General features: G+C 45.0%; 3 protein-coding genes, 1 long non-coding RNA gene and 1 pseudogene across 4 annotated transcripts; 3 read left to right on the top strand and 2 right to left on the bottom strand.

Moving 5' to 3' along the window:
• The first annotated feature begins 12259 nt into the window (after window positions 1-12259).
• On the top strand, window positions 12260-12967 carry LOC123131305 (germin-like protein 1-1; annotated as a pseudogene).
• A 7183-nt stretch (window positions 12968-20150) lies between these two features.
• Window positions 20151-22941, bottom strand: LOC123128929 (putative F-box protein PP2-B12). The gene is made up of 3 exons (XM_044549044.1): window positions 22543-22941; window positions 22318-22439; window positions 20151-21018 (listed from the first exon to the last, which is right to left on the bottom strand). Exons 1-3 carry the CDS (start codon window positions 22828-22830, stop codon window positions 20478-20480), a joined length of 951 nt encoding a protein of 316 aa, XP_044404979.1. The 5' UTR covers window positions 22831-22941; the 3' UTR covers window positions 20151-20477.
• Window positions 22942-25325: 2384 nt separating this feature from the next.
• On the bottom strand, window positions 25326-31851 carry LOC123128928 (translation initiation factor eIF-2B subunit epsilon). Its single transcript, XM_044549043.1, has 15 exons — window positions 31584-31851; window positions 31279-31518; window positions 30290-30604; window positions 30040-30147; window positions 29713-29905; window positions 29133-29395; window positions 28876-29005; window positions 28682-28755; window positions 28284-28529; window positions 28139-28212; window positions 27293-27384; window positions 26871-26953; window positions 26276-26347; window positions 25989-26114; window positions 25326-25674 (listed from the first exon to the last, which is right to left on the bottom strand). The coding sequence occupies exons 1-15, from the start codon at window positions 31719-31721 to the stop codon at window positions 25618-25620; spliced, it is 2211 nt and encodes a 736-aa protein (XP_044404978.1). The 5' UTR covers window positions 31722-31851; the 3' UTR covers window positions 25326-25617.
• Window positions 31852-41556: 9705 nt separating this feature from the next.
• On the top strand, window positions 41557-52601 carry LOC123131303 (cinnamoyl-CoA reductase 1). Its single transcript, XM_044551003.1, has 7 exons — window positions 41557-41934; window positions 42014-42168; window positions 42272-42454; window positions 42551-43015; window positions 43631-43853; window positions 50065-50179; window positions 52562-52601. The coding sequence occupies exons 1-7, from the start codon at window positions 41670-41672 to the stop codon at window positions 52599-52601; spliced, it is 1446 nt and encodes a 481-aa protein (XP_044406938.1). The 5' UTR covers window positions 41557-41669.
• LOC123131304 (uncharacterized) lies at window positions 47338-48001 on the top strand. Its single transcript, XR_006464140.1, has 2 exons — window positions 47338-47660; window positions 47768-48001. It is a non-coding gene; the product is annotated as an uncharacterized lncRNA (long non-coding RNA).
• Window positions 52602-71861: the final 19260 nt, after the last annotated feature.

Genomic DNA, 71861 nt, shown 5'->3' with positions numbered 1-71861 from the left:
CGCAGGGTATCGTCTAGTTTGTATAGTCTATCAACCAACAGTCTTCAAATTAATTTCTCACATTTGCTGCCTTCCAACTAACTCCATCTAAAAAGAACAGCAGCGCCATGCCTGGTCGGTGAGATAATAATTTCCTACCCGTGCGTCATACAATCTCAAACCACCAGCCCTATTTAGAATGCCAAGTTCCTGGCTGCCGTGACGGGCTGTGATGTACCTACCGGAACAGGACAAGAGGCAAATTGGCTGCAAGACGCCGGCGAGTGTTTCGGACAAGGCAGAACGCGCCCTCCTCACTCGCTCGTCCGCGAGCACGCATGTATTATCGGTGATAGAGGTCGGCCAGCTACTGTGTAAACACTGTAGCCGCCACAAATGGCATCTTATGTTTAGCACAAGCTGATTTGGTTTTTAACCGGTCCGTGAGTTTACATGGACTAGAGTCGCCGTGATTTCTGGTAACCAGATGGCCGTCATCCACTCATCAAGTTGATCGATTTCAAAACACAAGTTGACAAGGGTTCTCCATCATAACACGCTCTTGGAATACTATAGGTCACATAATAGCACTGATTCTATTCTACTCTGTACGAGAGCTGTCCCGGCTCAGCTTTGCAAGCAGCAAAAGTCAGAAGCAACTGTCCACAGCAAAATCAGCTGGATGCGCTTCATAGTTTCATAGAAAATGACTCCTCATACAGCATGCCACCAATCATGCAGGGTATGCATGTACATGCACGTAATACTTGTAAACTTTGGTGGAAGCGTCTGACCCTTCCTGGATAGGGTTGTTAGAGCAACTCTAGCAGACCCTGCAAAAATTTGACCCGCAAAACGCGTTTGCGGTTTCATGAAGATCATGTTTGCGGGTCGAAAACTAGCGCGGCCGAACAGATACCGTATCTAAACCTACATAATTTGAAAAAACACTTTCACGAAAGAAATTGCACAAACATAGTTCATCACATCACATACTACATAGTTCATACATACTACATGATCAACAAATTACAAGCATAGATCATACTACATGCTACTTTAACTAGTACTAGAGGGGGTCGGATCGGACGGCGGTGAGATCTGACGACGGTGAGGACGATGCCGTGGAGGCCTAGCGACGCTCAATCCTCCTCGCCGGAGCTGCACAGGTCAGTATACTTCGCCGCCTGCTCCGCGCGGATGCGGCGCCACTCCTCGGCCTTCTTGTTGGCGGCGACCGCCTGCCGCCACTCGAGGTCTTCAAGCTCCTCGGCGTGGCACCGGCGCTCCGCCTCCTCGCGCACGCTCCACTCGGTGATGGTGGCCACAACGGGGTCGACGTCCGCGACGTAGTCCTCGGGCCCGACGACTCTGCTGCGGCCGAGCGGAGGGGGCTCCTCGGGCTCCTCCTTCACGGGGATGAAGGCGAACGGCGCCGGCTCCTCCGGCTCCTCCTCGTCCTCCGACCACTCCCTCTTCACGGGGAGAAAGGCCACGCCGGATGACGAGGAGCTCCCGGCGTACGAAGACCTCGTGGAGGAGAAGGATGCGTGGCGACGGTCGTACTCTTCCGTCTTGCTCCGCTGGAAGCTCGACGCGGCGACATGCCGCGGTTGGTCTACTTCCCGATGCCGCGCTTCCTTGCGTCGTCCGACCTGACGCGCCGCTCGCGCTCCAGGTCCCTTCCGCCGTCGGATTTGCTGCCGGAGCCGCATCCGGAGCTCCACATTCGGCCCCACATGGCGGCTGGAGGCGGGGCGGGTGGTCGCCGGCAGCGAGAAATGTGGAGAGGGGGAAAGGGAATCGCGTGGCTCGGCGGCGGCAGGGGATAGAGTTTGAACCCGCAAACGAGTCGCGGAACCGCAGTTATAGCGGTCAGGGTGTGCGGTTTGCGGGCTGCGGCAAAATAAATACGGCCGGGCGAGTATGTGGGCTCTGTTCTGACCGAAAAATTGGGCCGAGCCCGCATACTCGCTGGACTTTTGCGGGTATGTGCGTTTTGCGGGGTCTGCTAGAGTTGCTCTTAGCAGGTTGATAGTTATATGAATGTATCTATTCCAATCTCCCTTCTCCTAGCGTGCAAGTTACAATTGAGTCCAGGTTCTAATAAATTCATTGGATGTGTATCTCGTATAAGCTCCAATGATGATTCAAACTCTGAACAGTTATTCCCTTTTTTATTTTACTTCGCATATTAAATTTGTTTTAAGTCAAAATTTTAAAAAATAATCAATTTTATATTAAAAATACCAGATTTGCTAATTTTCATCTAGCAGCAAATTTCATGTAGTAACTCCAACACCATTTTATATCAGGTGAAGATCGTGTAGATTTTGACTTTTTCTTTTTTGATTGATTGACGTTTATTATTTTTACTTTGTCTTTCCCATGCCACACACAACTACACTTGCACACCGCACAAATGTAATTGCACATTCGCGCACACGTACGCAATCGTAGTTGCATGTCGCTTGGGTTTGTACCCGATCCATGAGTTTACTTGGAGTCGGCATGATTCCGGTAACCTGACGGCCATAATCCATTTGTCAAGTTGATCAATTTCACAAAACAATTTTGGCATATCCTATGTATGATATACCTCAATTACAGGCAGTGGAGAATGATGTTCTCTCTGCACCGTTTACTGAAAAAGTTCATTTGGTCATAACTCAAATGAAGCCGAATAAAGCATCGGGACCAGACGGGTTTCCAGCTGAATTCTATAAGAAATGTTGGCATATCATTAAAGATGATCTTATGCCTATGTTTCATGACTTTTTCGATGGCCATTTGGAGTTGTTTCACCTAAACTTTGGTACGATAACGTTATTACCAAAGAAGAATGAGGCGGTCCGGATAGAACAATTTCGACCTATTTGCCTGCTGAATGTGAGTTTTAAAATCTTCACAAAGGTTGGAACCAATAGATTGACACAAATTGCTCACTCAGTGGTTCAACCTGTTGGGGAACGTAGCAGAAATTCAAAAAATTTCTACGTGTCACCAAGATCAATCTATGGAGTCATCTAGCAACGAGGGAGGAGTGGATCTACATACCCTTGTAGATCGCGCGCGGAAGCGTTCAAGAGAACGGGGTTGATGGAGTCGTACTCGTCGTGATCCAAATCACTGATGATCCTAGCGCCGAACGGACGGCACCTCCGCGTTCAACACACGTACGGAGCAGCGACGTCTCCTCCTTCTTGATCCATCAAGGGGGAAGGAGAGGTTAATGGAGATCCAGCAGCACAACAGCGTGGTGGTGGAAGAAGCGGGATTCCAACAGGGCTTCACTAAGCGCTGCGGGAGGAGGGAGATGTGTCACGGGAGGGAGAGGGAGGCGCCAGGCCTTAGGTTAGGTTGCCCTCCCTTTCCCCCACTATATATAGGGCCAAGGGAGAGGGGGAGGGCGCAGCCTTGACCCTTCCTCCAAGGAAGGGTGCGGCCAAGGGGGGAGGAGTCCATCCTCCCCAAGGCACCTCGGAGGTGCCTTCCCCCTTTAGGACTCTCCCCTCCTCTTGTCCCTTTGGTGCATGGGCCTCTAGGGGCTGGTGCCCTTGGCCCATGCAGGACAAGGCGCACCCCCTACAGCCCATGTGGCCCCCCGGGGCAGGTGGCCCCACCCGGTGGACCCCCGGGACCCTTCCGGTGGTCCCGGTACAATACCGGTGACCCCGAAACTTGTCCCGATGGCCGAAACGGCACTTCCTATATATAATTCTTTACCTCCGGACCATTCCGGAACTCCTCGTGACGTCCGGGATCTCATCCGGGACTCCGAACAACTTTCGGGTTACCGCATACTAATATCTCTATAACCCTAGCGTCACGGAACCTTAAGTGTGTAGACCCTACGGGTTCGGGAGACACATAGACATGACCGAGACGACTCTCCGGCCAATAACCAACAGCGGGATCTGGATACCCATGTTGGCTCCCACATGTTCCACGATGATCTCATCGGATGAACCACGATGTCAAGGACTTAATCAATCCCGTATACAATTCCGGTACGATACTTGCCCGAGATTCGATCGTCGGTATCCCGGTACCTTGTTCAATCTCGTTACCGGCAAGTCTCTTTACTCGTTCCGTAACACATCATCCCGTGATCAACTCCTTGATCACATTGTGCACATTATGATGATGTCCTACCGAGTGGGCCCAGAGATACCTCTCCGTTTACACGGAGTGACAAATCCCAGTCTCGATTCGTGCCAACCCAACAGACACTTTCGGAGATACCCGTAGTGTACCTTTATAGCCACCCAGTTACGTTGTGACGTTTGGCACACCCAAAGCACTCCTACGGTATTCGGGAGTTGCACAATCTCATGGTCTAAGGAAATGATACTTGACATTAGAAAAGCTTTAGCATACGAACTACACGATCTAGTGCTATGCTTAGGATTGGATCTTGTCCATCGCATCATTCTCCTAATGATGTGATCCCGTTATCAATGACATCCAATGTCCATGATCAGGAAACCGTGACCATCTATTGATCAACGAGCTAGTCAACTAGAGGCTTACTAGGGACATGGTGTTGTCTATGTATCCACACATGTATTTGAGTTTCCTATCAATACAATTCTAGCATGGATAATAAATGATTATCATGAACAAGGAAATATAATAATAAATAATTTATTATTGCCTCTAGGGCATATTTCCAACACAACCTAGTCAGACAGCATTCATGTCGGGACGACACATACTCGAAGGAGTAGTTGTCTTACATGAAACACTTCATGAGATTCACTCGAAGAAACTAGATGGGGTTATCTTAAAAGTGGATTTCGAGAAGGCTTATGATAAAGTAAAATGGCATTTTCTTCAGCAGGCAATGCGCATGAAGAGTTTTAGTGAAACCTGGAGGCACCAGGTGGATACTCAAGCTCAGAAGGGTAGTGTCGGAATTAAGGTGAACGATGACATTGGTCACTATTTCCAGACGCATAAGGGGTTGAGACAAGGGAATTCCATGTCACCCCTTCTGTTCAATATTGTGGCAGATATGTTGGCCGTCATTATTGGCAGGGCCAAGCAACATGGTCATGTAGAGGGTCTAGTTCCTCATCTGGTTGATGGAGGGGTGTCCATTCTACAATATGCTGATGACACTATTCTTTTCATGGAACATGACATAGCTAAGGCATGTAACATGAAACTTATCTTATGTCTATTCGAACAATTGTCTGGCTTAAAGATCAATTTCCATAAGAGCGAGGTGTTCTGTTTTGGAAAGGCCAAAGACGAGGAACATACTTACAGACAATTGTTTGGATGTGAATTAGGTGCTTTACCATTCAGTTACTTGGGTATTCCGATTCATCACCGTAAATTATCCAATAAAGAATGGAAATGTATTGAAGAACGAATTGAAAAAGCACTCAGCTGCTGGAAGGGCAAGCTGATGTCATATGGAGGTCGATTAGTTCTGATCAACTCAGTACTAACTAGTATGCCAATGTTTTTACTTTCGTTCTTCGAAATTCCGAAAGGGGTCCGAAAGCGACTTGATTTCTTTAGATCTCGATTCTTTTGGCAGTCTGATGAGGCCAAGAGGAAATACCATCTCGCGCGATGGGATATCCTTTGTCAACCTAAAGACCAAGGGGGTCTCGGTATTGAGAACTTGGAAATTAAGAATAAATGCCTTATGAGCAAATGGTTGTACAGGTTAGGGACAGAGCCGGAGGGCATGTGGTCTCAAATCCTACGCAATAAGTATTTGCACTCGAAAACGCTAGCTCAGACTATCATTAGGCCAACTGATTCACCATTCTGGAAGGGACTTATGAGAACGAAGGATATGTTCTTTCGTAGGGTCAAATTCTTGGTTGGCAACGGGATGTCAACAAGATTTTGGGAGGATACATGGTTAGGAGAGACACCTTTGGCCTTACAATATCCTACCGTTTACAATATTGTGCAACGTAAGGAAGATTACGTAGGTATCATCCTTCAAACTATTCCCTTAAATATCCAGTTCAGACGTGCGTTAGTGGATGCGAGATGAACAGCTTGGATGCACTTGGTTCGGAGATTGATTGAAGTTTGACTCTCCGACGTGCTGGACTCTACACAATGGAAGTTAACTAAAAATGGGATATTTACGGTGAAATCCTTTTATACGGATTTGATTAATTCTGGCCCCCTCTCAAGGTCACTTCATATATGAAAGGTTAAGGTTCCTTTGCAGATTAAAATTTTTATGTGGTTTGTCCACAAGTAAGTAATACTCACAAAGGACAACTTACTTAAGAGGCGATGGGTAGGCAACTCGCGGTGTTGTTTTTGTCCTCGGGATGAGACAATACAACATTTATTCATTGAATGCCCACTTGCCAAGTTACTTTGGAGAACGATTCATATAGCTTTTAATATTAATCCCCCAGTAGATATTGTGTCTTTGTTTGGGACGTGGTTAGCTGGGGTTGCACAGATTACGGCAGCTCGTATTCGGATTGGAATATGTGCGGTACTATGGGCTATACGGAACTGCAGAAATGATATGATTTTTAACAGACAACACAACTTAACTTTTTTGCAGGTTATCTTCAGAGCTACAGCTTGGATTCGTACGTGGTCCTTACTCACTCCTATGGACTCCAGGGAGCCTTTGGTTACTGGGTGCAACCAATGGGAGATGGTGGCTCGGGCTATATTCAACCGGTTCGGATGGCGTTCGCATAACAGGATAGAGGGCTAGAGAGCTTGTCCTTATTATCACCGTATCGGTTGTTTTTAGGCCCTTTCTATTTTTTTCAGATTTATGTGCTTTGATTTTGCTCCGTTTGCGAGCTGTAAGACCTTTTGAGGATACTTTTTGAATTTTTAATAAAAGGGCCGCATGCACCATCATGATGCAGAGGCCGGGGGTTTACCTCCATTTCAAAAAAAAATTATGTAGACCATACTAGAACGGGATCTTCTTTTCTTTCTTAACAGCGGTCTCCATCATAACATGCTCTTGGAAGACTATGTCGCACAATACCACTAGTTCTATTCTGCTCTATGCAGCGAGTTGTCCCAGCTCGGCTTTTGCGATCGAGCAGCAAAAGTCAAAAAACCAATCTTCATAGAAAAATCAGGATACGTATGATTGATGATTACATGGAAAATGACTACTCTCTGGTGCAAGTGAGACTGACTGCTTGCTGAGACAGCTTGCCATCAACTAGGCATGTTATACATATACATGTACGTATCACCTGTAAACTTTGGTGGAAGCATCTCGCTTTCTATAGGGAGCTCGAGAGTCTTTTAATAAATGGGTGCTTATTTCAAGATACGCATACGATAAATTTGTTACAACCATGACTCAATCGTGACTTGCATGCTAGGATAAGGGGGATAGAGATAGCTAGATACAAATCATATGGTAAAACACTCACAAAATGTGGATCACACCGATGAGTGGGCTCCATATGGAAAGATAAAAGAAATGTTTAACTAGAAAAGCATTAGCTAGTACAATGAAAAGATAACAAGATACAAACAACTAGCAAAAAAATTACATCGAACATCTTACTAGTTATCTTCTTTTTTCAATTGTACGTCGCCCACCATGGATTGAAAATTATAGATGAACTAGCAGTAAAGGAAAGTGGCACCTGTAGACGCGCTCATCAACCAGACTTTGAAGATCACAATACTCATTCGTAGTTAGAAGCTATATCTAGTAACCATTGAGGGAACATCATTTCGTACATAACTCCAGACAACAAAGACTTGCAATTCATAACCATTCCAGATGATTGGAGAAATCGTACCATGCCACAAAACAATTTAAGGTAAGAGGTTGAAGTTGGCACACGGAGAGCCAACCAAATGCTTCCCTTGATTGACATAACAAATACTAAGTTTCGAAGATAGGCAACTAATATGTCGACACCTACCCTTACATGACATTCGTTGGCATTAGATTGGTTGCATCAAGGTACGGAGAGGCCTTGTTCCCACGCACCAATGCTTCCGCTTTCTCACTGATGATGCTAGGGAACCAAAACTTAAGGGAAACAAGACCTACTAGAACTAGAAAACCAAAAGGGGCGGGTACCCACTCCTTATGCCACCGGTGAACCCATCAGAAGGGGATGAGGAAGATGGCCAAGTTGTTCGTAAGGATACTTCCGTGGCGGTTATGGTTGGCAAAGGGGTTATTTTCCAGATTGGATTGAATTTAAAGGTTATAGTAATTGGGAGTCCGATTTTGCGTTTTCTCTTGAGTTTTTGAAAATAATGAAAGAGCTCTTTAAAACCTGTATAATGATCTAAGACCATGAGCTTGTCGCGTGTGCACCAGGAGTTGAGATGGTGTCAGTCAGATTTATGGGTTTGGTTTAGGCATGAACTTTATGGGCCTCGTTAGGTAAGATTGTCCTAAAAGGGGCCGCACTTAATCAATTCTCCATCCATCTCAAAATGTAAGGTGTATTAGTTTTTTCAAAATTCAAACGTGTGCATGTTTGATCAAGTTTTTAAAAAAAGTATTAGTATCTATTATCACTATATCACTAGATCCATCATGAAAAGTAATTTTTTTTGTATCGCAGATGTTGATATTTTATTCAATAATCTTGGTCAAACATACATATTTTCTACTTTCACGAAAATTCATGCATCCTGTATTCTGGGAAAGAGGGAGTGTATGTGAACTCTGCTAGTGGATTTGTTCGACTTGTGGATGGATGGTTGTATTTCTGTAAAACGATGTGACAAAGCACTCAAATCAATATAATACTCTAAAATGATAGAAAATACCCCTACAAAAGATGTCAAAGCTTTCACCACAAGTACCATTGCTGGCGCTCAAATTGATACACGGTTGTCAAGTGCTCCAGAATAACCCACTCGACCCATACACCCTAGCCGAGAGACAAACACTTCACATGCCATCCACCGACACTAGAGTGAGACAGAGCAGGAAAATGTCCTAATTCCTAAGCAAGGGCAATGCCACATCCTCATTGCTCGGATCCGACGGTCACCCTCCAACCGTATATGGACTAGGGTTCGTCGTGCCTCCAAGGTCATAGGTCCACTAGAGGAGGGGCGTACCTGTATTGACGTTGGCAAGAGAGAATAACCTCTTGATCGCCCTCTTTTTGCTTGTCTCTACATAAGATGTACTTCATTCCACTTTGCAACTTAATAGTATGTTCTAAAGCTTGTGCTCAGTTTTTGAGCGAACCATTTCTGTCAGTTTGTTGCTTTTAAAATATTGCATAAAAAATTAACCTAGTGGTTCTGTAAAAAAATAAAGGGTGCATTTTATTGACTCATAATGTCGCCTCAAGAGAATACAATAAAATGATCACATGACTCAGACTATGGAAAAAGTGCTTCAACAACAATGCATCCAATAAGGGAACAATGTCGCGAGGGTCGATGTAGCTAGATCCACCCACGGAGGCTAGATCATGGGTGAAGAGTACCATTGACGGGTAAAACAAAAGCAGGACATGCCAAGATTTTTTACTCCGGAGTTCGAGACCTTGTGTTAAAAAAATCACCAAACTTGAGTGTACTGCCACCTCCACTTTCACTGAGTAAGTCCATGCTGCAAGCTAGAGCATCTTGCCTCGACATCCAATGACGCTCACACATGAGCACCATTGGTGTTGCTCGAATAGACTCACGGTTGTCGACAGCTCCAAAACAACCCAGTGAATACATACACCCTAGTCGTGAGGCAAAAACTTCATATGTGATCTGCTGGCGCTAGAGTGAGACGGAGTAGAAATGACCTAATTCCAAAGCAAAGACACTGCCACCCCCTCGGTGCTCAGATCCGATGGTAGCCCCCAACCAGAGAGAGACCAGGGTCCATTGCGCCTCCAACGTCTGTAGGGCCACTAGAGGTGGTCCATACCGGTACGAACGTTGGCAAGAGAGAAGAAACTCTTGAGCGTCCTCTTTTCTCCTTTATCTACATGGCATTTACTTCATTCCACTTAGAAACTTAATTGCATGTCTAAAAACTTGCGCTAATTTATTGAGCAAATCAATTCTTTCAATTTGTAGTATCTGCAATATTGCAAGGAAAACTAACCAAGCTAACCTAGTGGTCCTTTAAAGAAAATATAATGGCCGCATTTTATTGACTCATATGCCGCCTCAAGAGAATGCATCGAAATGGGCGCGCGAGGGCAAGCACCCCCCCCCCCCCCCCAGTGCACACACACACCACTGTTGATGTCAGAACCCAGACTACGGGAAAAGTGCTTCAACAACAATGTATGCAAGAGGGAAACGATGATCGCTACATCCACCACCACCGAGAGTACATCATGGGTTTTCACCCCGAAGAGGGAGTCCGAGTAAACTCTAGATAATGCCTCCAATAGGAAGATGATGTGAAACACTACCATTGACGGGTAAAATCAACGTAGATCAGGACAAGATTTTTCACTCTAGAGTTCGAGACCTTGTGCTCGAAGGCATCACAAAACCTGACTCATCTTTGTACTGCCACCCCCACTTTCGATGAAGAAGTCCCTGCTGCAAGCTGGAGCATATTGCATCGATACGCGTACACACTCACAACCCTAATGTGGACATCACAACAGGACATTGCCATGTATACGAGGAGCAAATCAATACACACGGTCAACATCAGCAAGGCCAGCGTTGCCGCAAAGAGCCCACTCAAGGGAATCAAGCTGTAGCCCCAAATCTTAGACAGTCATTGGAAGCACATACATATACTCCGTATATAAAGCTAGAGAGACCTTTCCGAAAAATTAACTCGTGAGCCCTTTGTGTCTTTTTTTCCTTTTTGCACGCGTGCAATTTCTAATACTCCCTCCGTTCCAAAATATAGCGCGCCCACGCTTTTCGAGGTTCAACTTTGACCATAAATTTAACCCACGAGACCGACTGCGGCGGGATCAAAAATTATATAATTAAAAACTTTTTTTGAATACGAATTCATTGGTATAATTTTTTCGCCCGCCGCAGTCGGTCTTGTTGATTAAATTAATGGTCAAAGTTGAAGCACGGAAACCGAGGACGCGCTATATTTTGGAACGGAGGGAGTAGATAGGTTGCGTAATTTGAACCTGCCCCAACCCAACATGTCCTTGTTCCATTCAAAACAGGAGAAACCTTAAGTAGGACTAGGATTACTTGTTAACTAAGGGTGTTAGCATGGTGCCATGGCAAAGCAAGCCTGCGTCGGCCAACCTTTGCTAGCTTCCAACAGTAACTTACCTAAAAGGAGCAGCAGACCCGCAAGCCTGCTCAGCGAGATAATGCTCCATGCTCGCGCGTTGTATAATCTCAAGCCACCGGCCCTAAATAAGAATGCCAAGTTCCCGGCTGCAAAGACTGGCTGCGACTGCGACCGGAAGAGGACAACAGTTAGACGGCGGTGAGCTTTCGGACAAGGCAGAGAGTGTCTCCTTCCTTGTCCACGAGCAAGCACATATTATCAGTGATAGAGACGGCCGGCCAGCTATTGATTTGCTCTGTAGCCGCCAGGGTTTGCGTCTGATTGGTCAGCATAAGTCGCTTGGCTTTTTAACCGGTTTGTGAATTTTACAGATGGTCGTCGGCCACCCGGTTTGTGTATTTAAGGAGATCAACTTGATCGATTCCACAACACTAGAACGTGGAAGACTAGGGGTCTTTTTTTTGACAAGGGGTCTCAGTCTCATGACATGAGCTTGGAAGACTAGGTCAGACAATTCCACCACCGTTGGTTCTATTCTTCTCCGTACGAGAGCTGTCCCAGCTCAGCCTCGCGAGCAGCAAAAGTCAGAAGCCACAGGAAAATAAGGATAATTTCATGGAGTCATTGACCAAATGACTCCTCTCTGATCCAAATGAACAGCTTGTCACCCCCAAGAAATAAGCTCAACTTGATAACAGCTATAAGGTCTAAGTACGGTATAAACTAGCATGTGCAACTCCTCCCACGAGGACGATGGAGACCCAAGAAACTTGGGTCTGTTGTCTCCAACAGGATATACCACCGATCGAATGGATGGATCATGCATGGATCGATTCAAGAACGCATGTGCAGCAGGAACTAGCCTGCAAGGAGTGCAAAAACAACTAGTATATTACTAGGATCGATTGGCTCCAAACTTGCGTGTTTCCCTCCCCATCCGAGCCTACGACCTTGAGATGGCGATGCTATCCAAAGTTCAATACACAGACCACACTGCCTATAAGTACCAGCTCCTACCGTTGCTAATTTCCACACCCAAGAAGCACTCTCACAACTACACCACCAAGCTGATAGCAAGACAGCATTGGCCAAGCGATCATGGCGATGCTTCAGCTTTCCGCTGTAGTCCTCCTCGCGCTCGTTGCCCCCTCCCTGGCCGGGGACGCCGACATGCTCCAGGACGTCTGCGTCGCCGACTTGGCATCCCGTGAGTCATCATCTTTCTCAAGTTCGTTCTTGCATGTTTTGTGCCGGTTCTTGCTGATGCGGTGTTTTCCTCAAAATGAATGGCGGCAGCGATCAAGCTGAACGGGTTCCGGGGACGACTTCTTCTTCGCCGGTCTCAAGAGGGCTGGAAACACCAACAATGCGGCAGGGTCAAACGTCACGGCGGCGAATGTACAGTCATTCCCTGGGGTGAACACGCTTAGCGTGTCCATGGCACGCATCGACTATGCGCCGGGAGGCCAGAACCCGCCGCATACCCACCCGCGCGCCACCGAGATCATCTTCGTTACCCAAGGAGTCCTCGAGGTGGGCTTCATCACCACCGCCAACAAGCTCTTCACTAAGACCGTAACCGTCGGAGACGTGTTCGTCTTCCCGCGTGGGCTCGTGCACTTCCAGCAGAATAGGGGACGTGGCCCCGCCTCCGTCATCGCCGGCTTCAACAGCCAGCTCCAGGGCACACAAGTCATCGCCACCACGCTCTTCGCTGCCGCGCCGCCAGTGCCTAGCGATGTGCTGGCCAAGGCCTTCCGGATCGACAACGGGCAGGTGGACGCTATCAAGGCCAAGTTCATGTAGGGTGGGTTCGCTCTCGGCAACTCTGTATCAGTTTCTCAACAAAAATTCGTCTGTATCATTACTAAATAAATGATACTCAAGCGAGCTGTAGCGTGTAGTTGATTTGTTCATGTGTATGTTGTTGCATTTGTTTGTCTTTGAAATAATACAAAATTGTTTCTGTTTCACGTATTATATGTTACATTTTATTAGTAGTGTGTCACTGATTTCTTTATGTGTATACCATATTACATTTCAAACATTCCATGACATTTGTGAACCAACATGTGGTTGTATAGTTAGAAGGGCAGTGGTATTTTCAGCCCACCAGGTTAAGTCCCGATGTTCTCATTTTCTTGAACTTATTTCAGGATTTTTTATGCCGGCTCTCAGAGGTACTCGTAGGGATAGAGTATGTGTGTGCGCGTATATATAACCCCTGCATCTGTACAGTGTCCAAAGCATAAGAGCATCTACAACCACATTCGCCAAATCTTACCCTGAAACCTCAAAAAATCCATGATTACATTTGCTACCTTGTCAACAAATCTATAACTAGGTAGATTTCCCAAGATTTGTTCTTCGTGAGACTAAACAACAACAAAAGTCTACTCTATGGGTAACTCCAATGCATTTCATCCGCTCATGTCTGTTTTTGAGCGCGTGGATAGAAACCACGGCCCAACGTGGCGACTCATTTCATGTTTCGTGTCAACGTGGTCTCATTTCCAGCCCAAATTTGACTTTTGGTTTGCGTCCTCATGGATAGGAGACAGACGCATCGCACGTCCACTTGATGTCCATCCTAGTACTTTTAAATGTCGCACGTGAAGGCACCCACTCTGCCCCCCACCCCCCACCCAGCCAACAGTAACCCTAGCCCACCACTGTCGCGATGTTGTGGAAGTGGACTCCAAGGGAGCACGACCACGAGGTCGGCTCCTCCTCAGGGCGGCGCTACACGGCCTCGTTCACCTTGACGCCGCCGAGGGCTCTGTTGCCGTGGCTGGACCGCATGTACTTGGAGGCGGCCATCCTAGTGCCCTGCCCGATGTGCACCTACTGAACGGCTGGCACTTGAACCCAGAAAGGGTTCCTGTACCAGCCATTCCGGCCTCTGGTCATGCACGGGTGGCAGAGATCCACCGCCAGTACTTCCGGGCGACCTCCTCAATGATCTGATTTTTGCCGAGGAGTCCCCCTACTAGGAGACATGGTTCGCCGGTGAGCATGACCAGCGCTGCCACTCGTGTTTCGCACATGCGCATGGTCCAACGCCACCTCACGCTAGTTCTCCAATGCTCAAGAAGTCATGGCTTCCTATGATGAAGGAGGAGGAGGCCGAGGACAACGCGCCCAAGCAGTCCCTCGAGGCCTCCATGTTGGATGAGCTCGCGCTCTGGCCCGACCTTACCCCTAGCGCTCCACGCATCGGTGATGAGTGCCACCGTTCCCGTCCCCACTTTGGAGCTGGAGCTGGAGCCGTGGCCACTACTACCACTATTGGGGCAGAGGTGGACATGGACTTCCACGTTGCCAGCGACGCCAGAGCCAGAGGAGGAGCCCGCAGACAAGAAGCAGGAGGCACCATCTATGACACCGCGCGCACCGGCGGTAGGGCCACCACCACCACCCACACTACGTGGCCATGGTCGCCTCCAACCTTTATCGACCTCATCGATGAAAAGGATGGGTAGTAGGCTCCAGCGCCACCGCGCGCGCGTGCTCCGGCGGCTACCCTAGTTAGATCTAGTGTTTATTTAATTTCTAGTTGTGTTTTCTTAATTTAATTCATGTAAGTGACTTTGGCGGCCTAAATATTTTTTAAAAAATGAAAAAAGAAAAAGAAATGGGCAGACATTTGCTGTCCGCCTGACCACCTAAACGGACAAAAGGTGGACAAAATTTGTATATGTTTGGGTTGGCCCGTTGGAATTGCCCTAAAAGAACAAGCAAGCCGGCATGTGTTTGGCTGCGATTGTTCAACATTTGTAGCACACAAAATGTTATCAGTCGTAAGAGTCAACCTTTGGTGTATCTTGTAAGCTGGAATGGCTAGGAAAAGTGCCCGGATTTCTATAAATCAATAATTTACAATGCACAAGATAAAATTTGTATATGTTTGGGTTGGCCCGTTGAAGTTTCCCTAAAAGAACAAGCAAGCCGGCATGTGTTTGGCTGCGATTATTCAACATTTGTAGCACACAAAACGTTATCAGTCATAAGAGTCAACCTTTGGTGTACTCCCTCCGGTCCTTTTTACTCTGCATATTAGGTTTGTCCGAAGTCAATCTCATTCAACTTTGACCAAATTTATATAAAAAATTATAAACATTCACATAACAACACCAATATCTTTAGATTCATCTTGGAATATATTTTCATATTATATTTATTAGATAGTATAGGTGCTAATAATTTTTAATATAAATTTGGTCAAACTTAGCAAAGTTTGACTTTCGGCAAAACCAATGTGCAGAGTAAAAAGGACCGGAGGGAGTATCTTGCAAGGTGGAATGGCTAGGAAAAGTGCACGGATTTCTGTAAATCGATAATTTACAATGCGTAAGACAATTGATAAGCATATCTAGAGTTGCAATCACCTTCTTTTTGAAATACATGGAGGATGCACAGCCAGTCAAGGGAGATGAGTCTTTTTAAGTTGTTCATAGTGCTGATTCATGCCAAAGATGCCCACTTGTAGGATTTGCACGTACATACTTTCCTTCAGAAGAGTTACCCAGAGCATATAGTCTTTTGACTCTTAAAATATATTGCTCACTCTTTTTATAAGTTCAGACATTTGAATGAACTAGCTAGAGCATGTAACTCAATATGATATGAATGCTAAGATGTCTCGATTTTAAGACCCGGCTAATGCATTATTTAATAAAATGTAGTTGCAACCTACAATGATCCCACGTCTACGGCTTTGAGCAGCTTAGGCATGAGAGAAAGTGTTGTAATATATTGCTCGCTCTTGCCCATTAGTTTAGACATTTGGATAAGCTGGCTAGTTCATGTAATTCAATATTGACCACTGACGTTAGTGTTATCCACACACCTGAATAACTAGGCAAGAGTAGAGACATAGGGTAAGCCTTAGTTCAATATGATCTTCACAAAAGTTGTTTTGGACAAATATTCTACTCATATGCAAGTCACTACAAATCTGACCACCTAGTCATGGTAAACAAGTAAAAGAAGGAGTAGTTAACAGAAGAAAAAAAGGGTGAAGGCCCAAGTGAATTAAACCCGTTGGAGGGATAAGTGGGCTATTTCACCCTGGACCATGCACCACTCAGTTTTTCGCCATCCAAGACGACATGTCGGTTGGGGCCTTGGGGGGAGAGGAAAAAGATTTGGAGGATGGCGGCTAATGAGGGGAGTGAGAGTGTGAGACCATGTGGACCAGGAGCTTCATCTCGCAAGTGGTTAGTGTCTCGATCACGCGCGGCTCTCGATCGATCTCTCTACTCCCCAATGTTCTCGTCGCGTGATTTGATCATTCGGAAATTGTACTCATATGCAGGAAGCTTAGACCATGGCAGAGTCGGAGAGTTTAATAAGTGCCCAACGCAGGGCCTGGCCGTTGCCTGAACAAGCTCAAAATTTTCCTGCCAAGTTGAAATGTTATCCTACATTTCATTCAAGATATTTGCATTATTATATTTCCTTTATCCTTCTTTTCAGCTATGTACACGGTACAAACCGGCTTGACATTAGACATATTTTCAGGATAAAACATGTGCTAGCAGTTATCCCACTTCATAGTGCTTCCTATATAATGCCTAGTGGTCTCGGCCTCATTAAGTAATGTTACCAAAACTACAGAAATGATATCTTTTCTTAGCTCCAAGATTTTTTTACTGATCCCCTACAACCCCGTTGGCTTTTGTAACCTATTTCTAAACTCCACGCCCATCACAATAAGACCATACTTCTTGGTCACAGTTGTCTCCGTTAAACTGACAGATACATCCTCATCGTAGCCTTCCTCGTTGTAGAACTCACCCAGCTCCACTTCCATCCAGTCGTCGGCCCTTTTCCGAGGGAGTACCATATCCTCTCCAAGAGTAATTACCCGTGGACACCGTACTACTCTATGTGCACGGTCTGGTGATTCCAAGACATGTATCCGAGGTGACTCACCCCCATCGCCTTCATCCTCCATGCAGCTTTGGAGGCAAACTATCGAGGTTGATCCACGTCCTCCAACGCTAATCGACGCCTCCTGGAATGGATAGTCTATCCCATAAAACGAAGTGGGTCCTAGCTTGAACACCATGTAAGCGGCGTACATCACCTTTTGCGAGAGCATCTTGCAGTGTATCTTGCCACAATTTCTAAACGTCGCGACATGTTGGAATCTAATAAAGAATTTTGATTAGACAAATATAATACATAAGATTCATAAGTATATGATATAACTATCAAGACAATTGTTAAGCGGCGCTAGACCGAATTCGCTACATGGAAATGGCTTTAACCTTTTGCCGGTGGCGTAGCTAGGGGGTGGCCAGGACCACCCTGGAAATACCCCATAGCTTTTGTGTATAGTGTAGTAAAAAAATTCTTTTAAAATAAACATAATTTGTGTATATATTTTTATTACCGAACCACCCTGGCAAATTGGGCTGGCTACGCCACTGCCTTTTGCCAATGTGGCACGCATTGCGATCAAAACCAAGAGGAGTCCAATCCCATACGTAGCCTTGGTGCTTGGTGATCTGCAGTATCTCGGCAGAAAGCATGAAGCACTTAGCGCCGGTAGCCTTGTCCAGCCTCATGTGCTGCACCACAAGTACAAAAACATATATTCGTTGAGAAAAAACATAGTTATATAGAAGTTTTAAAATGAATGTGTTTATCGGAATGATGCAGAGGCCGAGAGTTTCAACCTTTTTTTCAAAGGAAAACATTATAGTTTACAAAGCAGGATAATGGGGGTGAATAATACCATGAGCTTCCGTGGGAGAAAGGCGGGTAGGCAGGAGAGGCGCTTGAAGAGCGCCTTCTTGGACGCCGGCGCCGGGGAGATCTCCCTCTTGGCGAACCGCGGAAGCTCGCGTGGCACGAAGCAGGACCAGACGGTGTCGGTGTCAGCGGCCATGCGGAAGGCCCGGGAGACGGCGGCTGCGCAGTTGGCGCGCCGACCGGTGACGTGAGCGAGATCACGCGCACCAGGAGCTCCTCCGGCAGGCGGTCGATCTCACAGGCCGCCGTGTCTATGGATGTGGATACTTCCCCAGCCGACAGCTACACGTGCCTCGGTTAATTACTTGGCCATGGCTTTCAAGCTTTGGGATGCTTTCAAGCTTGAATTTATCTAGAAGGTCCCGATAGGTACTAAGCGTACGTGCTACGTAAACGATCATGATCGTGACTGGTTTTCAGTCATTTCTGAACAAGATATTAGTGCTACTCTGGGCTTAGGGTGCGTCTAGGGTCTCCTCTACAAAACATCCAGTGTTGGGCCTGGCCCACGACGCAACGCACGGCACAGATAGTTTCAGTCGAAGGAAAAAAATACATGTTCCGACAGTTGTTCCCTTTTCTCTAGAAGGTCCCGATAGTAAACATGGTGGAGATAATGTACCTCTCTCCAAGTCCAATCCATATTAACTGTTGTTGCTTTAGTATAACTTTGTATTTTCTTTTTTAAATGTTCAACGCATATTAAAGAACTGTTCATTGTGTAATTTAAAAAATTAAATGGTTTATTGAAAAAAATAGTGCAACTAAAAAATTCTCATGTATTTAGAAAGTGTTCATCATGTATTAATTTTTTCATGTAATTATAGAGTGTTTCTGAATTTTCAAAAATGTTCATCAGGTATTAAGTTCATCGTGCATTTAAAAATTCAAAAATGTTTATTATGTATTATAAGAAATTTCACCATATATTTCAGAAATGTTCATGTAATGAAGAATAGTGTTCACAGGTACAAAAAATGTTCTGTGCCGTGCATCATGAATTTTCAATGTGCACAATGAACAATATTTAATATGTGTCGAGGTCATCAGGCTAGCCACCTCCCATGTTTGGATTGCCGCCAAGGGTAGTGGATCTGCCCCCATCGGGTCGTGGATCCAGTCCATCCCCTGCTTGTCATGGGCTCGCCCTATGCCAACCGGGGCAGGTTGGGGCAGAGTGTCCTTTATTTGCTTGTGTCTAGGGCTCAAACATGGCTTGGGGGGCTGCCCAGGGGTAGGGTAGGAGGGACATTTTGGCATGTTCATTCACTGTGCGGTTGTTGCATGTTTAGGGTGGGTTGGAGTTGGGGCCTCAGATGTCGGGGCGATGGCCCCGAGTGGCGGTCCCCAGCATGGTTGGCTCTTCGGCGGGCCTCATGGTGGTGGTGGTGGCTATGTTCCTTGCTCGTGTCGGCGGCGAGGTCTGTAGTGGTGAGAGGCTCGAGTGTGTCATCCTCCTTTGGCGGTGGCAGTGCCTGGATCTGGAGGTCTGCACTCGTCACGAATGTCCTATGTGCCTTGTGGTGGTACAAATGAACTGCCGAGATAAAATTTCGTGCTTCGGCACCAATGACAGCGTCGCCCGCCGGTGCCGCTCTCCTCTTGATGACATCGTTGTGGTTCTCCTCTTTGTACCAGGGCTCAGGGTGAAAACCCTTTTCTACCTCGGACTCGACAGCGGCGATGCTTTGCATTGTTTTCCTTCCTGGGGGACTTATCGTGGAGCTTATGTGCCGTAGGGCGGATTGTGATGTTTCGTGAGGCCCTCCTATGCTATTTTTCAGCATCGTAGTTGTTTTTTGTTTTTACCTTTGGTATTTTCCATTGTGATTTTCATTGCCCGGCTATCCTAGGATTTGATTTGTAAGGGCATCTCCAACGCTGACCCGCAAATTCCTCTGGTATATGTCCGTTTTTATGTTCGGCTGTGGTCCCCAAACATGAAACGGGAAGGAGCCATCCAACGCTAATTATAAAGTATCCGGCTTGGGGGAGAAAAAGTAGGTGAGGATCATGCATGTGATGGGATATTTGTCCGGTTGGGAGGAGAGAGAGAAGAGGGAGACCATGCACGTGTGGTTGGGAGGAGAGATAGAAGAGAGGGACATGCATGTGATCGATCAAGTGCAGGCTTACGGACTACCTTGTACTCGGTCTGCCGTATATTTGGATTTGTGCTTTATCTATAAAGTGAAACGAGAGCGTGGAAGGAGAACAATATGTACCTTATCAATAATATCAATACGTGAACCATTTCTAAATAATTTGTTCAGTGATCAACAAAAAGGATGAATTGCTTAAATTTTGCAGGCTACGGCAACAACTCTACTGCCCCGGCCCCATGCATCAACACATGTCCACATGCATGTGCCTTAATCCGGCACACATATATGCTTCTTGCATGCATGCATACACTCATGCTCTGCCCTTGCATGCAACCACGTAAAGACGGGTGTATGCATGATCCGTCGATCATTTCAGCATTAGTTCCTGCACTAATATATCATTTCAGCATCAGCACGCACTTTTTCCCCGAAGCAAACCAATCGGTTAATTAGTTCGTGTGCTTGGGCCTTATCTCGATGCCCTGCACGATGAGCCCTCTCTTCCACCGCCGGCATTCCACCTCCTTGAGGCTCACCTCCACCACCCCGTCCTCCTCGTCGTCCACGGCGAACTCGCCCAGCTCGACCTCCGTCCACCCGTCGTCCCCTCTCCGCCGCGGGCACCTGATGTCCATGTCGGCCTCCCTGACCAGCTTCCACCCGTAGTTCTTCCGTGGCCGCACGTACTCCTGCCTCCGTCGGTGCATCGCCGTCTCCTCCTCCCCCTGCATGTGCTGCAGGCAGATAGTGTTCTCTGTCGACGTGGACACCGCGGTCAATGTCGGCTTGGTACCGCTGCCGGAGACGACGACGGTGACCGTGCCCTTGGGTGGCAGGATGCCAATGTTGCACTCGAGGCCGTAGGAGTCGTCGGCGATGGCGTAGACGAGGTAGGCTGCGTAGGTGGTCTGTGGGGTGAGCAGGGAGAGCTGTAGCTTCCCCGTGATCTCCAGCCAGCACACGTCCACAAGCTCGGCCACCTCAGGAAACCTAGAAATACACGAAGGGGTCGGACATGATCAGATACGTGTACCAATCAATATTCAATAGCATGAACACGTAGGAACGAACATGCATGCAGGTAGGAGTACGTGCATGCATGCAAGCTGGTACGTGTCGACACGTGTGTAGGAAGACAGTTTCGTAAGAGGATGCCGTGTCTGAACAGAACAAGAAGACAGGGCACGCGTCAGAGGCTCGGAGCACGTTATAAGGCGTGAGAAGAATTGTTCTCTCTTAGGTTTTATTCGGTCAACAAAAACACACTTGCATGCGTTTGATCGAAAATGCCTTTTGGAGCTCGGCCTCCATGGAGGCCGGTTTTTGAAAACAATAAAATTCATGAAAAATCATATTTTTATAATTCAAAAAAAATTTAAAAAAATTACAGATATATATGGAGGCATAACACACATGTGTGTAAATTTTTAGGACGAAATACGTTGAAATGAAGGCTGTGCAAAAAAAACAAATCTGAGGCTTTTTAACACATGTTACTATTCATCCTCAAAGTCCAGAAATTTATCTTTTTTCTATAGGTCACATTATGAAGTATTTCATCTTGAATTTTTACACACACATACATCTCATCTGTGTATAGTTGCATATTTATTTTCAGAATTTTTTGAAGTCAAAAAGTTTAAATTTTGAATTTTTCAAAAATAAAGGGCTTCATGGAGCTCGGTCACCAAAACGCCCTACTCGCATTTGATAAACTATATAAATGATTCCTTATTTTATTTGCTTGGTTGGTAGTGGCACCCGATCGACGCGGTACTTAGGAGCCAAGTAACTTTCGACTAGTGTGTGCTCTTGCATCTATTCCCATGGAATTTTATACTCTATCCTCTAGTATGTTTTCTATAACAGTTTGTTTAATTCATATCTAGATGTTTTTTAAGGATGTCACATCTAACCTCCCACAAATATATAATGAAGCAACAAGAAACAAAAAAAATTAGGACAAAAAAATAGACCACAAACAGAATGAAAATTAGCTTAGATGTGACATAACTATGTCACATCTAGATGTGTCCTAGACAGACCTTTTCTACAAAGTGACAACCTTTGTTCAAGCTTATCGTTCAAAGCATGCACCATTTTTCCTAACTTACTTGGCGGTGGTAGCCGTGCATGGTGTTCCTATTTTGTAGCTAGTCAACTTAGATACCTAGTGCCATCTGAGATCCTCAAAGAAAAAGAAAAACCTAGTGCCATCTGCCACGTACATGAACACGTACGTACACAGCGATCGAGAAGCAATGCAGCTATATCTCTGCATGTTCGTACCGTGATCCGGGAAGGTCGGCAGTCCACGTCCAGCAGGAGGGGTCGTCGGCCCACACGATGCTCAGCGCCCTCGCCGACAGCATCCAGCATTTGGCGCCGCTCCGCCTGTCCAGCCCGAAGCTCTGCACGTGCACCCCATACCAATACCGATCGATCAGCAACTAGCAACTTTACTCACCTCCACCTCCACTAACGATTACCAAGTTACCAACAATGTGAGTATACCATGGTGGCGCCGTCGAGGAGGACCGGGCGGCTGCAGAGGCACGTGAACAGCTCCTTCTTGGACATGGAGCACTCGCGGCAGTCATCGTCGTCGGCGCGGGTGAGCACGGCGGCATGGTCGCGCGGCAGGAAGCAGTCCCAGACGGCGTCGGAGTCGGCCGCGGCCCGGAACGCCGGGGACACGGCCGAGGAGCTGAGCGCGTCCCCCGGCGTCGTCATCGCGATCGCGTGCGCCACGCACTCCTCCGGCAGCCGGTAGATCGCCGCCGCCGCCGCCGCACAGTCCATATACGCAAATATGCAACCACAAAGCACGCGCGCTGGCCCACAGAAGCTTCCTCAACTGACGTACGACGCGATGGAGCACGTGGATTCGATGGATGGATTGGGAAATGGCGGCGCGCGGCGGGTGGTGTTATATAGCCATGCCGGGGAGGGTGGAGAGAGAAGCTTAAGGGCTAAGGCTCACGGCGGGGCGGCACAGTGAGTGGCTCGAGCTCGGTCGGAAGTTAGCTTAGCTATGGCTAGGGGAGCTTTGCTGACTCGGATCAGGGTTTGTTAAAACGTAAAGGGGTGGTGGTGTTCCAGCGGGAGATCCGGCGTGGTGTGCCCCGCACGTACTCCGTCGTCCCCCCAAGGCTTTTCGATCTCTTTCTGGTCGACAGGCTGGTGAGTGACACGGCTTATCGCTAGCACGATCGATCTTGCACCCATGCATGCAGCCACTATCAGACGTCATCCAACGCCACGCGCGGCCTAGTGCATACTCTCTCTTTTGATGTGTGTTACTCGAAAAAACGTGAGAACTTCAAGAAGGAGCATTGTGAATGCAATTTTCTTTTTTCTTTTCTTTTTTCGCGGGAAAACTTTCAATCTGTTCATCATCAATCATGACAGTGCAACAAACACTAATAATAAAAATTACATTCAGATTCGTAGACGACTACAGGCACTAAGCCTCTGCCTTTAGATGGATTTTTTTTAAAGCCTGACCAAACTTATAGTCAGTTTGACAAGAAAGTAAAATAAATTAGACTTGTTCTATTTCCTAGAGCCTTCCCATCTCGATGGTGTTGTTTGTGGATGATTACTGGGCGTAGACTCCTGTCGTACGTTCTGGATAGTGAGACTAGGGTTTGCAGGATTTGTCGGCGTGGCGGCTTCCTACACTGGGGTCCTTCGGCCGCATCTCCACTAAGTTGATGCGTCCACCTATCACCTATGCCGGCGTGAGGCTTGCGAGATTTATTGATTATTGAGAGGTCAGGCTCTTGGACATGTGGCTCTTTCGGTTGTGACAACTTCTTCATCGATACAATGATCTGATGGGATCATGGCCTTGATGACTTCCCGCTCATGATCAACAATGTTAAGTTGGCTCTGGCGTTGGAGCGGTGTCCGGCAATGTGACATCAATCTGTTTGAGAGGAAGAAGATCAGCCCACAGCGATTTCAGTGTAATTTCTTTATTTTATAGGTTTCTTTGCACTAGGTGGTGGCGAGATCTTATGGATTTCATCTTTAGCCTACCCCAGCTTTTTTTTTTGCAAGGAAATTTCTGATCTATTCATCTTCAATCATGGCAGAGCTTGTTTGGACTAAAGGCTTATTGTTGATGGGTTTCTTTGTACTACTGGCATTATATATAGATGGCTTTTTGACAAAATAATAAAATTTTACTTACATTTTGGGATGGAAGAATTGGTAATGATAATTTAAGATGATAATAAAATAAAATGAAGTATGTGCGAGACACTAATAATCACAATTTTAAATGAAAAATAGCAGTGCCAAATGTCACATCCTTGTAAGTATTTTACAAGTCGGGAACATTCCGGGTGGTTTTAAACGAGCACGTGCTCTTCAATCAAAAGGGAAATGCTCGGTTCTACGTGCCAGGGGAAAGGTCAATACCGTCGAGTCAGCAATGTTCTCAAGCTGACGCCCACCCTGATTCGCGAATAAACATGGTCAAGTCATCTTATACGTTAGGTGGCGAGACGAGCCTAACAGAGACGTACGGGCACTGCCGGAAGCTTCTCTCCATCAAAGTAACCATCTCAAAAACTAAACAGCATGTCCACTTAAAATTTTATATACAAAAAATACGCTCCCTCCGTTTCTAAATAGAAGCCTTTTTAGAGATTTTAATACGAACCACATACAGATATATATAGACATATTTAGAGTGTAGATTCACTTATTTTGCTCCTAGTCCATATTGAAATCTCTAGAAAGTATTATATTTAGGAACTGAGGGAGTATAAAGGAACTGGATAAAATTAGGAGTGCACATGCAGAAGACAGAGGAGAGCAATGCGCAGAGAGTTTGCTTAGCGCAGTCCCTGCTCATCCGCTCCCGGAACAGGGGCTTTCCTTTCCCCCTTGGGGCCCCAAGGGCGTTTTTTCTCGTTTTGCTTCGGCCCGTTCAGTTGGCTGAAACAAAGCACGATAGGCCGGGAGCCTTTAGGGGATCCGACGAGCAAAGAAAGGAAAAAACAGCGTGCTTTAACACAAACCGTGGCCCTTTTGAGGTAAGATTAGTGGCGGATCTACGCAATCCACATGAACCCTTTGCCGCCTTTTGCGCCAGGGGACTCACTCCCCCCAGCTTCCGCTGCTTTCCTTTCCTCCCCACTACACAATCGATCCATCCATCCATCCATCTCCTCAGCGGAAAGATAAAAGAAGAATCCATATCTTAGTGAAGCCTTTGCCAAAGATTTTGCTTGCCTGCGCGAGTCAGTGCTGGCTGGGTGCAAAGGGGAACACATGGATGGACATCAAGTAAAACAAGCAGGCTTTCTTTCATGGAAGCACCAGCCAATCAAAGCATGCACGAACGGAGAGTCGGGGAGGGTTATGTAACATATCTACACTCTGCGGGTCCATGTGTTGTTCGCCCCGCGCCTCACGATCAAATGTTTCTCTCCCACCTCTCTTCTTTTGCCCTCCGATTGGTTAGGAACAAAACTGGAATTATGTTGTACAAACAAATCGAGCTTCCAAAACTTCCCGGGCGCAAACTCACCGGGAAACCACCCAAGTTGCACAACGCTGCGCTCCTCTCCGACTCTACTCTTCTTCGTCGTCGTCCTCGTCGTCTTCCTCCTCTTCAGCTTCCTTGAGCCACTGCCAAGGAAAATGGGTGACAAGTTAGTATGCTCAAGACAAGCGAACATCTCAGTGGGATTTAGTTTTCACAAGACATCATCATGTTTGAGACTTTGTTCTGCCAGCACAACAGATGGCACAAACCCAGTGCCGGAAATACAACCACCATCATGCCAGGAGATATTATAAATACAAGACATGCGGTTTGAATCATTCCCTCTGATGGAAGGTTTGAGATCATGAAAAACTACAGAAATAGAAAGGCATAAACAGGCCAGGTAAATCTTACGCGATATGGAAAAGGAGAACTCAGCTTAGTACAGTGAATATACCTTAATAAAAGCATCAGACTGTTTAACAAAAACTTTATCAGACTCGTCGGCATTTTCTTTTTCTTCCGCCCATCTCAAAATTGCATCTTCACTGACTACGTCCTTATCATAGAGGTAAGGCAAGATCTGCGTTCAATACAATATTATCAAAACCAACAAAAACAAGATCATCAATTCTCAAACAGTCTACGTCAACCCAGCAGTGCAAACAAAACTACATATGTTCTTCCAAAAAAAATATAAATGGCACGGAACTTATCTGTAATCGAAATCAAATAGTTCTTTACCTTTGAGAACAGTGGAGCAAATTCTTTTGTGATATCTTGGCACATTTCCTCAAACTTCAATAGTATTTCCATCTATATCACCATCACAAAATAATGCATTTAGCCCATGTCAAATACAAAAGACAAAAACAACTCATAAGTCATAGAAATCCATGGGAAAACCCTGTTTTCAAACTGAACATAAAACTTGACAACCACATCAGAGGCCCCTCCAAGAGTCTGCCGTGCACCAACACAACAATTTGGAAGTCTAATCACCACAACCACCATACTATATGCAACCACATGGCAAGGGCGGTGAGCTATCTCAAAATCACCATACTATATGCACATTGTGCAGATCAACATGTCATCAGGTCAAATAATTATATAAACGATTGCTTCAGTTATATAATTTGCATATGCTCGAATGGCTGATAAAGGAACCTATGCTGACTCGATATGGAAGATAACTGACATGATTAAACCTGACAACGAACACACTTGACGCAATACCATTTTTAAATCAATAAACCTGATGGTATTTTTGAATTTTCAAGCAGATGTTACTCATGCAGACTTCAAGGTATTTATCCAGTATATCCTCAAGCCATACCTCCTCATCAACTGTCTTGGTGTAATTGCGTAAAAGATCCTTCCACTTGGCAAGTGCGTCGGCAGTTGTCTTTAGAAGATTATCTATATAAAGAGGGGGGAGCAGGACAAATAAGCTTTTATTACCTTTCATCATGAGATCTAACAGCTATAGGAAAAAAGCATCCCATATCAAAAAGTGCATGACCACAAAGTTCCACAGTTGGGATGAAACTTTCATGCTTGGACTTTGCAATAGAGGAAATGTAATGTTTTATGCAAAATCCTATGGACTTCCTGCATAACCACACTAAGCTCCTCTGTGAACTGGTTCTTTACTCTTACGGTTAAATGACCAAATGTCGTAGCTAATGATCAAATCATTATCCCAATTTGACATGCATCATGGTTCATAAAACTGTGAAGCATCCCTAGAAATCATACCATTAGTAGATTGTGCAGCCACTAATGCACCCCTCATGATCGAATAGAAAACTGCTCCAGCACAATCAGCATGTTGAAGGCTATAAGATAACCTGAAAAATAAGCACAAATTTGCAAACACAATCAGCATTATGACTATAAAAACTAGACAAAATAAAGAATGGGCATACTCTATCAGTGATGTGAAGGATTAAACAAAACATTCTATACAACTAAGAAGATCATCTGGACAGAAATCAAAGATACTAGTTAATTATCGACAGACCGTAAAATTAGAACAAGACACCGCAAATAACTTCCATACTCTATACAAGCAAAGCTAGTGCTTGGGAAACAAAGTGTTAATCCAAATTCAGATGCTTAATGAACATTACCAGCAAAAACAGTTTGTGGTTTTACACGGTGTGAAAATCATGGCTGCAATATTTCTGCAGAATAAATTGTATATGGAATATTACTTCCAGCTAGTTCAATGTTCCATATGAAAAGAAGTGATTGAATCTCATCTTGAATTCTTGATATGTAGTACTCCCTCTGTAAAGAAACATAAGAGTGTTTAGATCACTACTTTAGTGATCTAAACGCTCTTATATTTCTTTACAGGGGGAGTATATTTTAATTCTTTTTCACAAAACAAAATGTCCTTTGCAGCAAAACTGCAATGTCATCTGCTTGCAGCATATCATTACTGTCTCAAAAAGAAAATGAGAACTATAGCGCGTTACCCATAAGTAATATGTTGTCCAGGTCAAACCATACTTAGGGTGACTGACTTATATGTGTCGTAGTTGTTTACATTTAGTAGGCATTCACAAATATGTCTGTTGTGCAGAAAAGAGTTTATACCTGAGCGCATTGATTTCTAGTATCAAATTATCTTGATGAACCCCATCAAGTGCCCGCTGGAACGTCTCTTCGACCTAAGTAGGGTAAACCAATCAGCAAAGTGAAGACAAAAAGAGTATGAGAATCCCAAGTATATGCTACTAACTTCTTTCTCAAACTTAGTATAATCATCATCCTCAACCACACTGATCTCAGAATCATTGTCACGGTCTGCTTCAGATGGACGGTTGTTCGAGTCTTCTTCTGATCCTTCGTCATCATCAAAAGATACAGCATGCTGCAACTCTTGAAGCTTTTCTTTAGGAATCGGAGCAATTGATTGTCTCCACTCGTCCTGAATTCCAGTATCACCACTTGCCCATATGTAACCAAGGACGCCAGAGGTACCAGTCTAAGCAATATCATAGACAGCAACCACAATGATTATAAATCAAGACATGATAAATGTATCACCAGGGTGCCTGGATATAATAATCCTGACAACCACAGTAACGCAAGCATGGATTACAGAAATCACTGCACCAACTAAGAATAGAAGAATACCTCAGATGCCCCTAAGTCATCATCTTCACATATGATGGTTGGGTGGTCGGCATTACTCTTTGAGATGGAAAAGGCTGCAATATAGAAAGCCAATTTGCTAAGTAAAACATGAGTGATACATTCAAATCATCATAAAAATAAATTGAAAATGCATGTATGATCAAGAACAGAAATTTTAGGGTATGCAGACTTACGTGGACTATCTGTAATTCCAGAATTAGTGTCAGCATACTCAAGTTCCTCGTCACTATCTTCATTTGAAGGCTTGTTAAGTAGTGACACTTTTGAATAGGCAGGGACAACAACATTCTTTCCAACTTTAATCTGAAATGGTACAAATAAGAATTTAATCAATATCTGCAATGCTGCTGAATAGAAAATTGCAACTGGTTTATAGCCTGTTCCTAAAGGAGAAGTGGATAGCACAGAGATGTAATATATAGCAACATACCTTAAATGACAATATGCAGCCAGGCTCAACAATTGCCCCTGCCTTTAGATGAACATCATCACAGATTAAGGAGTTACTCACTTTGCACCCATCTTCAATTATGACATTATCCCATATATAGGAACCATGAATGAGAACGTTTTTACCAATACTGCAACCTTCCCCAATTACCGAATTTGATATCTTGCACTGCTCTCCAATACTTGTCGCATTGCCAATAACAGAATTCGCACCAATTTGTGCAGAATGCGACAATGTAACATCTGGAAAAGATTTGATGAATGTGAACAGTTCATATGTAAAGGTGCTGTTATATAGTTACAGGAATCAACGATGACATACCTATAGACCTACTGAATGACAGGTAAAAGTTCATGCCCAAAAATCACAGTTTAAAACAGCCCATGAACCTTAAACAGAGAATTTTCATGATATTATGAACTAATATCTTTTTTCATTCCAAATTAAACATATTGATTTGATAAATTCATCTAGATTTTGAGGAATGAATCAAGGAACGATATCAAACAAGGTACATAAATAAATCTTTGTGGCTCGTTTCAGTCGCAACTACGCGTACCTGATGCCTTGTAAATTCCTTGGCGGTGAAGTTTCATTTCATGACAGTTACCAAAAGATAACACATCAGGCACCATAGGGTATGTCCATCTTTGTATTATATCTTTGCTCACCGCATCATAGCTCCTGAAATTATCTATTCTTGCAGCATAGCTGGAGCGTATTTCATGAGTATAGATTTTGTATCCCATAATCTGAAAGGATTGGCATGCCATTTGATTGTTACAAAAGAGACATGATAAGAGAGATGGCACTCAAGATACTGCACTAAAAATAAGCATCATGTTTTCTTGTCTTACATAGGTCAACTGGTGGTGAACGGACTTACATCGTCAACTAGTAAACCCTTTACAAAATGACGTCGGAGATGTTGATAGTCAAAGTTATCGGTGAAAAGACTAAGGACTTCTGGCGAGCAGATATCAATATAGCAATCCTGACAGCAAAAGGGGGAATTTACTAAGATCGATAAAACAAGATTTGAAGTACTGGTGAATCATGGCCTTAATAATATAGCAAAAAATGAGCTTGGAGAAAAACATATATCTGTTGTTTAATTAACAAGTTTGAAGGCAGACCTCCATGTTATTATGCAACTGGAGAGTAGGATTATTGGCCAGTATATCCTTATCAATTGTCACACACAGGTGTGAGTTATCTGCCTTATCCTCATAATAAAGTAGCTCCTTTGTCTCAGGAGCTATCGCCATAACAATTTCATCATTGCCCAAACGTGTCTGGTGCGTTAGGATTGAAGGTTTTGAATGCTTTATAATCATAGTCATAACAGCAAGTGGATCCTTTTTCCTTCTGTCCTTGTGTTCCTGGAGAGCATCTTTTAAGCTCATGTTGCTGATTGTATCACCACTGATGAGAACAAAATCACCATTTATCTACATAAAACAGACGAATGGATGAAACAACTGAAAGTGTAAACGAAATGTCAGGCACACTGTCAGTATGTGAAAAATTTAGAATAGAACAAGAAAATAAGACTGCGCTATGTATGTGTTACGATAGTTGAGGCACAAGCGACAGCTATTAGGACAAAAAAAGGGCACGTGATACTATTGCTAAGCAGGCACAGCAATCACAGAGCTAAGTGCATGAAAAATATCAAAATTGAGGCATTGAGCTGAACTAATGTGTTCAGTATGATGTTATAGTTCAAACCTTGAACAACTTTTTTGGGTAATAGCCATCAGACAAAAAAAATAATGCTAGGTTTTGCTCTGAACATTATTTAATATCATCATTTATCCATCACAATCTCTTGCCGGTTGTAATTATTTCCCAAGTCCACACCATTGAGGCAACCAGTACCAAATGGGAGGCCACTGGAGTGACCTGGAATGGCAGGAAGTTATACAATTTAAATCTACTTTCCTTCCTTGAATGAACTGGAATGACACTCCCAAATATTCCCCAGACTTCAGTTCCACATATGCTCACTATCAGTTCTAGTCAACCGGCCAAGACAAATTGTTAAGCAGTAACAGCAACAGACACTACAACTAATACTGCAGTCCTTCGTAATCCACAGGAAGGATGGAGATCAGAAACTCACAACGCCATGGCCATACATGACGCGGAGCGCGTCACCTGCGCTGATTGCGTCGTGCGACTCGACCGCCGTGACGGCCATCTCCCGGGCCGCGGGCTTGCCGGTCCAGCCGGCCTCCTCCAGGTGCCCCTTGACCTGCTCCGCGTGCGCACTGCAGAACACAAAGACCTCCTCCACGCCCGAGGTCTCCAGCCAGGACAGCGTGTAGTCGATCATCGGCACGTTCACCAGCGGCAGCAGCACCTGCGGGGACAGCGCAATTCAGGTGCCGCCGGGGGGTAGGGTTTGGGGGTAGGGGGATGCGGTACCTTGGGGCGCTCGAGAGTGATGGGGCGGAACTTGAGCGTGAAGCTGTCGGCGAGGAGGACGGCCTGGAGGGGCGAGCGCGAGAGCTCGTCGGCGTCGTCCCCGGCGGCGGCGCCGCCGCGGGACTTCTTCTGGGACATGGCTGCGGCGGCGGCGGCGGCGGGGAGGGGTTGGGGAAGGTTTAGCTTTGGTCGCTCGCGCCGTCGTCGCGCCGTGGCTCCGCTAGTGTGGCAGCAGGGAGGCGTGGTGGATCGTACCTGGGCTTAGGAGTTTGGGCATTTTCAGGCTTATAGTAGGCTTTAGGATGTCGAGTATTGAAGCACGGCCATTCGTTCAGCCCATCTGTGCAGATCGTACTTGCCTAAAAAAAACTGTGCAGATTGAACAAAGCTTGCATGCTCGATTTTAGAGAAAATCTGGTGTGGGGGGGGGGGGGTGGGGGGGGGGGGAGGAGGATTAGATTTTAGAGAATTTGAAATGTTTGTTTTTTATCAGAAAAACTGTCTTACTTATGTTTGCTTCGGTTCATCGACAATTTGTGTGTCTAAAGAAGAAACAATGATAATTAATTGAATCTTAGTCTATATCTATACCAATATAAAAAGACTCAAATGAGCAGATCCAAATCATCTTGACCGTTAAATCATATTATCTAGTGGTTTAAATCGCTCTAATGTTGAGCACCAAACACGTTTAACGCTTTAATTTTCCACCATTGCCATTGGTTATAAACATGTTTTGACTCAACGCTATCCCTTGAAATCTGTCATGTAATTAATATCCTACCATTCCCGTGAAAAAGTAATTGATATCTTACCAAATACCAACGTGCAGATCCAGAAAATGATGGAGTTTGTGGAAATTACAGAACCTGCCATCGATAAGTGGAATATGCCGGTTCATGCGATCTATCTCTCTCTACCGCTCGTACGTTCCGCTTCGTTATTTTTCTTGGGCCAGCTTTTTGAGACACTAGTAAGCATGCACGTGCAACGCACGTCTAAAACAAAATGAGTTCACATGGTATAATATTAACCAAAATAAATTTTACATAAAAATTCGGATGGCTAAAAAATGTTATCATGTCACTCAAATTGTATTTAAAAAAGTGTGACATATTTGTGATCCAACACACACGTATCATAATCCATAGTAAAAACATCTACTGTAAATTTAATTTTTATTTTAGTGATTTTTTTACCGAGCCATTTAAATGTGTCTAATGCCCAATGATATGAGCGAGCGTGTAACACATGATCCAGAAACATGTCTCCGCATAAAATTAACGGTCACATAATAATTGTATTATAATTGTTATAAAAATATATATTTTAAGTACCAGAACTAAGCATGTCTTGAAGGTCCATCTTTTGAAGCACTGAAGGTCCATCTGTAGATGTGATCTATGATGATTCGTTCAATGGATGGGATACTGTTTTGAGCTTCATTCTCTTCATACTTTAGAATATGCACCAAAAATTGCTTCCTCAGTTGAAAACCATGCTACATATGCATTATACAACATTGTTATAACAAGTTGCATGTACAATGTGTATACAAATAAGCATGGTGTAAATACTCACCTTGGGTATGGGAAAATATAGTTTTCCATCGCACAATGAGTGCATGAAATTGAAAACCAAATAACCCGACAGGGCACTGCATGTATGCAATAAAGATATAATGTGCTTTGAATGAATCAATAAATATTGTAATGCATTAAAAAGATTCGTACCAGTGTGAGTTTGTTGGAGCAATAGGAACTATGCATTCCCATTTAGAAATATCGTCCTTGAATGCAGGGTTTGCAACTTCAAGGGCAATGTTTAGGTTGCCGGCCACGGTTTTAAGTACATTCTCCCCAAAGTAGGTATTGGTGTCGGATCAAAAATTGAGACAAGTTTTTTATTTTGATCCAAAACAAACAATAAAAATAGTCCAAACTTACACCAAGGCAACAAAATCTACAACGATGCGATAGTTTATAAATAATATATGGAATATTAGTTAAGACCAAATAAAGCATTGTCATAAAATGAAAATCTAAAATCTTACCATATCACATTGTGAGATATGATAGTCATTGCTCTCAGGCCACCTATGGAACAACCGTTTCAATATAACAATGTCCATATTTTCATGATGACTTGAGTTTCGTGCATAGTGAAACACCGCCTAAAATAAGAATAAGAAAACATTAGTGCGATGAGGAAAAAAATTGATACGTGATTATAGTAACTTACACAAAAGTTTAGATCCATATAGTGAGATGGAATGTCTCTGAGAAGCTGGACTTTGTTGCGCGCTAGTATACGCACAACCATATTGAAACAATCAATATCCATGTATTCATCATTGTTTAGTATGTTTTTATTTGTCTCAAATTTAAGCTAATTTGGTAAGGATCAGAGCTTTTGACCCATTCGCTCATGTAAATTCGAAATTCTGTCAATTATAATGACATCAGAGTAATTTATTAGAATACAAAATGATCTAAAAAATATGGCTTACTCCAGTAGAGCGACATCATCAACCATACTGATGAACAAGCATAGTTCATCTATTAAGTCATCATTTGTTTGATTGACAAACGGTGAAAGGATAAATGACTATGAGATGAGCTCAACTTTTGATGATGTATTTGATTTTTTTGAAATTCTCAGGGGGTTTACCTAGTATCATACATTCCGTGGGATCTGTGTTGTCTTCGTCATCTTCCATGTCTCGATTTCTTATATTATCATCATTCAATTCCGAGTCCACTAAAATCATAGCTAGTTTTGTTTTAAAAGTTGTTATATGTTCCTATTAAAGTAGTAATGAGAGTTAAATAGTGATACAACATAGAATAAGTATAATGATACACAGTGAAAAATACTCGTGTAGGAGCGTCAGACAAAATATCTACTGTGAAGTACTCCATAAAATTTACCATCCACAAACCACAAGATGACCTGCATGGTTGCAAAACTTAAATATACTCAATAAAGTTTATCATTTTTTGTAGAAATTTATATTTTTTTAATCATCAAATGATCATGACTTTAACAAGCCGTTATGAAAACAATAATTTCACTCACGTAGGTGAACCGGACATGCCCTATGAATCCCTATGAAATATTCCCTCTGTTTCTATATATAAGTCATTAGAAACTTGAATATGGACTGCATACGGATGAATATAGAGCGTATTTTAGAGTGACGTAGTCCATATTAGAATCTCTAAAAAAAACTTGTATTTACGAACATACAGAGTATAATGGATTTTTATTAGAAGATATTTTTTGTTTGGACAATGCCACACTCACTCACCATCATACGTAGTATAGTGAAAAAAAGAATCAGTCAACCTTCCACCGCCCCTCACACTTCTCTCTTCCCCATTCTTCCCTGGCTCCCTCATCCACAACGCGATCTCCATCCATGGCCGGAGCTATCTGGTGGTAGCCCCCCCTTCCCCCTTCGTCAGCAACGCCAGCGGACGCGCAGCCCCCTGCTCTGCCCCGCCCCTCCCCTTCGCCAGCACCGCCAGCAGCCGCGCAGGCCCCTCCTCTGCCCCGCCCCTTCTTCCTATCCGGTGACGCCGGGACCTGCCTCCTCCTGGCGACGCCTGGGTGCTCAAGCTCGGCATGCTCGCCGGCGACGCCGGGGCCCTCCCTCGTGCTGACGCACTCGCCGTGGCCACGCAGGCCCCTTCTTTGCCCCGCCCCTTCTTCCTATCTGGTGACGCTGGGGCCTGCCTCCTCCTGGCGATGCCGGGGCGCTCGAGCTCGGCATGCTCGCCGGCGACGCCGGGCCCTTCCCTCGTACTGATGCACCCGCCACGCCACGAACTTCCCTCCTCCCTTCTCGGGACGCCATCAAGGTCCAATTCCAACTCTTGTTCTCCCCTCGATCCGGATGCTCTGCACTCCGCCCCCGTCTTGATTTCCATCTTGATTAGGATGACCACGAAGACCTCCGCGTGTTGTGCTGCTGCTCGGGACACTGTAGGTCCCTGCTCGCCAACTCGCAGGAGGCTGTTTATCGTTCGGTAAAAAAAGAGTAAGCTTTCTTCCAAGCCTATGATTTTCCTTTTCATCCTCTCTATTGGTGCCTGTGTTGATGATGCGACCCTTAATGGTTCAGATACCCTGAGGGAGAAGGAGGTGCCGAAAGGGGATGGGAGCAACAAGTTTGAATCGAAAGAGGTATACTCATCTGTCTCGAGACTGCTCTTTATACAGAAATATCGAGTTCAGCTTGTTGGAACATTTCTTCGATTTTGTGTCTTCTTTCCTTTACCATTTTGTACAAAGAAAGTTTATACCTTTTTTCTCAAGAAATATAATTCTTGTGTCCTTTATCTTGCCAGTTTATTGTACCATCAATGGCCGTGCTGGACAGGAGGGGCCAGCGAAGTACTTTTAGTTATGAGTTTGCTAAACCAGCGAAATCTAATATCCTGAGATTGAAGGATGTAACATCGCAAATGTTGTACTACAGCTGAAAACTCTTGGCATTGATGTGTAACCATCAAGGTGAGTTTCATGCTTTTGTTTTCTCATTATTCTTGGTCATGAGTAATAGGAAAAAATGCATTGAGAAGATAGATGCTAGTAATTGCGGCCATCATCAAGTTGCAATATTTCAGGTGTGCTGCTGTGGAGACACAGATATGCAGAGTCGGAGGTCACATCGACATCCTTCTTTCATGCTTATTATATAGTGTGATCCGAACAAAACCTGGAAGTTAAAACAAAAGATAAGTGCTAGGTCCAGAATTCCATGTTTAGAATCTCTTTTTGTTCATTGCTGGTTATGTTGTCTTCAGTTTTGTGTGCACACATTACAATTTTATCTATGGCTATTAGTGTTAGGGACTCAGAATACTTTTTACTCCATGATGAAATTGACACTTCTTGATAGTTTTAATTTAGTTAGTTCATGTGTGCTTGGCAATGAAACCAGTTATATTTGAGACCGAGGTCATAATCACATATGCACTTCAGAGAAAAAACAACCATCATAAATTTGCAATATTTCATCATTTCTGTCAATGATCCCAGCAGCTTAAATTTTGCTGGTAGTACAATCTTATGTGATGGAATTGAAAGAATAAATTGAAATTTCCACGTTCCCAAATGAATGGTGTAAGTAATCAGAACAAGAACAGAATAACAAGTGTCACACATTTAAAGTCTGAACTTTTTCATTTTGAGACAGTTGATATGTCAATGATTTTTAAAAATAAATCACACTAATAAACGACTCTGACATAAAGAGTTAGAGGTCACATCGGCATCATTCTTGTTTAGCACCCTATTATGTAGCGCGATGTGATCAAAACCTGCAAATAAAATAAGAGAGAAGTGTTACATTCAGAGTTAGTTATATAGGTACAAAATCAAAGGTGCAAAGAAAACACGAACGATTGCATGTACCTCACCCCTCTAAAACATCTCTGTAGACAATGTTTTTGGTGCTTCTTCCAGATTTATCAACCTCCTTGTTAGGCTTGGCTATAATCCGCGTCGTCTTTCTTGAGACACCCCTTGACAATGCAACATATAGTTGGCCATGTGAGAAAACAGGTTCTGGAAGGTAAATACCAACATTTGGGATGGTTTGACCCTGTGCCTTGTTAATGGTCATCGCAAAACTCACGCGGATAGGGAACTGTTTTCTCTTAAGCTTGAAGGGAAGTGAGGTGTCCTCGGAGGGTGACATAGGGATCCTAGGTATGAACACCCTCTTTCCAGCATGCTGGCCACCAACAATCTCTACATCAATTGCATTATCCTGGAAGGCCCTGATCATAAGCTGTGTTCCATTACATAGCCCATTATGAGGGTCGAGGTTCCGTAGCAAAATGGCTAGGCAGTTGATTTTTACTCTCAAGACATGCGGGGGCAACCCATTTGGTGTGATCGAGTTCAGGAAGTCAATCGTGTAATTATTCTGGAAGTCATCCTCGATATAACCAAAGCTATGGTACACCTTTTCTTCGCCTGGAAACTTGGAGATCATCTTGTCATTCAGGTCATCCACATGCTCGTTTTTGGTCGAGAGAATTGCACGTGTGCTGCTCATGTACTCTCTCGACCTAGCATTGGTGTGCAGGGATGGGAAGATATCTTCGATAAGCTTGTTAATAGGTTGTTCATCGTCGGTATAAGCAATCACAATGTCAGACGCTATACCGAATGTAGCAGTTGCGATCGCTATTAGGCCCATCGAACGGACCTTTGCAAACAATGCCTTGTACATGTACGTCTTCCCAATGCCTCCTGGACCGTCAACAAAGAATATCTGGATTTTTGGGTTTGTCACATGATCCATTATGTCATTGAAACAAGCTAGTTGCTCATTGTTCAAACAACTGAATAGATCTAGATGTTCTTGGTCCGCTTTGACCTGTCTCTCCTCTGTTACCTCTCTAGCATCAACGTCAAAAGAACCATCTGCGTCAACCAGATCCGGAAATCCATAGAGTTTAATATCCTTTCACATGGATTGCAGCAGATCCCTCATATCCCCAAGGACCATCTGCTCAATATGCTTATTTTGCTCATGGGCTTGTCATTGTCTCTTTAATATCTCCTCTCTATTTTGTGCATATCGCTCCCTTTCCATCTGATTCTTAATCTCATTATGGCCTGAGTAGATGAAGAATAGATCAGTATACATCATTATAACTGGGCCATGTAGGATGAAGTTCATCTTCATTACCGTGTGATACAACCAGTTGTGTTTGTGCCCCAAGCAATTTTCTTCTGTTTGTAAACCTCACGGCGTCTCTTATTAATCTCATCCTTATTTTGTGCATACCATTCTCTATCCCTCTTGCCTTTTTTACTTCTTTAGGGTATGCAATCAATGGCACAATTCATCAGTTGAGCTACAAAAACTGAAATTGTGTGCTTGTGTAATGCTCATCACCCAAGGATTGAATGTTGCTTATATCCTGGAACGGGGTGAGCGTCCCGTTGGGATTGGTCGGGGCTATACGAAGTCCTTGAACCCTGTGAATGTCAAGAATGTTATCACACAATTGTAACGGAAGGAATACTATTAGCACAACGCTGACAGAGTGTAGTTTTATGTTCAACTCCATCCCACTGTTTGCCATCAAAAAGCTTTCTTATGGTGCCTCTGCAACCAATTGAATTCATTTTGCACTAATATACCTGCAAGAATGCACCAGGATGTAGTAGGTTGTAATACTGTATATCTTAGGCAGACTTTATTTGTGTTCACATGAATTGGAACTGAGCATTGAATGATCCATATGCAGCTTCATGAGGCATTTAGGTGAAGTCAGTCCAACGCTCATCAAGGATCATGTTAGCATATGGTCATTGCCATAAGTCACCAGTTCCTACATTTTCCTTCTAGAATTGCTCTTGTTTTTCATAAATTCAATGAAAGCAATTGATGGATCACATGAACAGGTTGACAAATGAGCATGCATCTACGGAGCGGAGTAGAGGCGTCTTTTAGCCTAATGAAGTCTTGGCGGCAGCTGCGTGTAAAAGCCTTACCAACTTCAGATCAGAGAAGAGCATGCACCCGTGCCGGCGAAGAGCTCATCGTCGCCGCTTTGGGATGGTGCCTGGGCGGCTGCACCTGTGTTGGGGAAGAGCTCGTCATTGCGGTCGTCGTTGGGTGACTCGGCGAGCTCGTCGTCGCGGCGGTCGTCGGGTGCCTCGGTGGCTGCGCAGGGCAGCGACGACGCACGTAAGCTGGACGGCGGATTGATTCCCTGGATATATTTCCGATAAGTTAGCACATTTGTTTTCGTATATGACTCTCCGTGTAAATTGGATGTGGGATGTTTCCTTTGTGCAGGCGTGAGCGTTGGCAGAGTTTTCGTCCGCCCTGGAAAACTGCTAAACGCACTTCGTTTGTGGGTTGGTGTAATCATGACGGCTAGATCTAATTAAGCGATTTGATCGTGAGGCTCCAATTAATCGGGAATGTTATGTATAGATTAGGCTGGGTGCGTTTAGCGTTGAATATGTTCTCTTGTTTAATACTAGTAGAAAAAAGGCCTAGTTAGCGAAGGGAGACAGAGTTCGGCTGCCGAACATGTTTTAGATCGGAAAAACCTCGACGGGAGCAGGGAGCCAGCGAGCGGAGCGCGGATTTAAAAATTCGGAAAGCTAGGTTATTACCAAACAGGCCCCTAGCAACTAATATTCTACCTAATATAAATGTGCATTGCACGTCATTATTACTAGTATACAGTAATAGGAAAAAAAATCCCACAACATATCAAGTTAATAAAATATCAACCGAATCTTAGTTGACTCTCAACACAACACATCATGATGTAGGTCGTAAGGCGTACTCCTTCCGTTTTAAAATATAATGCTCCCGTGCTTCAACTTTGACTATAAATTTAACAAGCAAGGTCGACTGCGGCGGGAGCAAAAGTTATACCAGTGAATTCGTATTCAAAAAATTTTCAATTATATAATTTTTTCTTCCGCCGCAGCCGGTCTTGTTGTTAAACTTATGATCAAAGTTAAACTTCGAGAAACGTGGACGCACTATATTCTGTAATGGAGGGAGTATTTGATTTTATCTTCTCTGTTCTCTATGAGACGTGCTTGATTGGGCATGTGGATCAAGCATTACGACACATGGATGGTATTAGTCGCATCACACATGTTAGGGTTGGTTGAGAGCATCTAGTGATGCCATCCTTTAGAGCGTTTCCAACAAACACACAAAAGTGTCGTGCCTTAAAATAGTTTTAGCGCATACCACTTTTAACGCGCCGGACCAACATTGATTTAGCATATGCCTAAAAAACACGCGCCCAAAAAAACATGCAGTGTAAATTGTGAAGCGCGCGCAATCCCCCGTCTCAAATTTGCAGCACGCGATAACGTTTTTCAGCGCGCGTCCAACTTTTTTTGCACACCCACTATTTTACAGCTTCCGATGAAGCTGCCCGGTGCCCAAAAAGCCTAAATTTTAACACGCGGAGCAATTTTTGGGTGTCTGTTGAAGATGCTCTTAGGTCATACCGTCATTACCAACGCACAAAATTCAAACCCAATTTTGTTCTAAAAACTCTGAGAAAAAGAGTGTGGATGTTCACATGATGCGTGTTTGTGGTTGCTAGAAAATTCAAATCCCCCCTAATGTAAGCACAGGTTGTGGGTGTGGGTGTGTGTGTGGGGGGGGATGATCAAGCATGAACAGTACAAAAAGATAAAAGGCATAAAAGATAATATACACATTTGGCTTTGTCTTCTTTTGTTACTCTACATGTGACTTGAATATGGATTTATTTATTTTTTTACCTGCCATTGGTGAAGAAGAGGTAATTACGGTGTCGCGTCTTCAACTCGTTTCATTGCTTGTAGTCGTTGCTAGGTGATTTACGGTACCACCACAGCATATCTGTCACCTATCTTCGACATCAACACAGTAGCCACCAAAAAAACGACGGATCACCTCCTCATCCGAACTCGACGCGGCTTCATCGCTGATATGCAACTTTGCGGACCTCCAAGATATCTCACCAAAGGTGAAGCCATTGACATTGAACGAATCAAACCGGGGCAACACCCCGGACACGCCATCGCAAACTCCAAGTCTGGCACCCCACCACGACTAAGATGCCGAAGGAGGAGACCGTACCTGTCATCCATCAACCACGAACCCAGCATACGTTCGGTCTTTCAGATGTCGTCGATGCAGATCACAATTTGCATTCGCTCTTGGACTACCTCGCAAGCTCCACGTTGACGCTGGAGCAGACGCCATCGCAATGCCAAAGCCTGAGGACACAAGTCCACCACAATGATGCCACCGCCGTCACCACATCTCTATTTGAACAGGCTGGTTCCGAGTCCATCACCGACCATATACTCCAAGTGGCGAGCTAAACCGGAAGTGCTTGGTCGAGGCATCCAGTCCACAATACACGCGGACGCGTAGTCGGCGAGCCAAAGTCGTACTCGGCGAGCTCTCGTCCAGCCAGCCGGTCCTCCATGACATCATGCATGACCAATTAGTTAAGATTTCAGCTTGACGATCATGTTGGGCTGAACGTGAATCACGTCCGCGTGTCCGTGCTCCTGTTCAGTTTGATGCGTGCAAAAGCTAAATTAGTCGAGATACGCACTGGCTCACGTCTCATCCTAATTTGTTATTGTTATCTCGTTCTAGCACACTCCAGACTCTGCAAACAGCACCCGTCGACCATCACCATGCAGTCCAGCTCCAAGGCCGGCGGCAATGGCGACGAGGAGCACCTGGTTTGCGTGACGGGGGCGGGGAGCTTCATCGGCTCGTGGGTGGTCAAGGAGCTCCTCCTCCGTGGCTACCATGTCCGGGGAACCGCCAGAGATCCCGGTAAGCGCAAGCATCGGTCCATCCAGCTCTCTCATTTCCGTCCCTTCGCTTGACTGATTGGTTCAATTTGCTCGTGAAGCTGGCCGCAAGAACGTGCACTTGCTGGCGCTGGATGGCGCCGGCGAGAGGCTCACGCTTTGCCGTGCCGACGTCATGCACGGCGACAGCCTCCGCGCTGCGTTCCGGGGCTGCCGCGGCGTGTTCCACGTCGCCTCCCCGGTCTCCAACGACCCCGTCGGTTCACTCTCTCCTCTGCCCCTCTGAAACCTCATGACGCGCGCCGCCTAACATGGACATGGACATGAAGCACTCACTCGCCCGTGCTGCTTGCTTGCAGGAGCTCGTGCCGGAGGCCGTAGAGGGGACGAGGACTGTGGTCAACGCGGCGGCGGACGCTGGTGTGCGGCGCTTGGTGTTCACTTCCTCCTACGGCGCCGTGCACATGGACCCCAATCGGAGCCCCGACATCGTGGTCGACGAGTCGTGCTGGAGCGACTACGACTACTGCAAACAAACCGGCGTACGTGTGACTAAGCTCAATTCTATCTGCCCCCCATCTTTCTTCCCAAGTTGGCAGTGAACTAAGCGCACCGATGGATCCTCTTGTCGTGCGTAGAATCTGTACTGCTGCGCTAAGATGATGGCGGAGGTCGTCGCGAAGGAGGCGGCGACCAAGAGGGGGCTGGAGCTGGCGGTGGTGGTGCCGGCGACGACCATCGGTCCTGCCCTACAGCAAACGCTCAACTTCAGCAGTGACCACGTCGCCCGCTACCTCACAGGCGCCAAGCCGGCCTACCAGAACGTCGTCACCGCCTACATCGATGTCCGAGACGTCGCCCGCGCGCACACCCTTGTCTACGAGCACCCTGACGCGCGCGGCCATCGCTACATCTGCGTCAGTGCCGTGCTGCACCGCGCCCACTTCGTCCGACTCCTCAAGGACCTCTACCCGCAGTACCCCGTCACCGCCAAGCGCGAAGACGACGGCAAGCCGATGGCGAGGGAGTACAGGTTCTCGAATCAGAAGCTCGGGGATCTGGGCTTGGAGTTCACTGACATGAGGACAAGTTTGTACGAGACGGTGATTTCCCTGCAGCACAGGGGCCATGTCCCTGTCATCGTGCCACGTCATCGTGCATGTTTGTGAAAATTATAATGTGTACACAAATTGAACTCGATTATAAGCAAATAAATGAGGATAAGTACTCTGTTTTCTACAATTTTCCAATGTAGATATTGTGCAACGGCAATAGCGCACCGTGATATCCAAATCCTATATACTATATACCTCAGGGCATTTCTAACCGATTCTCAATAATCGGTTAAAGGAGTAAGGTTTTGCTCCTCTAACCGGCACCTAGTCGATCCCAAATCGGTCTTAGAGAAGTAAAAATTATCCTCAGCCGCCGCGGTTCTCTCTATATTTACTCCATCGTTCGGCGACTGAGTAAAAGAATCCCACTCTCTCTTCCCCTCCTATACCTCTCCTCCCCTCCCCCCCCCGTCCCGTTGTCGACGCCTCCCCCGTCGTTCCCCACCGCCCCTCCGCAATGGCTGGACGAAGTGGCTGGACCCCGATGCCAATCCGCAGCGCGGATCTGCGCCGCCACACCCCCGGTTCATCGTCTAGCGGCGCATCCTCGAGCCGCCGCCATATGCCCGACCCCCCTACCCCGCCTGGTTCGCCTACTCGCAGAGGACATACATTGGCGTCTGGCAGCGCACGTGGGGGACATGGGTGGCGGAGATCACCGACCGGGAGACCCACACGAGGAAGTGGGTCGGGTCGTTCCACACAACGGAGCTCGTGGTGATGGAATACGATCGGTGGCAAGTCCGGTTCCACGGCTTCGCCGTGAGGCGCAACTTCCCATTTGAGACGGCGCCAGTCCACCTCGTCCCGCCAGCGCGGGGGTGCGGTGAGTGCGGTGATGGCTCGGGAGAACCGAGAGGCAAGGTGACACCTCGGGGCGGAGGCCACCGCCGAGGCGTATATGGTGGACCTCCGGCGCCAGCACTCTGAGCTCGTGGAGGCGGAGCGGGTGATGAGTGATATTTTTACACTCATTCACCCTTAGTTTAGACCAAGATATTTCATTTAAACAGAGATATTCGCTTTGATATTGCTACTAATGACTAATGAATGCAAAGATTTTCATAAATAATATCTTTGATGTGTTTTCATAGAAAATGGCCTAAAAGGAAAGAAATCATGTGAGAACATGGAAATGAAGGAAGAAAGCAATCACCAGGAGGCGCACCAGCAGCCGCAGCACAAAATATGACGTTCCATACGACAATCGCCAGGAGGGACAACAATGTTGGAATGTAATGTTTGAAATTTTTAAAATTTGAACTAGTGCTGCATGCGCTATTTGAACATACATACTCTATGTATTATGCGGCTGTTTAAACGTCTGGACTCTATGTATGCGGATATTTGAACATGCCAACTTAACAAAAAAGGTCAGATGTATGCGGGCAGCGTTCAATCGCGGTCTCCCGCATCCCTGTCCATGGAATGCGGAAGGAAATTTACGGGTCGTCGTTGTATATGCCCTTAACAAGAAAGTTAATTGAAGTAGCTAGTTGGATACCTTAGGCCCTCCACTATGTATCTGGTGCCAAAATTCTGACAAGTGTGCCACATATACATCAATGTCAGATGAAAAGCTTTTGGCACCCCTCTCACAACGTAGACAATTTGGCACCGGTGAAAGACTGGCCCACATCTAGCAGAATAATTGATCGAAGTACTAGTCTTCCTCTCACACAGAACCCATTCCATCTAGTCTGCATGCAAGATATGGATTTTCTATTGCCTCACTGAATTTGGTATCGGAGCATCTAGTTGCTCCGGTTCCCATAATTTTTCTTAAGGCACCAGCTGGGCAATGGAGAGCACCAATGCCAAATGAATTAAAAATGAATATGGCACCACTTTTGGCCTACATAGTGGAAGGCCTTATCGGCGCGTAGGTTCGACTCCATCAGCGAAGGTGGAGGATAAATCGGGGAGAGTAGCCCACCGCTCGCACACCTGCCTCCCTTCCCCCACAGTCTTCCTACTTAGAGCAAGTGAGCGATCAACGCATCCAACGGCGCATGCGGCCGCTCACATAGATATAATTGAGCATGCGCTAGTTAGCATTAGGCTGGTCATAGTGGGGAGTAACTTATACTAGTGTCATGCATATGACACTTGTCTAAGTTACTACTCCCTTCGTTTCTTTTTAGTCTGCATATAAAATTTGGTCAAAGTCAAACTTTGTAAAGTTTGACCAACTTTGTAGGAAAAAATATAAACATCTACTATACTAAAGCTATACGGTATGAAAATTAATTTCATGATGCATCTAACCATATTGATTTCATATTGTGAATCTTAATATATTTTTTTATAAACTTAGTCAAAGTTAATCATGACTTTGACCAAATTTTATATGCAAACTAAAAATAAACGGAGAGAGTACCTTCATAGTGCAGAGTAACATAGCAGGAGTGTCATAGAGGACTTCATTTATTAGCTTGTAGACTCATTTTGTTTTGGGAAGCGTTATGTTATAGTAACATATTATGTTACCACTTCTCGCTAACTATATGCCGCATAAGCAAAATTTTGTTGAAGTGCGCTATGTTACTAGCTACTCCCACTCTTACTAGCCTTAGGCTGGTCATAGTGGGGAGTAACTTAGACTAGTGTCATATGCATGACACTAGTCTAAGTTACTATATTCATAGTGCAAAGTAACATATTAATAGTGTCATAGATGGTTTCATTTATTAGCTCATAGACTCATTTTGCCTCGGGGAGCGCTATGTTACAGTAACATATTATGTTACCACAAGCATCTTTTTTCGCATTAAATACTTGCCACATAAGCAAAATTGTCTTGGGATGTGTTAAGTTACTACTTAAGTTACCCCATTATGACTAGCCTTATAAAGTTGTAGAAACAAAATTAGATGGACCCTACTTGTCGGCCGGGTAAAGACTAGATCAGATCATCACCCGCGTCAGTTGTGGGATGGCGTGCGACAACCGCTCGATCTCCACATGTCGTTTGCAATATTGAGGTCTTTAGCACGAGCTTTCTTGCGCATCCGTCTGCCAAAAATATTGTTTGCGCGGGCGCAACTCTTTTCATGATCCAGCTTGTTGCGCTCTGGCCTTATCAACACGAGCCTTGTTGAGCTCCCGTCGAATTGTGACGTGCCATTGCAACATGTTGGTCATATAGGTTTGCAACAAGGCTCATGTTGCAAAGTGCTTGGTCAGACTAATGGGTGTCAGTGGGTGGCCCGAGTCCCAGATAGAGAGAGATAGAGAGAGAGAGTCAAGTTTGTTGAGAGTTTCTCTTTTCAAAGCAAATTTGGTCTAGAGGGGTAAGTTTTGAGAGATAGCCTATGGGTGTTTTTTTTTGAAGAAGAAGACAAATACTCCCTCCGTCCGGAAATACTTGTCATCAAAATGGATGAAAATGGATGTATCTACAACTAAAATACATCTAGATACATCCATTTCAATGACAAGTATTTCCGGACGGAGGGAGTACGTTATGAACCTGTCTCGGTTACCGCACATTGATACGAGGTGACTATTGGTAAACCAAAAAAATGTGACGAGGTGTACATCTTCACCGCGGTAGAAAAAAAATGTGACGAGGTGTACATCTTCACCGCGGTAGCAGTTTTTTTTTAAACATCAGTATAGACACAAGCGCTCATATACACGCACATACACTCACTCTTATGAACGCACACATGCACACCCTACCCCTATGAGCACCTCTGAAAGACTGAGCCGGTATATTATCTCACCGTAGGCGCCTCGTCGTCGATGAAAACATCTCCTCCTACTGAATGCGCATCGCCTGAAATCCTGAAATAAATTCAGAAATAAATGCGAGCATCAGAATTTAAACACTGATGGGCTGTGGATACCACAGTCCCTCTATTGGTTCACGCTCCGATGGCAGTTGGATTGTTTGATCGTGGATAACTAGTTGCAACGGACACGTGGTCGTGTCAATGTATTCTGTCTTTTTTTTTGCGGGTGTAATGTATTCTGTCTCTAACACACCAAAGAAAAAAGACTACTTTTTTTAAGTTAAGAAAAAAAAACTATACTACGTACCTAGGTCCCAGTCCTAGAGTCCATCGACGAGTTGGTGTGGTTAGATACTACGTTGTCGGCACGGGCACGTAAGTTCGACTCGGAGGGTCCATCGACGCAGATAATGTATAGATAAACGTTTGCCACCGGCGGACAGGTCGAAGATTCAGCCGGCCGAGCGCGCGTCGTTCGATCTATCATTGATGGAAGCACCTCGATCAACCACGTATCGTATATACAAGATAAAGACGTATGGCTGTTGGGGGCCTGGGCACCGCACACGACCAGCAACTTCTCTTTGTTATCCCTTCAACACTCATCTTCTGTACCTATGCAGCCGCGTCTTCCTGCCCATCCACATGCAGCTAGCGAACGCGCTCGCCGTCCATGACCGCCGTCAGCTGGATGCACCTCGTTTGAATCCCTTGTGGATCGCCGGCCGCCCGCAGCCATGGGCGTGTTCGTTTCCTTCTCCGCCGGCAGCTGGTTGCACGCCCTCTCCATGGCCACAACAGCCAAGGGCTCAAGGTCCGTTCTCCCGATGGCCAAGCTGCAATCGGCGACGGTGACGGTGTGTTTGTTCTGAAACCAAGGGGTTTGCTGGAACCAGGTTCTTATTTTGCTGGATTCACCCATCTGTTTTGCTACAACCCTCTTTCGTTTTTGCTACCATCCCCATTCGATTTTGTTGAGCATCTCCGTTTTTGCTGGAACCAGTGCCCCAATTAGTTGGAACCAGCTCCTGGATGTGCTACAAGGTCGACGCATTGCCGGAGGGCTGCATCCAACATTGTTTGACGCGGGGAGCTGCAACCGGTGACTGGGGGAGCTGCAAGAGGGGGGTGCCTGTTTTTCTTTATGATGCGTCTTTTTTTGCTGATTTTTTATTATTTGCCGAAAAAGGCTTTCGCCCCACTTTATATATAAAGCAAAGATCCACAGTGCCCGGTACAACCTCATTCACTCACCACAAAAACACACACACACACGCGCACGCGCACGCACACACACACACACAAGGCAGGATACATAGGCGTTGAGCGCAGCAACACACACCCTAGCACTACAAGAGCCGCCGGGGGCATCATCCGAAGAAGTGAAGCCGCATATGACGAACCGTGGGCTCCAAGGTGGTGCCTTCAGGAAGGATACGACACCGGAACGTCGCCACCGCCCGATCCGAGGATCAGAGTTTCCCCTGGAGCAACACGATGGGCAATGGTAGCCATGGCATCATATACAAATTCTAGTCCATGCATTATAATGCTCACTTAGCTTCATGGGCATCATGGATGTCAACTTCGATAGTTCACATATAGCATCTGTAGTATAAATGAACTGCATGAAGTGAGTTTACATAACAAGTCAATCCTGATGTAGTTTGTAGACCACGGAAACTAAATAAAAGCACTTGAAGCAACTTTGTCAATGTGGATACAACCTATAGACAATTTTTCTGGAACTCTGAGGTTGCAACTATAAAGAACAAAAATATTTGCAAGGGCTTAAAATGACCAGTGGATCGCACAAGTACCATTTGGCAACTAATTGTGACGGACAACAACTGTATTGAGCCTAAGAAATGTTCGAGTTATAAACTACCATGAATCATTTACCCAATCAATTTCCCATCGGGATATCTGGAGACAACTTTGTCCTCAATACTTATTTGCTAATAATGGGAGAAGTGCAGAGAAGCAATTGCAAAAGAACAACTCGCAAGCACCTTGGCATGAATAAAATTTTCTTTGGCAGAGAAAGGATCCGAGTGTTTAGGATTGCTGGTGGTGAAGTATTGTGCTGCTTGTGATCCATTAGTACTACAAGACAACAAAGTAGCAAGTTCATTTCTGAAAGCACTAAAAAAAGACTGAAGTTTTGTAAAGAAATTCATATTACCTTGTATTATCAACAGAAGGGCCATTGTTTGATGAAGGTAATGTTTCTTCCTAAACTTTGTTCACAAACACAACTTGCTAATTATGTAATCAAATTTGACTGCAAAATATGCATGGAAAATAGGCAGAGTGCAGACACTTGTAAAAGTATAGGTGGCAATGTACACAGTTACACACACATATATAGGTACATCCAAATAGAAACAATTACTTGTATCAACTTGAAAGAATGGCAGTGTCCTAAAGTTGAATCTCAGCGAGTCTCCTTAAAAAGATGATGCATGCAAGCCACTACATCAATGACTTAAATAACAGTGCATGCTATTTTCTGCCAAGCAGATGGCCATGGGGATGGGGGTGCTTACCCAAGCTAGGAGCCATGGAAGCTTCAAATAGCTGTAGGTAGCACAATTCAGATAGCTAGTTGCGACCGATGGATGAACTATGTAACTGTTGTACATGGTCGTTCTGGAGACCAGGGCGCATGAGAACCTTGGAACTGTCATGTAGCTGCATATCCGTTACTTGATGGCCAACCCCTGGGTTCAGGAAATTTCAGAATTAGAGGCTACAACTTGCACAACTGAAACTGAAACACTTTGCTAAACACCGGCCGACACTATTGTGTGTCATACACCGTTAGGTTGCATATGCTAAAGTGCAAACTCGATGGAGGGAGAGGAAGGTGGTGTTACGATATCCTAAGTATCCCTGTTTTGTTTGCCCACATCCCGCGACCAGACAAGTTCAGTACATGAATAATCCTCATATTCTACTTCTCAAGACGGGCACATATATATTCAGGCATTATACAACAGGCAAAGAGGTAATGCAATCATTTTATTCCTACTCCTGAACCCATGAACCAAACAGAACAAGAAAACAAGAACGACAACTTCCTTCAGATTCCTACTAGAACTTGCTCAATAAATACCACTAGTAATTAATCATCAGACACCAATCAAATCCTCGACGTTCTCGTTAAGTATATTCTTATTTTTTTTACTCCATAGCCATCTGCTTGGCATAAAATCTTATCAAACTGGATTGGGGGTGCTTACCCAAGCTAGGAGCCATGGAGGTGGAGGTTATTGGCCCAGCACCGCACCGGAGCAGACGACGGCGAGCTCAACCATGTGCGGGCCATGGTGATCGTCCTCGTCCATGGAGGAGGGTGGCTGCTGCACCGAATTGAAGAAATAAGTGAGGGGGCGGGGAGAGAAGGAAGAAGGTGAGAGGCGAGGGCATGAGTCGAGGGAAGAGGAGAGCTCACCGCGCCGGACTTGGAGGCAGCCGAAACCCTAATCACCGGGAGGGGTCGCGCACGAGCGCTTGCTGCCGCGAGGAGCGGATCTGGCCAAAGGGAAGGAAGCACCGTAGCGAGGAGAGCTCGTGGGTGGGCTTCGCTCCGGAGAGGGCCGCCGGAAGTAGCCGGAATCGTCCGGTGTTGGTGGCGGCGGCGAGGTTCGTGGGAGACAGAGAGGCTGTTCGCTTCTTTTTTTTTGAGCGGTGGCAAAGGCTATTCTCTGGGTGTTGTCTACAGAGGAGGTGTCCTGGGCTTAGTTATAGCTATACCTGGCCATACCTCGGCCGGGCCGGGCTTCGGGCCGGGCCTAGCCAAGCCCGACGCAAAAAACCCAGGCCCAGGCCCGGCCCGTCCCGACCAACGGGCCTGTTTTTTGGGCCCGAGCCCGGCCCGAACACCTAAAAGCCCGTCGGTCTTCGGGCCGGCCCGGCCCGACCTTCAGGAAAGAGCAAAAATGACGGGCCCGGGCCCGGCCCGGCCCGACCTTCGGGCTCAAAATCTAGGCCCGAGCCCGGCCCGGGGGCAGCGTCGGGCCGGGCCGGGTCGGGCTTCCCATGGCCAGGTATAGTTATAGCCCAATGTAGTGACCCGCGCTACCACTACATTGCTAGTGCTAGTGTGGCCTAGCAAACCCACGCTGCTAATATATCTTGAGCTGGGGATCCGGTGTGGCACACTTACCAGTAGCGCGTCCGAGCAAAACCAACGCTGCTGCTAAGTTATACTAGTAGCACGTTTTGTACCAAGCGCCGCTTACCAGTAGCGTGGGGGCCTAAATAGGCGCTATTGGTAAAGTTCTACGTATAAGCATTTTCCTAGTAGTGAGCCAGTGGTAGGCCACAATTCTGCCCGCCACTGGTCAGTACATTTTAGTGGTGGACTAGTTTTTCTACCCGCCACTGCTAGCTGACTTAAATACTAGTGGTGGGATCGAGATTATGCCCACCGATGACCCACACGTATAGGGGATCTATCGTAATCCTTTCGATAAGTAAGAGTGTCAAACCCAACGAGGAGCGGAAGGAAATGGTAAGCGGTTTTCAGCAAGGTATTCTCTGCAAGTACTGAAATAAGTGGTAACAGATAGTTTTGTGATAAGATAAATTGTAATGAGCATCAAGTAACAAAAGTAAATAAAGTGCAACAAGGTGGCCCAATTCTTTTTGTAGGAAAGGACAAGCCGGAACAAACTCTTATAATAGGAAAAGCGCTCCTGAGGATACATGGGAATATCGTCAAGCTAGTTTTCATCACGTTCATATGATTCGCGTTCGATACTTTGATAATTTGATATGTGGGTGGACCGGTGCTTGGGTGCTGTTCTTACTTGAACAAGCATCCCACTTATGATTAACCTCTATTGCAAGCATCCGCAACTACAACAAAAGTATTAAGGTAAACCTAACCATAGCATGAAACATATGGATTCAAATCAGCCCCTTATGAAGCAACACATAAACTAGGGTTTAAGCTTCTGTCACTCTAGCAACCCATCATCTACTTATTACTTCCCAATGCCTTCCTCTAGGCCCAAATAATGGTGAAGTGTTATGTAGTCGACGTTCACATAACACCACTAGAGGCTAGACAACATACATCTTATCAAAATATCAAACGAATACCAAATTCACATGACTACTAATAGCAAGACTTCTCCCTTGTCCTCAGGAACAAACGTAATTACTCACGAAGCATATTCATGTTCATAATCAGAGGGGTAATAATATGCATATATGATTTGAACATATGATCTTCCACCAAATAAACCAACTAGCACCAACTACAAGGAGTAGTCAACACTACTAGCAACCTACTAGCACCAATCCCGGACTTTGAGACAAGAATTTGATACAAGAGATGAACTAGGGTTTGGAGATGAGATGGTGCTGGTGAAGATGTTGATGGAGATTGCCCTCTCCCGATGAGAGGAGCGTTGGTGATGACGATGGTGATGATTTCCTCCTCCCAGAGGGAAGTATCCCCGGCAGAACAGCTCTGCCGGAGCTCTAGATTGGTTCCGCCTCGTGGCGGCGGAGTCTTGTCCCGAAAAGTTCCTTCTGATTTTTTCTCATCGAAAGACTTCATATAGGAGAAGATGGACGTCGGAGAGCCACCAGGGGGCCCACGAGGTAGGGGGGCGCGCCCTAGGAGGGGGGGGTGCACCCCCCACCCTCGTGGGCAGGGTGTGGGCCCCCTGGCCTTCATCTTTGGCGAGGATTTTTCTTTATTTATTTTAAGATATTTCGTGGAGTTTCAGGACTTTTGGAGTTGCGCGGAATAGGTCTCTAATATTTGCTCCTTTTCCAGCCCAGAATTCCAGCTGCCGGCATTCTCCCTCTTAATGTAAACCTTGTAAAATAAGAGAGAATAGCCATAAGTATTGCGACATAAAGTGAAATAACAGCCCATAATGCAATAAATATCGATATAAAAGCATGATGCAAAATGGACGTATCAACTCCCCCAAGCTTAGACCTCGCTTGTCCTCAAGCAAAAAGCCGATAACAATAAATATGTCCTCATGTTTAGAGGTAGAGGCGGTGATAAAAATAAAATATGAACATGAAGACATCATGATTGTTCTCATAACAACAACATATATAGATTTTGTCATATGATTACTTATGTTCAAGTGATGATCTATTCACAATGCAAGAGTATAAATCATAAACCTTATTGGGCTCCGACAAACTATAATCTCAGTCATTGAAGCAATTGTATCATAACATCGGAAAGAGTCTATGTCAGAGTTAAAAAGCAAGTCCACATACTCAACTATCATTTAGTCCTTCATAATTGCTAACACTCACGCAATACTTGTGGTTATGAAGTTTTAATCGGACACAGAGAAAGATAGGGGCTTATAGTTTTGCCCCACAACCTTTTACCTCAAGGGTAATGTCAACAATATTGGTTCATGCTCCCCTACATCCAATTAGATATATATATCATGTTCTTTCCAACATGCTAAGCTTGCCAAAGGATAAAATGAAAAAGGAAAATGTGAAGATCACCATGACTCTTGCATAAGGTAGAAGATAATAATAAAAGATAGGCCCTTCGCAGAGGGAAACAGAGGTTGTCATGCGCTTTTATAGTTGGATGCACAAAATCTCAATGCGAAAGAACGTCACTTTATATTGCCCCTTGTGATATGAACCTTTATTATGCAGTCTGTCGCTTTTATTACTTCCACATCACAAGATCGTATAAAGCTTATTTCTCCCACACCAATCAATCATACATATTTAGAGCAATTTTTATTGCTTTGCACCGATAACAACTTACTTGAAGGATCTTACTCAATCCATAAGTAGATATGGTGGACTCTCATGGCAAAACTGGTTTAAGGGTATTTGGAAGCACAAGTAGTATTTCTACTTGGTGCTGAGAATTTGGCTAGCATGAGGGGGAAAGGCAAGCTCAACAATTTAGAGGATCCATGACAACATACTTTATCTCGGATATAAGAAAGACATAACTCATTACGTTGTCTTCCTTGTCCAACATCAACCCTTTAGCATGTCATATTTTAATGAGTGCTCCCAATCATAAAAGATGTCAATGATAATATATCTATATATGAAAACCTCTCTTTCCTTATTACTTCCTATTAATTGCAACAATGACCAAAGCTATGTCTGCCAACTCCCAACAACTTTTAATCATCATACTCTTTCTATGTGAAGTCATTACTCTCAATAAGATCAATATGAACTTTTTGTTTCTTTTTATTCTTTTTCTCTTTTCTTTTATTCACCCAAGATCATGGCAAAATAATCAAGCCCTTGACTCAACACTAATCTTTATTATATATAGCTCATAGACTCGATTACAAAGAGAGACCAAAAAGCAAAACTCAAAACTAGATCATGCCATAAACTTTATTCTACTAGATCAAGATACTACTAATAGGATCGAACTAAGAAAAACGATAAAGATAGGAGTTGTGATGGTGATACGATACCGGGGCACCTCCCCCAAGCTTGGCAGTTGCCAAGGGGAGTGCCCATACCCATGTGATTATATCTCCTTTGTCGGTGAAGAAGATGGAGGTGTTGTAGATGATGCGGGCCTTGCGTCCATGTAAGTGCATCTAGTGCCACCCCTAGTTGGTTTTGGAGTATTGACGACAAACCTAGTTGAGGGACTAATGTGTTTGTGAGAATTGCAGGATAACACAGGTAGAAGTCCCTCATTGATTCAGTTTTACTACCAGAGATGACCCCTAAAAATGTATGAAGACATTGAAGTCAAAGGTGGTATATGAAGATATTCACATTGAAGACTATGACAAAAGAAGACACGATATGAAGCCTATGGAGCTCAAAGACTTAGATCTTTCGTAGTTCTTTTTCTTTTGTGTTGAGTCATAGGAACCACCATACTGTTAAGTGGGGTCCAGGAGAACCAGTCAGAATGACTGAAGTGATGCCTAAACCAAAAACCTATGTCCTCGAGTGAAGACAATGAGAGCGAATCTTGTCCAGAGCCGGACAAGTCAGCTTTGCTTGTAGCCCAAGTAAAGTTGCCATGTGAGTTTGAAATCTGACCGTTGGGACACGTGTCAGTTCCTTAGTGACCCAGGGTCATTTCGGACAAATCAGGTCGGGTTGCCAAGTGGCTATAAATAGCCCACCCCCTACAACCATAAACGGTTGGCTGCTCAGATTGAGAGTACGGCTTTTGTCGTTTGAGAGCAACCCACCTCGAAGCCTTTGAGAGAGAATTCCTTGCGAGGATAAAGCCCTAACCACCAGAGCCAGAGAGAATTGGGCATCACTTAAGTCTTCTTGTCTGTGTGATCTGAAGACTTATTACACTTGAGGACTGTGCATCCTCCAGACGGTTAGGCGTCGCGTTCTGAGCATCCAAGAGACATTGTGGATTGCCAGTGAACGAAGTCTGTGAAGGTTTGGGAGTCTACCTTGAAGACTTACCAGAGTGATTGGGCGAGGACTATGTGACCTTAGCTCAAGGAGAATACGGTGAGGACTTGGTGTCCTGAGCTGCGTGTTCAGGACTGGGTGTCCGGGACTGTGTGTCCTAAGGTTTAAATACCTAGCCGCTCCAACCAGACGTACAGTTGTCACAGCAACTGGAACTGGTCCAACACATCATTGTCTTCAACGAGTCACTGGTTTCATCTTCACTTCCTTTTACTTACTGATTACTCATTGTGAAGTCATTGCATGTCTGTTCTATCTTTTGTCTTCACAACGTGAGTGTATGATCTGTTTGGCTTCATAATATCTTCCTACCTGATCCTTATTACACTGCAGCTATTTGTCACTGTGCTTTCACTCTGTTGATACTTGACCATGGCTTGCCTAGTGTAGTCTAACTTCCGCTGCATAGTAATAGGCATATCTCTACTGTTTGTCTTCATAACTTCCACGTTTTGAAGACTTTCATAAAAATCGCCTATTCACCCCCCCTCTAGTCGATATAACGCACTTTCAATTGGTATCAGAGCAAGGTGCTCCCTTGTTCTGTGTGATTCGGTTTAACCACCTGGAGTTTTAGCTATGTCGACTGCAGGGATAATTAAAGTCTCCGCTGCGTGCCCCGTCTTCGATGGAACTGAATATCCCTACTGGAAGAATAAGATGCGTATGCATCTTGAAGCCATTGACGTCGACCTATGGTATGTCGTCGAGAACGGCGTTCCCAAGGCTGGAGAAGGTGTCACTGCTGCTGATGTCAAGAAATTCGTTCAACTGGACTCTACTGCCAAGAACATCATCTGTGGTCATCTGACCAAAGGACAGTATGGCCGTGTGAGTGCTTTGAAGACATCCAAGCTGGTCTGGGACTGGCTCTCCAAGGTCAATGAAGGCATCTCAACCCAGAGAGATCAAAGAATCAGTGTCCTTCGCAATCTCTTCAACCGCTTCAAGCGAAATGACAATGAGAATGTCCAGCACACATTTGACCGACTCACTGACATCACAAATGAGCTTCAAGCCCTCGGCGCCACTGAGATTACCAAACACGAAATCGTCAAGACGCTGCTGAGATCACTTGATAGTTCGTTTGACATCCTGGCCCTGATGATCCAAGAACGTCCTGATTTCAAGACACTCGATCCGTCTGACATACTTGAGAGGCTCAACACACATGAGTTTCAGCTTTCGGAGAAAAGAGATATCTACGGTCCAAACTATGGGCGAACTCGTGCCTTGAAGGCAAAAGCTGTCTCCTCATCTGAAGAAGAATCTGATAGCAGTTCTGATGATCCTGAAGACATTGGAAGGGAACTTGCTATGCTTGTCAAGAAGTTCCAAAAATTCACGAAGAAGAAAGGTTTCAGAAAGTCTTCCCGATCAAGTTCAAGGAATGATGAAGCTCCTGCTCATGACTACAAGAAGAAAACATGTCACAAGTGCAAGAAACTTGGCCACTTCATCTCTGAGTGTCCACAGTGGGACAATGAGAACAAAAAGAAGAAGAAGAGCAAGGAATATGACTCTGACGACAAGAAGAAGAAGAAGAAATACTCAAAGTCTTCTTCCAAGTCTTCCTCAAAGTCTTCATCACACAAGAAGAGCTCATCTGGCAAGGCACGTGCGTTTGTTGGCAAGGAAATGGATTCAGAGGAGGAGTCTGCTTCTGAGGAGGCGGAGGTGGAGTCTGAAGAGGAATCCGACTCAGGCGTCGCAAGTCTGGCTACAGCATACGTTGCCAAGTCCATCTTCAACACTGAAGACAATGACTTCATCACCGACACCGATGCAAATGACAAGGACTGCTCCGCTTCTACCTACTGCTTCATGGCACGCGGTGCCAAGGTAAACACACGCACTACTCACTATCAAACATCTAGTGACGATGACTCTGATTGTGTTTCAAAACCTAGCTACAAAACACTTGCTAAAATTGCAACTGAACAACAGAAAGCTATGGAACATATTCAAAAACTGTTAGACAGAAGCGATGATCTGTTGGGTGCTGAAATGACTCGATCTGAATCCTTAATTGAAGACATAAAAAATCTTCACGTTAAGTATCAGGAACTTGAAAATCGTCATGAAACTCTCTCAACAACTCATGAAAAGCTTTCCTATGATTATCTTCAAAGGAAGCAAGACTCTTGAGAAATTGAGAGCGGTTCATGAAGATCTTCAAACGGAAAACGAGTCACTTCGCGCCAAACAGATCAGTCCCGCTCAGGAAGGATTTGAACCACCATGTCTTAAATGCATTGAGCGTGATAATGCTACTTCTGTTGCTGAATGTTCTACTGCTACTGCTGTTGCAATATCTTCAACTGTTGATGCGGTAACTAACCCCTCTGTTGAGGATACCACCGCTATTGCTGATGAGAATGCTAGGTTGAAGACATTGCTTGAAACAGGGATGTACAAAAGTCTTCAAGGGCATCAGACACTATGTGATGTCCTCAAAAAGCAGATTCTGAACCGAAACCCTAGGAAAGAGGGTGTTGGGTTCGTAAGGAAAATGAATGCAGATGGCTCTTACTGGAAACCTGAGCAGTACCCCAAAACCATGTGGGTTGCTGCAAAGGAACCTTCAGCAGATCCATCCAATCTATCTGGCTTCACTTGTGCTAACCCCATTATCATTGATGAATCCTTTGATGCAAACTATATACTGCTTAAAAATCAGAATGGTGAAGTGTTTGCCAGGTACATTGGTACTAACTGCAGGAATGGACCGCCTATGAAGAAGATCTGGGTTCCGAAAAAGTGTCTGGAAAATCTTCCTGTGAATGTCTTCATGACACCTCACTTGAAGAAGACAAACCTCAGACCAAAGGCTTCATACGGTCCAAAGGCTTCATACAAACAGAGGACTCACCTGAGTCGCACTAACGCAAATGTTTTGCAGGGAAACCATACTCAGTCATATGAATATGAGAGCGGTTCATCAAACCACTATGTTCATAAGACCAAGAACTATTCAGCTTATTCTTATGAGTACTATTGTCCACCTGCAAGACTGTTTGCTAAGGCTTCAAAGCCAAAATTCTCAGATGCTGCACTTAGACTTATTGCTTCTAAGCCACCCTTGAAGATGTGGGTGGTTAAGAAGGCTTAACTCTCTTTTGCAGGGAAAGGTCTCCAGCAGAAAACCAAAATCGTCTGACGCTATTGCTGGGGACCTTAAACATCTTGTAGGGCGCAAGATCAAATGCCCAAATGGTCTTACTATGTACTTCGTACCTGAATCGCTTGCTACACTCCCTATTAGTCCTAACCTGGATCTAAGCTTTCATAACCCACTGGTTCGTCAAATGTTTTTGCTTCACAATGCTCTTGGTGAAGCCTATCCCCCTAACTGCACTGTAGGGTACGACACCAGCGTCTTCAGAATGGATTATTGACAGTGGGTGTACAAATCACATGACTGGCAAAAGAAGTCTTCTTATGGACTCAACCTTACGTCCATCCGACAAGAGCCACATCACATTTGCTGACACTGGTAAAAGTAAGGTATTGGGTCTAGGTAGAGTTGCAATCTCAAGGGATCAACACATGGATAAAGTCATGCTTGTTGAATCCCTTGGCTTCAACTTAATGTCTGTCTCAATGCTTTGCGATTTGAACATGATCGTAATGTTTGGAAAATATCGTTGCCTTGTACTAATGGAATCTGACAAGTCTCTAGTGTTTGAAGGGTATCGAAAAGATGATTTGTACGTGGTAGATTTCTCAGCAGGGCCACAGCTTGCAGTATGTCTTCTAGCAAAGGCTTCAGAATGCTGGCTATGGCATCGGAGGCTTGGACATGCTGGCATGAGGAACCTCCACACCCTTGCGAAGAAGAAGCATGTCATAGGCATCGAGGGCGTCAAGTTCAAGAAAGACCACTTATGCGGTGCCTGTGAAGCAGGGAAGATGACGAGGGCCAAACATCCCTCGAAGACAATCATGACTACTACTCAACCCTTCGAACTGCTTCACATGGATCTTTTCGGTCCCACTCATTACTCAACTCTAACTACTACTGCTTGCCTCTATGGCTTCGTTATTGTTGATGATTATTCTAGATATACTTGGGTGCACATAATCCTTTACAAGACTGAAGTGCAGGATGTCTTCAGACGCTTCGCCAATCGTGCTATGAACAATTTTGGCGCCAAGATAAAGCACATCAGAAGTGACAATGGCACTGAATTCAAGAACACTGGCCTTGATACATATCTTGATACCTTGGGCATCACACATGAATTCTCAGCCCCGTACACGCCACAGCAGAATGGCGTCGTCGAACGCAAGAACAGAACACTAATTGAGATGGCCAGAACGATGCTAGATGAATACAAGACCCCAAGAAAATTCTGGCCCGAAGCCATTGATACTGCATGTCATACAATCAATCGTGTTTATCTTCACAAGCTACTGAACAAGACATCTTATGAGCTCCTTACTGGCAAAAAGCCAAATGTCAGTTACTTCAGAGTATTTGGCGCAAGGTGCTGGATCAAGGACCCACATCACACCTCAAAATTTGCACCAAAAGCACATGAGGGTTTTATGCTTGGATATGGAAAGGATTCGCACTCCTACAGAGTCTTCAATCTCTTTCATTACAAAGTGGTTGAAACAGTGGATGTGCGGTTCGATGAGACCAACGGATCACAAAGAGAGCAGCTGCCAAGTGTGCTAGATGAAGTTCCATCCAGTGAATCAATCAAGCTAATGGGAACTGGAGAAATTATACCTTCTGAAGCTCATCCTGAAGAAGAACTTATCATTTCAGCACCTGATCAACATGAAGACAATGCTCAGCCTGAAGACATTCCTTCCAACAACGACAATGAACAGCAAGAGCAAAGTCTTCGCCCTGTACATCCTCGCGTTGCCAATGAAGTGCAGATTGAAAGAATAATTGATAGCATCAATGCACCTGGTCCACTCACTCGTTCAAGGGCAACTCAGCTAGCAAATTTCTGTGGGCACTTCGCATTCGTCTCAATATCAGAACCCAAGAAAGTTGAAGAAGCCTTCATGGAACCTGAATGGATTCAAGCTATGCAAGAAGAGCTTCAACAGTTTGAGCTGAATAATGTATGGGAACTGGTTAAGCGTCCTGATCCACGGAAGCACAACATAATAGGCACCAAATGGATATACCGCAACAAGCAAGATGAGCATGGTCAAGTTGTCAGAAACAAAGCTCGTCTCGTTGCTCAAGGATATACTCAAGTGGAAGGCATTGACTTCGATGAAACATTTGCTCCTGTGGCTAGGCTTGAAGCCATACGCATACTGCTGGCCTATGCAAATCATCATAACATACTTCTATATCAAATGGATGTGAAGAGTGCCTTTCTCAATGGCAAGATTGAAGAAGAAGTGTATGTTGCACAACCGCCTGGCTTTGAAAATCCAAAACATCCTGACATGGTATACAAGCTCAACAAGGCACTGTATGGCCTCAAACAAGCCCCTAGGGCCTGGTATGACACACTCAAATACTTCCTGAAGAGCAAAGGCTTCATACCTGGTTCCCTAGATCCCACTCTTTTCACGAAGACATATGATGGTGAACTGTTTGTGTGCCAAATATATGTGGATGACATTATCTTCGGCTGCACCAATCAGAAGTACAGTGAAGAGTTTGGATATATGATGCAAGAGCAATATCAGATGTCCATGATGGGGGAGCTGAAGTTCTTCCTTGGTCTTCAAATACGACAACAACGCAATGGCATCTTCATATCTCAAGAGAAGTATCTCAAAGATTGCCTGAAGAAGTTCGGTATGCAAGACTGCAAAGGCTTCACAACACCAATGCCAGCCAAACATCATCTGGGTCCTGACGACAATGGTAAAGAGTTCGATCAAAAGGTATACCGCTCCATGATTGGTTCTTTACTTTATCTATGTGCATCTAGGCCAGATATTATGCTTAGTGTTTGCATGTGTGCTCGATTTCAAGCGGCACCAAAGGAGTCGCATCACTTAGCTGTGAAGCGAATTCTTCGATATTTGGCTCACACCCCAACTCTAGGATTATGGTATCCAAAGGGCTCAGAGTTTGATTTGGTTGGATTCTCGGATGCTGATTATGCTGGTGACAAAGTTGATCGCAAGTCTACATCAGGCACATGTCACTTTCTGGGACGATCACTTGTATGTTGGTCTTCAAAGAAGCAGAACTGTGTATCTCTCTCCACTGCTGAATCTGAATACATTGCTGCTGGATCTTGCTGCGCTCAGCTTCTGTGGATGAAGCAAACACTCAAGGACTATGGCATTCATCTGAAGCAAGTGCCACTTTACTGCGACAACGAAAGCGCCATCAAGATTGCCAACAACCCAGTTCAGCACTCGAAGACAAAGCACATTGAAATTCGTCATCACTTTCTCAGAGATCATGTTGTGAAGGAAGACATTGATATCATACACGTCAACACTGAAGAGCAATTGGCAGATATCTTCACCAAGCCCTTGGATGAGAAGAGGTTTTGCAAGTTACGGTGTGAGCTAAATATCCCGGAATCCTCAAATGTCCTGTGATCAGGCACACATCCTAACCCTTATGCATATTGATGACTTAGATGTGCAACACACGAAGTAAAGTATATCTTCAATCAATGAAGACATACATTCTAAGTGTGAATACATTAATGTGGAATTTGACTTCGGAGCGCCACGATAATTGTGCGCCGTGTCTGGGTCTAATACTTCCTATACGGTGGGTAACGCCACCACCAAACGTTCTATTTTGAAGTGTTTCACTCATGGCGTTACCTTGCAATGTCTTCACATTTGGTTTGGCTTCAAACTCAACATATTTTCATGATTATCTTCACTATGTTGATTATATATATATATATATATATATATATATATATATATATATATATATACTAGTGTTCTGTCCTCTACAACATTCACTTATAGCTATGTCTTCTTGTTGAATCTTTTGAACTAAGTGAATGTGATCGGACCCCTAACCTCTCTATGCTCTCTATCTCAAATTCTATCTCTCCAAGTCATATGCATTCTATTGAAACTGTCGAATGTCTTCACTGCGTCCTTGTCAGCAGAAGATATGGAGACAACCATAAAGTCCGTTTTCAATGCTCATTCCTCCACATAAAATCCGGAGAAGCAGGAACGACCACCCGACAATCCAGGCGTGCGTGGGACGTGGAACAAACCCCAAACTTCCGCAAACTGGCCACGCGTTCCTCAGATGCGAATCGCCAGGGGCACCTGTGTAATAGCACAGTGCCGCCCTTGTGCCTATAAATACACTATCACAGCGGTAACTATCTCTTCTTCCACCCTCGCACGAACCCTAGCGCCACCGCTAGCTCTCGACGATGCCGGCGACGAAGCGCTTCGCTGCCGCAACCTCTCCGACGCCGTCTTCACGCCGACCGCAGACATCGTCCTCTCCGCCATCGCCGTAGGTCTCCTCCGTCGCTAAGTTAGGGCACGGACGAGTGAACTACTCGGCCTCATCTCCCACTCCGTCTAGCAGTTCTCAGTGTGGTAAATAAAACTCCCTTTTTTACAGCACCGTTGATCCTATTGATCTGTCACTTTCTACCACAAGCAGTTTCTGTTCACACAAGTTAGATCTCTCTCAAACTGCATCTCATAGCATGCCTAGTATATTCACTTGTGCTTCACGAAGTAGTTAGATTCCTCACTTGTACTGATCTGTGGATTCGTACAAATCTGGAACCAACTTCTTATCTATGAGTGAATGTCTTCGCACGATGAGGTCAATGTCTTCTAAACTGATTTATCTTCAAAATCTTCTGAGAATGCATATGACCTCTTCCCCTTCCCTCGCACCTTAATGCTGTCACAGGTACATGTCCGTGGGAGAATCCTTTGGTTCTCATAGTCTGCATTCATTTGCAGAATTCCTACAGCATCACATAAATTCTCCTGAAGCCAGTTCCTGTTGGTCCAGCAAAAGAAAGCCTTTGAAGCCTTTGAACGTCTTGAAGCCTTCCAAGTTAAGGTTTATGGCTTCAGAAACAGCAGCAAGGAAGGGGGGCAGACAGCGACGTGGAGGAACATCCAAAGATCTGCCTGATGAACTGGCAGAAATGTATAAAACAGATCCTGAAGAGAATTATGGTCAGCGCAAGACCCGAATCCAATGGATTCGACGCTATTGGGCAGAACAATGGTTCAAATACCGCTTCACAACCCAAGAGTATGCTGAGAAAAGTGCCATCAAAAGACCGTGGGGAGACATCTTATACAAGAATCTTGTACCCAGGTCCAGAGATGAAGCTATTGCCCAAAGCTTCTATCCATGCATGGTTCGTGGGCCACAGCCTGATGATGCACATCCGTCGTCACTACTCTGGTGTCGTGACGACAATCTGTTCAAGCGCAACTTCCAGTTTGCCCAAAACTCAGCGAAGCAGAACAAGAAGAAATTTGGGTTAGACTTCAACCCTGGTCCCTCAGCACCAAGGGCAGATGGCACACGAGAAGCAGAACCCAATGTCATCGGTCCGTATGCCAACCTTGAAGGCCTCATCACCTACATCTTGGTTCAAGGGACTGCAGTGAATGAGCCTGCAGCTGACACTAAGTTTGATGAAGCGCCTGCAGTGCCTGCAGTGCCGAAGCCAAAGCAGTTGAAGAAGCCAAAAGCTTCAAAGCCAGCCCCTTCACCAAAAATCTCAAAGGCGAAGCCATTGGCGACTGCACCTCCTGAAGACAGTGTGCAGTCTGAAGACTTATCACGCGTCTCAAGGCACCAGAAGGCCAAGATGCCTCTGTCTCACACTGGCAAAGAGCTCACAGCTGCTGCCATCCTGCGCAGTGAAGCCATTGATCTGTCAAGTGATGAAGATCTTGGAGATGACGCTCTTGAGCAACTCATCAAGAGCAAAGAAGAAGCAGAAATCTTCAACAATCTGCCTCTCTTTGATGTCGCCATCATCCACAACTTCATTGACGAGTGGTTTGCCACACCAAACATCAGCTTTGAAGATCTATAGCTGCCCGTTGGCCTCAGCGTCGCCTTCCAAGGCGCTATTGCTTCAGAACTTGCTATTGCCCAGCGCATTGTTGAACTGAAGCAGAAAATTGATCATGAAAAGGCTCAGTTCAAGAAGCATATGGCCAAGCTCAGCGTGCAAGAAGTGAAGAGCTTCAAGATCATGTTGCATGAGCTAAAGGAAAACTTTCTGAAGAAGCGTGCAGAAGCTCAGGGTTCACGTGAGCGGATGAAGACTCTGGCTGACAGATGTGTGCAAGCCTACAATGAGGCTGAGAAGCGCAAGGCACTTGGGCGTCCTGGCATCGACCCCAAGATGGCCGCAAAGAAAAAGAAGAAGACTGTTCCAGCTGAACCAGAGGCACCAAGCCAGGAAGCAGTTCCGCTTGTCTTCCCAACTGCAATGACTGGCTCGAAGCCAAAGAGCCGGTCAACCGCTTCAGAGCTCAAGAAGACGAGAACTGCAGAGGCTGAAGCCAGGAAGAGGAAACACTCTGAAGCCTCTCCTTCTGCCCCCACTCAGAAAAAGCGAAAGATCAAGAAAGCTCGGGCTGCTCCCACAGAGCCCTTGATAGTTGAACCCATTTCTATGGTTCACCCTGACGCAGAACGTCAACTGACAGTCCATGAGCCTACTTCCACAGAGCCTCCTGAAGCTGAAGACATTCCAGCAGCTAACCCCATCGCTGCTGAAGACATTGGTCATTGTGACAATGTAGAAGATGATGCAACCCTTCCTCAATTAGAACACATCGAACTCATCAGCATTGGTCGTCCACTGACGCCAATTGCACAGGATGCTTCATGGGCGGATCGCCTTCAAGAGGAAGAAGACTATGAGGCCCAGCCCACTCCAACCCCACAGGCGTCGTCTGCATTCCGCAGGCTTCGCAAAGGTCCAAGGCCTCAAGTCTATGCTGAAGACATTCCGGCTGCATTAGCCGCAGAAGAAGCACCACAAGAGCCCACTCCTCTGCTCCACCAAGAAGCAGTTCTCCAGGAGAACGTGCTTGTGACCGACCCTCCAGCTAGTCAAGTGGAGGATGAAAATCTTGAGGCTGCCACGGCCAACAACGAAGCTAATGTGGAGCCCTCCCCAGCAAAAGCTTCAGAAGACAACGAAGCCACTGAACCCACAACTTCTGTTCCTGAGTCTGCTGCAGGTCCCCAATTCAACTACCATGTTCAGCACAGGCCTCAGGTTCAGAAGCAATCCCAAGAATGCCAAGGTTCCCAGGTCCTGCATCAGCACCTGGTTCCTTCAACATCAATAGCTTCGGGGCAGATAATACTTTCTTCAATAGCTCCAAGAACCCCTATTCAAGGGAAAGGATTTCATCAGATAGGTTCTGGAGCTATCCTCAGCGCAGCTACTACTCTTGCATACTGTACAACCAAGGTCGCATTTTCCCGCACAAGCGCCTTGATGTTGAAGCCATTGCTGGTCTGCCCTATCTAGAGGAAGCGTTGGATTGCTTCAAACAAGTGGGTCTGCTACAATTTATTACTGATGAAGAGCATTGGAACGAAGAGCTCCTGCTACAATTCTATGCCACACTGCACATCAAAGGATACAACAGAGATCCAAAGACTTGGGTCCTGGAGTGGATGACCGGCAACGTTCATCATGAAGCCAATGCATTTGATATCATTGAGCTCACTGGCCTGCCCACTCCAGGCGAATTCTTCGAGCAAGGCTGTCGGCTACACACTGAAGCTATTGAGAGCATATTTCAGAGGCCTGAACTGAATATGAGTCAGATGCTCTCCATGATGAAGCCATTGCCCCACGATGCTCCTTATCCCACAGAGTTCTTCGTTGAAGACCTTGAGTACCTGCCCAGGACCATCTATCACATCATCTGGCGGACTCTCTGGCCCATTAAAGGACACTCTCCAAATGCCAAGATCGAGGGTGCAATGAAGACTCTGATATTCTGTATCCTTCATGGCAAATGCTTCAACGCACAGGATTTCTTCATACGCCAACTAGCTGCATCAGGCTCAGATCTGTTTGGTTTAAAGTTCTATGCTCCTTGGGTAATGAGGCTGATCAAACTTCACTCTGCCATCTCGTATCAGCCCTCAGCCCGCAACCATCGGATCTTCTTGCCTGATGTGGATACCTCTGCTGAAGCCATCTATCCTGAACCTGCCAAGCAACCTCTGAGTCTTCAGAATGCAGAACACCAGAGCTTCACTCAAAACGTTGAAGGTGTTGAAGCCATCTCCAGGGTGTATCCTTTGGCTGGCACTACACGTGCACCACACCCTGCTTCAACTGAAGCCACTGACAGTGCCACTGCTTCAAGACCCAAGAAGCGCACTCGTGTTCTCAACGACCGAGAGCTTCTTGTGGCCCTTCATCAAAAGCAGGATAGGCATCATGACTGGTTGAAGAGACAGATGAAAAGCCTCTTGGTGGATGTAAATCGCATCCGAAATCTTGCCACCAAGAACGCTTTCGTTGCCCATGAAACCTGTCGCCGCACATGGAAAGGGCTAACGATGATGCTTTCTGAAGCTGATCTTCAAGAGGATGGCTTCACTGAGAGATTCAAGTTTGACTCCACACCTCCTCGAAGAGCTGTGCTGCTGGGAACTCCATCCCTTGAAGACTCTGAGTTCTCTTCCTCTGCTGCCACAGTCACTGCCAGAATTATTGAGGAAGAAGACGATGCTACTTCACCACCACCTGCTTCAGCACCTCCAAGCTCTTCTGCACCGCCAAACAACATCAACAACCCTGCTACTTCACCTACTCCTCATGGGAACGAGTAGAGACTCTATGTCTTCAAACCTTTTTGGTCATTACTGACAAAAGGGGGAGAAGCATATGAGATTGATAGTCTTCAAGCGGGTTCATATGGGCGGGTGCCTTATATTTTGCTTCGTGCTTACAACTCTCGTTTTTGCTACATTTGGTTCTTATGAGTTGTAACACTTAAACCAGATGGTCGTCTGCTACTTGTTTGCCACCCTTGTTTTGCGAAGATAAATTCCGCATGTGCGACGATAAATTCCGCACTTAGCTCATTCTGCAGACGTCCATTTTCCATTATGCATGTCATTATCTTCATATACTTTCACATGCATAGTGGATTGTCATCATAAGCTGAAGTGGATCTCCACAAGTACAACCTGCCATGTGCATTTGCATTCCAAAAGCAAATTAACTTATATGCACATCTTCAGGGGGAGCCCTTGCAACTTATGAAGACAATTCCTTATCCTTTACAATTTCACAGATTATATTCCCCGTTGAAAACTTCAACTAGTTTGTCATCAATCACCAAAAAGGGGGAGATTGTAAGTGCATCTAGTGCCACCCCTAGTTGGTTTTGGAGTATTGACGACAAACCTAGTTGAGGGACTAATGTGTTTGTGAGAATTGCAGGATAACACAGGTAGAAGTCCCTCATTGATTCGGTTTTACTACCAGAGATGACCCCTAAAAATGTATGAAGACATTGAAGTCAAAGGTGGTATATGAAGATATTCACATTGAAGACTATGACAAGAGAAGACACGATATGAAGCCTATGGAGCTCGAAGACTTAGATCTTTCGTAGTTCTTTTTCTTTTGTGTTGAGTCATAGGAACCACCGTACTGTTAAGTGGGGTCCAGGAGAACCAGTCAGAATGACTGAAGTGATGCCTAAACCAAAAACCTATGTCTTCGAGTGAAGACAATGAGAGCGAATCTTGTCCAGAGCCGGACAAGTCAGCTTTGCTTGTAGCCCAAGTAAAGTTGCCATGTGAGTTTGAAATCTGACCGTTGGGACACGTGTCAGTTCCTTAGTGACCCAGGGTCATTTCGGACAAATCAGGTCGGGTTGCCAAGTGGCTATAAATAGCCCACCCCCTACAACCATAAACGGTTGGCTGCTTAGATTGAGAGTACGGCTTTTGTCGTTTGAGAGCAACCCACCTCGAAGCCTTTGAGAGAGAATTCCCTGCGAGGATAAAGACCTAACCACTAGAGCCAGAGAGAATTGGGCATCACTTAAGTCTTCTTGTCTGTGTGATCTGAAGACTTATTACACTTGGGGACTGTGCATCCTCCAAACGGTTAGGCGTCGCGTTTAGAGCATCCAAGAGACATTGTGGATTGCCAGTGAACGAAGTCTGTGAAGGTTTGGGAGTCTACCTTGAAGACTTACCAGAGTGATTGGGCGAGGACTATGTGACCTTAGCTCAAGGAGAATACGGTGAGGACTTGGTGTCCTGAGCTGCGTGTTCAGGACTGGGTGTCCGGGACTGTGTGTCCTAAGGTTTAAATACCTAGCCGCTCCAACCAGACGTACAGTTGTCACAGCAACTGGAACTGGTCCAACACATCATTGTCTTCAACGAGTCACTGGTTTCATCTTCACTTCCTTTTACTTACTGATCACTCATTGTGAAGTCATTGCGTGTCTGTTTTATCTTTTGTCTTCACAACGTGAGTGTATGATCTGTTTGGCTTCATAGTATCTTCCTACCTGATCCTTATTACACTACAGCTATTTGTCACTGTGCTTTTACTCTGTTGATACTTGACCATGGCTTGCCTTGTGTAGGCTAACTTCCGCTGCATAGTAATAGGCATATCTCTACTGTTTGTCTTCATAACTTCCACGTTCTGAAGACTTTCATAAAAATCGCCTATTCACCCCCCCTCTAGTCGATATAACGCACTTTCAGTCCATCTTCCAAGGCATAGGTTCTCCATCATAGAAGGATGATCAAGTCTCCGGGATCCTCGAATCTGCAGCCAAACTCATCCTTTTGAATTTATATTCATACTCAAAGTTTGGTTTTGCGGGTCATAGATTTGGGCTTGGAGGTGCTCGATCTTCTCATGAAGCTTGAAGATAGTCTCCCCGATGTTGTCAGCATCCAACTTGTGGTTGCTAGTGAACTCCGCGATCATCATGTGGTTAGAGTTGAGTCCACGTTCTACCATCCCTTGGCACTTGAAAACTTGTTGCTCCACTGCTTCGAGCCTCGTCTCCATGCTTCCGGTCCCCTTTGGTCCCTCTTCATCGCGGATGTGCAGCAACCCATCACACAACTCAATGGTTTGAGGGTGTCGCAGCACATCCGCGAGGTAAGGGTTGATGACCTTCTTGAAGAACTTGTCCTTGGAGGCGCTTGGGGCCGTCATGATAACCTAGATCTGTCAGAAAAACAGCTTGAAACAAGAACAGAGGAGGTTTGCGTGATACGGGAGTCAAAACCTTCGGGAGGTTATATAATGAATTTTTACTGACCAAAATACGTATCGTGTAAGAAACGGAGTCCGGAAGGCACACGAGGTGCTCACGAGGTAGGGGGCGCGCTCAGAGGGGTAGGGCGCGCCCACCACCCTCATGGGGCCCTCGTGTCCTTCCCGGACTGCTACTTATTTTTCTATTTTTCTAATAATTCCAAAACAGAGAAATATTGCCTTAAAAATTGTTTTGGAGTCGGTTTACTTACCGTACCACATACCTATTCCTTTTCAGAGTCTGAAATGTTCCGTGAAGTGTCACTTATGTATTCCTCCGGGGTTACGGTTTCAATAATATTGGTTTCCACATTTATGGGATTATCTGAGATATAATGTTTGATTCTTTGACCATTTACCACCTTTGGATTTGTGCCCTCGAAGTTGTTGATCTTTATGGCACCGGAACGATAGACCTATTCGATAACATAGGGGCCTTCCCATTTAGAGAGAAGTTTTCCTGCAAAAAATCTTAAATGAGAGTTGTATAGCAATACATAATCACCTACATTAAACTCACGCTTTTGTATCCTTTTGTCACGCCATCTTTTAACTTTTTCTTTAAACAACTTGGCATTTTCATAAGCTTGGGTTCTCCATTCATCAACTGAGCTAATATCAAATAACCTCTTCTCACCGGCAAGTTTAAAATCATAGTTGAGCTCTTTAATAGCCCAATATGCCTTATGTTCTAGTTCGAGAGGTAAGTGACATGCTTTTCCATAAACCATTTTATACGGAGACATACCCATAGGATTTTTATATGCAGTTCTATAAGCCCATAATGCATCATCAAGTTTCTTAGACCAATTCTTTCTAGACCTATTAACAGTCTTTTGCAAAATTAATTTGAGCTCTCTATTGCTCAACTCTACTTGACCACTAGACTAAGGGTGATAAGGAGATGCAATTCTATGATTAACATCATATTTAGCAAGCATTTTACGGAAAGCACCATGAATAAAGTGTGAACCACCGTCAGTCATTAAATATCTAGGGACTCCAAACCTCGGGAAAATAACTTCCTTAAGCATTTTAATAGAAGTGTTATGATCAACACTACTAGTTGGAATAGCTTCTACCCACTTAGTAACGTAATCGACAGCAACTAAAATATGTGTGTATCCATTAGAGGCAGGAAAAGGTCCCATATAATCAAAGCCCCAAACATCAAATGGTTCAATAACAAGAGAATAATTCATAGGCATTTCTTGATGTCTACTAATATTACCAATTCTTTGACATTCATCACAAGACAAGACAAACTTACGGGCATCCTTGAAGAGAGTAGGCCAATAAAAACCAGATTGCAATACCTTATGTGCAGTTCTATCTCCAGCGTGGTGTCCTCCATAAGCCTCGGAATGACACTTGTGTAGGATCTGTTCCTGTTCATGCTCAGATACACAACGTCTAATAACACCATCTACTCCTTCTTTATAAAGATGTGGGTCATCCCAAAAGTAATGTCTCAAGTCATAGAAAAACCTTTTCTTTTGCTGGTATGTGAAGCTAGGTGGTATAAACTTAGCAAAAATATAATTAGCATAATCAGCATACATGGAGTACTACAAGAAGTACTTATAACATTTAATTGTTCATCAGGAAAGCTATCATTAATAGGTAGTGGGTCATCAAGAACATTCTCTAACCTAGACAAGTTGTCTGCAACGGGGTTCTTAGCTCCCTTTCTACCAACAATATGCAAAACAAATTCTTGTAGCAAGAGAGCCCATCTAATAAGTCTAGGTTTAGCATCTTTCTTTTCCATAAGGTATTTAATGGCAGCATGATTAGTGTGAATAGTTACTTTAGAATCAACAATATAAGGTCTGAACTTATCACAAACAAATACAACTGCTAAAAGCTCTTTTTCAGTAGTAGCATAATTTCTTTGAGCATTGTCTAGAGTCTTACTAGCATAATGAATAACATTTAATTTCTTATCAACTCTTTGCCCTAAAACAGCACCTACAGCATAATCACTAGCATCACACATAATTTCAAAGGGTAAATTCCAATCAGGTGGCTGAACAACAGGTGCAGAGACTAATGCTTTCTTAAGTATTTCAAATGCTTCTACACAATCATCATCAAAGACAAATGGTATATCTTTTTGCAATAATTAGTCAGAGGCCGAGAAATTTTTGAGAAGTCCTTAATGAACCTTCTGTAAAATCCGGTGTGACCAAGGAAACTTCTTATACCTTTGATGTCCTTGGGACATGGCATCTTTTCAATAGCATCGACCTTGGCTTTATCAACTTCAATACCTCTTTCAGAAACTTTATGCCCCAAGACAATACCTTCATTAACCATAAAGTGGCACTTTTCCCAATTCAAGACAAGATTAGTTTCTTCACATCTCTGCAAAACTCGATCAAGATTGCTCAAGCAATCATCAAA

The sequence above is a fragment of the Triticum aestivum genome, chromosome 6A, assembly GCF_018294505.1.
Source record: "Triticum aestivum cultivar Chinese Spring chromosome 6A, IWGSC CS RefSeq v2.1, whole genome shotgun sequence".
NCBI lineage: Eukaryota > Viridiplantae > Streptophyta > Magnoliopsida > Poales > Poaceae > Triticum > Triticum aestivum.
Note: the sequence above shows the minus strand (reverse complement) of the source record. Positions and strands in the feature narration are given on the sequence as shown.

Excerpts from the sequence above, each read along its gene's own strand:
- LOC123128929 (XM_044549044.1), bottom strand. The coding sequence starts at position 22,830 with ATGGACTGTGCGGCGGCGGCGGCGGCGATCTACCGGCTGCCGGAGGAG. Across the intron at positions 22,440-22,542 it reads TCCTCGACGGCGCCACCATG|AGCTTCGGGCTGGACAGGCG; the intron begins GTATACTCACAT and ends GTGCACGTGCAG. Across the intron at positions 21,019-22,317 it reads GCCGACCTTCCCGGATCACG|GTTTCCTGAGGTGGCCGAGC; the intron begins GTACGAACATGC and ends GTGTATTTCTAG.
- LOC123128928 (XM_044549043.1), bottom strand. The coding sequence starts at position 31,721 with ATGTCCCAGAAGAAGTCCCGCGGCGGCGCCGCCGCCGGGGACGACGCC. Across the intron at positions 31,519-31,583 it reads TCACTCTCGAGCGCCCCAAG|GTGCTGCTGCCGCTGGTGAA; the intron begins GTACCGCATCCC and ends CTGTCCCCGCAG. Across the intron at positions 26,954-27,292 it reads GGCTGCACAATCTACTAATG|ATAATCTTCTAAAGACAACT; the intron begins GTATGATTTCTA and ends CTCTTTATATAG.
- LOC123131303 (XM_044551003.1), top strand. The coding sequence starts at position 41,670 with ATGCGTGCAAAAGCTAAATTAGTCGAGATACGCACTGGCTCACGTCTC. Across the intron at positions 43,854-50,064 it reads CCCGCCAGCGCGGGGGTGCG|ACGACGGCGAGCTCAACCAT; the intron begins GTGAGTGCGGTG and ends GCACCGGAGCAG. Across the intron at positions 50,180-52,561 it reads GCGGGGAGAGAAGGAAGAAG|CCCAGAATTCCAGCTGCCGG; the intron begins GTGAGAGGCGAG and ends CTCCTTTTCCAG.